A 60948-nucleotide genomic window follows, 5' to 3' on the forward strand; every position below is an offset into this window, starting at 1 on the left:
TGATGCAGACGAGGCAGGTGCAGCGCTGGAGAAATGACCTGGTGCAACCTGTATTGTGCTAGTTGCTAGCTGTCATGGTTACGTGAGAGCAAGGACGTGGGCTATATTGGAAGGGAGAATTGACGATGGTGGGCGGTGGCGATGGCGATAGCAGACCGCAAGGAGCTGACGGCACACAATAAGACCTTTTTTTTAAGGACAAGACAAAGGCACAGAGTATTTGGAAGAACACATGTTGGCGACAGAGAAAAAGAAAAATGAAAATAGGGGGAACGCAATATGGGAAAAGGACGTGATTTGGTGTTTTAAAAAGCTATGGCCAATTGGCAATTAAGCCCTTGGGCTTATTCCTTCTTAAAAACTCTCCTCTTCTCCCCTTCTGATTTAGTCCCAAGCCTTATAAATTTTCAGTTTCCATTTTTTTGATTTGATCCTTGGTCCAATTCATTATCCATTAACTTCTAAAATGTTAATTGAAATTATTAACTACAAAAATAGATTTTCCGGTATTAAAACCACTTTACAATAATTAATCCCAGATGAACCTCATGGTGTTATTATAACTTCGTAAAATTCAACATCGGAAATTTCGAAGCATTAACAGTCTTCTGTTACCATTTTACACCAAAATATTATATCCATTAAAAAGATTCTTGTCATAATAGACTCCCACATCATATGAACTTTTTAAAAAAAAAAAATTTCTTTTACATTCTTTCTTTCTTTATTATTATCTTTTCCTTTTTTTTGTTCCTTTATAATGTCTAGCAATGTCAACAATGCTCGAAATTGGTCCTCCTGAGATCAAGAAGTTGGTGATTAATTTTGTTTTTTAACTTCACTACCTACTTGCTCGACCTAGAAAGATCAAAATTTCTTTCATTGATCAATATCAATGTTTTCAAAATTGGACTGGACCAGCAAGTTGAATTGGAACCAGTCGAGGTATCGATCTGAAGATAGAGTTGAATTGCTTTAACTCTTGAATCGATACAGATCGGTTGAACCAAGCAAAAAAAAATAGTTGAATTGTTTTTTCTATTATTTAAATATTTTTATTTTTATGACTTTTTAATAATATTTGGGTCGTGACCTTTGCTATTATTTTAGATGTGTGTTGGCCCATCCTTGAAGACCGACCACTTCGAGCAACAAATCTTTGCAAATTAGATCTAACCAAATCAAACGATTAGATCCCTTTGTTATAAGAAGATTAGACTGAATTATTTGAAAATATTATTTTGGAGATACTTGACTTATCTTGGACTTTATTAGGATATTTTCAATGTTGATTTTATTGCTACTTTGATGAGGTTTTAAGATTGTAATTGATAAAGCATTTTAGGTCGAAAATTGTATATATTCAAAAGACTTAGGTTTTTTATTGAGAGTTTAGCACTTATCCTTTTTATTAGGAATCAATTATTGTAAGTGCATGATTTAAGTAAATAAGTGAGTCACTTGATTTACAATTTAAGTTTTTAGGGAAAAACTTAGTAGAGAGAGATCTAGTTTTATGTGCAAAAGTGAGGCTGTTATATTAGCGTATGATAGAACTTAAATCATTGTTCATATAAGGTTAAAGATAATGGATTACATCTCTGGGTAAGGCCTTGCAGATGTAGGGAAATTGAATTACATAAATAGTTATGTTGTGTTCCTTGTTGTTCTTTCGCAGTTACACTGGTAGTTATAATTATTCCTTGCACTGTTTACTATGTTCTTGCAACTATCGACTGATTCTTCATTTTGGTTGATGGTCACTAAACTAACTAAAAAATTGACTAAGGCAAGGGCCCTATCGAACAGTAGTATAGTTAAGGTAAGACCGAAAATATCATATCCATAAGGACTAAAAGTACTAGTAATTACTATCTTTTTATTATCTAGCCTAAGAATTGAAGAGATGTTTTTAAACTAAGATAAACTATCTAATTAACTAAGAACGTGACAAAGATTAAAGTTGGAAAATAATTTTGGAAAACCGATTAAGAAGACAATACCTAAGGAAGAATTTACCTAGACTTCACTTATTACTTTTGAATTAGACGATTTATTCACTTGACTTAATCCGTAGAAATCCCTGATTTAAGTTAATATCTTTCTCGAGACTAAAAACAACTGACTCTAGGTTGATTAATTGAAATCTCTTTCTAATTAAAACTTATATTGTCGCATTAATTCAATCTATGGATTTTCTTATTAGATTTGACTCTAATCTGGCAGATTAATGTCATCCTATGTCTAGGATTGCATGCAACTCCACTTAATTATGGAAGATCTACTCTTAAACAGGGACTTTTTGTAACGACCCAAATTTTAAGGTCATTGGAAAATTAAATTTTTGGGTCATAATTTCTGCAAAATGAATTCGTAAATATTTATTAGAAATATTTACGAAGCTAGTAGTGTAGTTAATTAGACTTTGGTTAAGTGAATTAAGGCTAATTTAGTGAAAGGACTAGATTGAATATAGTGTAAAAGTTTAATTGTAGAATAGAGAAAATTCAAGGGATTAAATTAGCAAATAAGCCTTATGTGACAAGTGTGTGGTAAGAATAAATACATGTCTATTATTTTAATTGGTACAAATGTATGAATATATATGTATTTACTTAATATTTAAGAAATAATAATTATAATTAAAATATAATATAATAATATAAATTAAGGTAAATAAAAAGAAATAAAATAAAGAAAAAGGAAAGAAAGAAGGACGAAATAGAACAGGGAAAGAAAGAAAGAAAAAGGGAAAAATAGGGCTTTAAGGTTCAAGCTTTAAGTGGTAAGTCATTTTAATCCCTTTTTCTTGTAATTTTGGTGTCTATGGAATCCTAGAAAGAAATACTATTTGAATTATGTAGAAATTTAGAAAGTTATTAAATTTTTAGATGTTGATTAAGTTGAATGAATGGAAGAATTATTGGTTTAATTGGTAGAAATTCAAGTTAGAAGTAGGAGAAGGATTAAATTGTAAAAATCGATATAAGTTTTGTTATAGTAGGGACTAAATTGTTTAAATTGTAGAATTAATGTTTTATGCTGAAAAATTTAAGAGTTGGAATGGTTTAAAGTGATAATTGAATGAAAATATATGATTTATTTTGAAGAAAAGAATGGTTATGGTGATAGGACTAAATTGGAATTTAAGCAAAAGTTGTGTAGAAATTGAAATGTGTAATGTGATATAGTATGTTGATAATTTTTAAATTGTTTAATTTCTCGTAGCTAACGTAGTACCGGAAACATCGTCAAAGAAGGGGAAAGAGAAAGTGAACGAGGATATCGAGTAAACTCGAGAACTACGGTTTGATTTCTATAAACTATGCTTAATAATTTAATAAAAGTAATTGCTATTTTTAATTGTTAGCATGTATGATAAATGAAATGATGAAAATTGTTACTATTTCTGTATCAAAATGAAATGATTTGAATACCCTATTAACAGTGTCAAGCTAGATGGATAAAGTTGGCATGCCATAGGATTGGAAGTGTTAAGGGATATTCCGACTGTGTGTCGATGAGTCACTATATGTGTCTACTCACATTCTTTTTTGATTCATTAGAAGAGGTACTCTGCACTGTTATTCTTTATTCTTTATTCTTTATTCTTTATTACCCTTACGATGTATTTCGGCTTCGGCCGATGAAACACTGTGTGATATCTCAGTGTGTGGGTTGGATCCGTGTATCCATCCAGGTCCGAGTTATGTTAATAGGGGTAAATGAAAGTACTAAAGACAAAGACTGATTATTATTGATTACGTGACTGTGACTGTTATATGATTATTAGAAGGTATTGAATGATATGAAATATATATAAAGAATCGCTTAATTATATTTAAGGGCAATAAGATGAAGACCAAAGATTAAGCTATTAAGGTTATGAAAGTAAATTTTTTGAGTTACAATACATATAGATGGCTTATTATTGTTCTAAGCATTAGTTTATAGAAATACGACTGTGTGTATACTCAGCGTACAGTATGTTTCCGTGCACAGGACTAGGTACAAAAGAAAGCTAAAGACTCAGCATCCAAGCCAATCCCGGACTTAAAGTGGTGAATACTTTTCTTTTGGTAAAATGGCATGTATCTAGGTTGTTAAGGTGTTATTTTGTACATGATAGTGAATAAACATGAAAGTTGTTGAAGCATGGTATGAAATTTGCATATTTTGGAAGTTAAACTTACATGAGTTTGACTAGTATGATAATGTAGTATAATTTTGATATGAATTGTGGTACATAATCCTTAAGAGGTATTGAAGTGAATGAATGAATATTTGCTAAGTTTGAATGGCATAATGAAAGATATTTGATTTAAGAACTATTAGTAAATTTTTGAGCGTGAATTAGATGTGTTTAACATGTGAAAATCGCTTAAAAATGATCAAAAGTCAGGTTTTCACACGGCCAAGTCACATGAGCGTATGCTCAGGCCGTGTGGCTCTCTGTTTATGTTACACGGGTTGTCCCCACAGTCGTGTGTGCAAGTCAGATCTGCCCACAGCCTGGCCCCACAGCCATGGGAACCACGCAGGCTGACCACACGAGCGTGTGCCCCTATCTTCAAGGAAATATTTCCAAAGTTGCCAGTTTAGTACTGAACCACTTCTAAAACATGTATTGGGCCCCGTAGGCCCATATTAGGGACTTTATGATGAAATTTGAAAAGAATTGATCTAGAATGTAAAATTTATGACTTGGTTTTGTATAAATGCTAGTGTATATGTCCAGTAATGCCTCGTAACCCTATTTTGATGGCGGTTTGGGGTTAGAGGGTGTTACACTTTTGCTCCACTGAATAAGCATATCAGATTTAAATTAATATCAGGAATATTAAAACAAGGATTAAAACTCATAACTAAGAACAAGAAAAGTATTTATCATATAATTCAAATAATAATAAGATCTGTTTTAGGCTTCATCTCCCCTAGGTATTTAAGGAGTTTAGTTCATAATGATAGGGGAAAACATCTCAAAATTAGGAAAACAACAAAACATAAAGAAACCCAAAGAACTTCTAAGAAAATTAAATGGAGATCTTCAGTCTTGAAGTAGATCCTGCTTCCGAGCTGATTCTGATGGTTGTCTTCAAGTATTTTCTGCTTTCTCCTCTGCGTCCCTCATTTGATCCTCTTTTAGGGTGTTTATATAGACTTTGGAATGCTTTAAAACCCTAAAAATTAGCCTTTTCTGAGTAGAATTAGACTTGGGCTCGACAGGGACACGACCGTGTGCCACACCCATGTGAAGGTGCTCAAGCCGTGTGTAATTCTGAGTTAGTTTTTAGCTGACACAGTCATTACACACGGGCGTGTGGCCTAGCCGTGTGTCACACACGGGCGTTTGGATTACCCGTGTGGAACTATCTAGGCTGTATGAAACACTAAATTAGGCCCATTTTGTTCGTTTTTGGCCCGTTACTTGCTCTTTTTGCTATCCTAAGCTCTCCTGAGTATAAAACATGAAATTAGAGGATTAGAAGCATCAAATTCAATAAATCTTATGATAAACCTTCCAAAAATATGCCAAGCATGGGGTAAAAATATGTATATATTATGGTTTATCAAATATCCCCACACTTAGGCATTTGCTTGTCCTTGAGCAAAATTCTCAACTCACAATTAAAATTAATTCTTCTTAACTTATAATTCTCATCAATAATGTTTCGAAATAATCCACAAATAATCATACATTGAGAATTTTAACTAAAAGAACATCAAAGTTTTAAACAATCTAAGTTGAACATTTTAATCATAAAATCATAGGTATCTCCCCTTATCTAAATAATAACCTTTAATTCCAAATTGGCAAGGGTTGACATCCTCACTAAAGATTCACTAAAATCACTCAAAGTTTTTAAGGTCCAACAATTAAGCACTCAATAGTCAAACATGAAAAATTATGACCATAGGCTTTCATGAAAATCAAATCGCCACCATTATAAATGAGATGATACACAAATCAAAAGGTCTTTAACAGGGTTGTAATGGAGCTTGGGTTAAAGGTGTAGATAAATGCTGAAAAAGAGGGTTAGAATCAAGATTAATTTAATAAATTACCCAACTTAGAATAAAGCTAATTACTGAATTACAAACAAGTGACAGAATTAAAACTTCCCAAAATGAAGTGAGCTTCCCCTCAATATAATAACTTTAACTTATCCAAGCTCTTTAAAACAATATGTGATTGAATGAATATAAAAATACGAGTTTTTTTTACTAAGAATAAGAACATAATGGAAAGTATAAAATAATTCAGCAACTAAAATGGACGAAAATAGTTAGGTAACTAATCAAATCAAATCTCGATAAAAAGGGAGTCAATAAAAAGGGAGAAATTCTTAACGAATCAAAAAGGGTTAAGTCATGGGTTAACATTAAGGGGAAAATCAAGAAACAATGGTTAAGGCTCAAAGAGGTTTACTAAGGGTGAAATATGTGGGTAGGCTTTTTATGGAGTAAGTGGGTTAAAACCTAAGTGCTTTTATCATCTCAGTATATCAAATCAAAGTTGTGGTCTTGACATGCATAATCTAAGCGAGTTCTAGAATAAAAAATTGTCAACATTCATAACCAATAAAATAAGTGAGCAAGAAAAATATATGCTCTAAAAGGCTTAAGATTTCACGAAAATTATGGGTATTTGATGTCAATCTTGTAAATTCAAAACTTCAAGATAATACCTCAATTTAGAGAAATAACATAGCAATTTTAATTCTCAAAGTCAACTTATCATGCTTGATTCTCTAATGTCTTAAAGTTTAAACAATCAATGCACAATTACTTATGATTTAATTCAAAACACATCAATAAAAATTATAAGTCAATCAGAATTTACTCTAATCATAATATGAGAAAATTATTTGAGAACGAGATAAAAATTCAGGGATTTTCTAATAATCATATAAATAACCTCCCCACACTTAAGATGTACATTGTCCTCAATGTACAAAGATAAATAATAACAATATAAGCATGATATCAGAAGAGAGGGAGAGAAGCGAAACTGGCCTAAATTTTTGGATGAAATCCTTAGAATAGTGAAAGCTAGAATTATAAATATGGCCAATGATGTGTATGAGTCAAAGCTGCTATTAAGAAAATAAACATAACTGTGAAGAGAATTAAAGGGTTACTCGATAATAGCCATAAAGATAAACATAGTTTAAAAGTATAAAGGACTTGTTGAGGTGGCTGGGGCTGGGGAAGAAGACAAAAGAAAAAGTTAGGGTTTGGGGATTTAAAATAGGGGTACGGTCGTGTTAAGGCCTCGTGTTGGGCCACACGGCCGTGTTACACGCTCGTTTGACTCGTCCTATAGCCCGTGTTTATCGTGAATTTGATAGCTTAGTTTTCCACACGGCCGTGGCACACGCCCTTATGTCCAGGCCGTGTGGTTCACACGGCTGTGTCGCATGGCCGTGTAGTACATTTTTCGTTTCTCCCACGCCCGTGTGTCCCTTCCGTGTCTCTCACACGGCCGTGGCACTTTCCCTTGTTGGCCTCTGACTTGTTAAAATTTGAAAAATTAAGCTCCAGGTTTTATATGGCCAAGGACACTCCCGTGTGTACTAGTCGTGTGCTTCACACAGCCGTGTCACACGGCCATATGGCTCGAGTTTATGGCCGTGTGTATGTTGATACTTGGGAATTTTTAACCCTGTTTCCATATGGCCAAGGACACACCCGTGTGTCCTGGTCATGTGGGTCACAGTACTTGTATTAACAAATGAAAAATAGATAAAATAAACGGTTAATGGTTTTAGTGCTTGAGTTGCCCCCCGAGAAGCACTTATTTAGAGTCTAAGCTCGACTCACCTCAATTTCCTGTGGTCACGGTGGTTTGAGGAGTTGAAACTCCTCATCCCTACTACCAATTCTATCAAAATAAGGTTTGAGTCGAGTATTATTTACCTTGAAAGTTCTGAATTCAGTATGTGTTACCTCGACCGTACCGTGTGGGAAGATATTCAATACCGTGAAGGGAGTTGCTCCGTCTACATTGGAGTTTGAAGTGATGATATGAGGGTCGGCGTTATCCAACAGTACCTTGTCAACCTTAAATTGATTTGTTTCAATCTTAAGTTCGTCATGGCGATGCTTTGGTTTATCGTGTATTCTTGGTTTCTCCTTAACCGTTGTTTGCCATTCATCTAGTTTCTTGATCTGTAGCCTTCACTCTTTGTAAATGGTTCCGTTGTTGTTACATGAACTAAAACGTGGCTCATTTGTGCTCTTCGAGCATGTTTCCTGCAAAGAAGGTTAAACAACAAGGTTACTCACATTAAAAGAACTTGTGTAATCATCTCGATCACTAGTCTTTCTGATAGAATCATGAGCTTGGAGTTTAGTCAGGTCATCGCCTACCCGAAGTATTAACTCACCTATACCGACATCAATAATAGTCCTAGCAGTTGTTAAAAAGGGTCGTCCTAAGATTAAAGGAATATCACTATCCTCATCTATGTCTAAAATAACAAAATCTACTAGGAATATAAATTTTTCAATTTTAACAAGCACATCTTCAATTATACCTCTAGGAAATTTAATGGTTTTATCAGCCAATTAAACGCTCATCCTAGTTTGTTTGGGTTTCTCAAGTCCTAGTTGTTTAAACATTTTATAAGACATAACATTAATACTTGCCCCTAAATCAGCTAAAGCATTGTTAACATTTAAACTACCAATTAAACAAGGAATCGTAAAACTCCCTAGGTTTTTCAGTTTGTTGGGTAGCTTGTTTTGTAGAATAGCCGAGCAGACTGTATTTAACTCCATATGTGATGACTCATCTAACTTCTGTTTGATTGATAAAATCTTTTTTAAAAATTTAATTGCGTTTGGCATCTGCAAAAGAGCTTCAATAAACGGCAAGTTAATATGTAATTTTTTTAATAATTTAAGAAATTTACCGAATTGTTCGTCCGTGTGGTCTTTCCTTGTCGCATTGGGGTATGGCACACGAGGTTTATACTCTTTGCTTACCAATTTTTGTTTATCATTGCTTACATCAACCTCACATTTATCTACCACATTGTCTTGCCTCAGTTTCGGTTCATCTTCAACTAACCCTTCATCATTGTGCACAGGAATGGCAGGAAGTTGCTCTCTTGGGTTAATTTTAGTGTTACTTGGTAGGCTACCTTGTGGTTATTCAGAGATCAACTTAGCAAGCTGTTCTATTTAAGTTTCGAGCCCTTGAATCGACGCTTGCTAATTCTTAAGTGCTATTTCAGTATTCTGAAAACGAGCTTCTGACACCGAGATAAATTTTGTAAGCATCTCTTCAAGGTTCGGTCTCTTCTCTTGTTGGTAAGGTGGTTGTTGAAAACCTGGAGGATGTTGTGGCCTTTGATTCCCTTGGCCTCCCCATGAGAAATTTGGGTGGTTCCTCCAACCTGCATTGTAAGTGTTACTGTAAGGATTATTTTGAGGTCGATGATTATTATCCAACAATTTATTTGCTCGTTCTCCATGTTGGGGCTGTAGAGTGGGTATTCCGAATTGCTCATTCCACCTCCACTTGCATCGCACTGCATTACTGAATGTACCTATGGAGAACCAAAAAAACCATCAATCTTTTTATTCAAGAGTTCTACCTAATTTAAAAGCATAGCAACCGAGTTGACGTTAAAAACACCAGCTGCTTTCGTCGGTTTTGTTCTAATGACTACCTAGTGGAGAGATTCAAACCGTTGTGGAAAGTTTGAACCTGTAGCCAAAGAGGTAACCCATGGTGAGGGCACATTCTCAATAAATCTTTGATAAACCGTAAATTGTACATATTTTTACCCCATGTTTAATGTATTTTATGGATGATTTCTCATTAGAATTGGTGAATTTGATGCTCCTAATGCTTTAATTTCATATTTTATACTTAGGAGAGCATAGGAGAGCGAAAGGAACGAGAAACGGACCAAAAACAGAGAAAATGGGACAAAGTACAAAATCAACACGGCCTGGACCTCCTCACACGGGTAGACTACACGGCTGTGTCAATTTGACAGGCTCGAGCACGGCCTGAAGTAATCGAACATGGGCGTGTGCCACAGGCGTGTCCTTACCGAGCCCAAGTTGAGTCCAATTCAGAAAAGGCTAATTTTGAGGGCTTCTAGGCATTCCAAAGCCTATAAATACACCCGAAAGGATGAAAAAAATGAAGAAGGAGAAGGGGTAGTAAGGAATTACTCCAAGGAAGCCGATTGATCCATCTCAGAAATCGGATTCATCATCAAGATTGAAGATCTCTCCTCAATTTCCCTTCAGGAGTTTTGGGTTTTCTTTATGTTTTGTATTCTTTATTCTTCTGAGATGTTTTCTTATTTAGTTATGAACTAAAACCCCTAAATACCTAAGGGGAATGAAACCTAAAATGAATCTTGTTATTATTTTCTGAATCGTATGATAAATATTTAACTTGTTCTTAATTATGTGTTCTTAATTCTTGTTTTGATATCCCAGGATACTGATTCAAGACATGCTCTTATTCAGAGGAGGAATAGACCCTGTCTAAGAGTACATTTGTCATAATTAAGCGGAGTTGATTGCGCGCCTAGACATAGGGTGACAAGATTTTATTGGATTAGGGTGAAACCTAATAAGGGGATCCATTGATCGAGTTAATGCAACCCTAGAGTGTTAATTAGAGAAAAGTCTCAGTTATTCAATCTAGGGATTAGACGTTATTAGTCTTGAATAGGGATAATAATATAACTTAGAGATCTCTACGGAATAAGTTGAATGAAAAAATCGTTTGATTCGGGGCCAGAATAACAAGTAAAGTCTAGGTGGATTTTTCCTTAGGTATTGTCTTAAGTCAATTGATTTTTCCCAAAAGCAATTCCCCAATTCTTTTCTCTATGCGTTCTTAGTTTAGATAATTAGTTAATTAAAACAAAACCTCTTTATTCTTAGGCTAGATAATAAAAAGACAGTCATTACTAGTACTTTTAGTTCCTTTGGGTTCGACAATCCGGTCTTGCTAAAACTACACTACTGTTCGATAGGTACACTTGCCTACATCACGATAATAGTTTGTTTAAGAACGAGTAATTATAAATATTTAAAATCTATCACGAAATCACGCGATCAAGTTTTTGACGCCGTTGCCGGGGAACTAAGATATTATGAACGCTCAATTTTTATTACTTTAGCCATTTATTTTTCTTGCAATTTAATTTAATTTTTTTATTATTATTATTATTTATTAACCTACTTTTTCTTTCTCTTGGCTGGTTTTTATAGTTTATGACTAGAAGAAACCCGTCGGGACCATTACTTTTTTACGAAGAAATCAATCTACAGTTCGTAGAAACCAAAGAGAAATAAGGCGCAGCTTAAGATACACGGAGAATGAGCAAGAAGACGATACTCAACCCCCAACGGAAGAGATGGCTGAAAACCAAGGTAGTCAGCTACCTCCTGCAATTGCGGTTAATCAAAATCCTGCTCCACGCACTATGTATTATTATGCTAAACCTTCTTTAACAGGAACTGAATCAAGCATAGTTAGACCTGCTGTAGCTACAAATACTTTTGAATTAAAACCTAACACTATTCAAATGATATAGCAATTTGTTCAGTTTGATGGTTTGTAGAATGAAGATCCCAACGCTCATTTAGCCAACTTCTTAGAACTATGCGATACATTTAAAATTAATGGCGTTTCTGATGATGCCATACGTCTTCAGTTGTTTCCCTTTTCATTGAGGAACAAAGCTAAACAGTGGTTGAACTCGTTGCCACGAGGGTCAATTACTACTTGGGAACAAATGACCGAAAATTTTTTACTAAAATATTTTTCGCCGGCTAAAACGGCTAAATTACGTAATGATATGTCTTCTTTTGTGCAGATGGATTTAAAAACACTCTACGATGCTTGAGAGAGATACAATGACCTTTTGAGAAGATACCCCCACCATGGGTTACCGCTTTGTCTCCAAGTTCAAACATTCCACAATGGTCTGAATCCTTTAACTCGGCAAATTGTTGACGCAGCTGCTGGCGGAACCATCAACAATAAAACACCAGAAGATGCCTATGAGTTTATAGAGGAGATGTCATTGAATAACTATCAGTGGCAAGTCATGAGGACAAAGCCAACGAAAATAACCAGCGTTTATAACGTCGATTCAGTCACCATGCTCTCTAATCAGGTAGAACTCTTAAATAAAAAGATTGATATAGTTCTTCACAAGTTCACCTAGTAATACAGTGCGAAGCAACTAGAGATGGAAAAAACCATTCGGAATACCAACCTTATGGCCACAACATGGATAACGAGCAATTAAACTACATGGGTAATAATCCTCGGCCTCAAAACAATCCATATAGTAACACTTATAATGCAGGTTGGAGGAACCACCCCAATTTCTCGTGGGGCGGTCAAGGAAATCAAAGACCACAACATCCTCCGGGCTACTAACAACCACCCTACCAACAGGAAAAGAAGCCAAACCTTGAAGAGATGCTCTCAGAGTTTATATCAGTGTTAGAAACCTATTTTTAGAACACCGAGACAACACTTAAAAATCAACAAGCATCGATCCAAGGGCTCGAAACTCAGATAGGCCAGCTTTCCAAACTAATCTCTAAACGACCATAAGGTAGTTTGCCAAGTAATACCGAACTTAACCTAAGGGAACAACTCAACATAATTAATATTCAAGATGAAAAAGGAGTCGTTGAGCCTGAACCAGAATCGAGGCAAGAAACTGTGGTAAACGAAGGTTAAGGTGAAGTAGATCAAAATACAAACAAACCAGTGACTGTCGAATATAAACCTTGTGTGCCATACCCCAATGCAACAAGGAAAGACCGCTCAAATGAACAATTTAGTAAATTCCTTAAACTCTTAAAAAAATTACATATTAACTTACCGTTTATTGAAGCTCTATCACAGAAGCCCAACGCAATGAAATTTTTAAAGGAGCTTTTAGCAAATAAGTGGAAGTTAGACGAGGTGTCACATGTGGAGCTAAATGCAGTTTGCTCGGCCTTCTCCAACATAAACTACCCAACAAACTAAAAAACCCAGGGAGCTTTACTATTCCTTGCTTAATTGGTAATTTAGATGTTAATCATGCATTAGCTGATCTAGGGGCTAGTATCAATGTCATGTCTTACAAAATGTTTAAGCAACTAGGTCTCAGGAAACCCAAACAGACTAGGATGAGCATTCAATTAGCAGATAAAACTATAAGATTCCCTAGAGGTATTATTGAAGATGTGCTAGTTAAAATCAATAAATTTATATTTCCTGTTGACTTTATTGTTCTAGACATAGAAGAGGATAGCAACACTCCCTTAATTCTAGGAAGACCCTTTTTAGCAACTGCTAAAACCATCATTGATGTCGGCACAGGTGAACTCACACTCCGGGTGAGAGACGAAACAAACACCCTTTAAGCTCACAATTCTGGCAACACATCAGGAATTGAAGGTGATCATTCCAACCATTCTACTAAAACTAACAATATGGTGCAACCTACTTTACAGAAAATGAATCTGAAGGAAGCACACGAGTCGTTCTCAAGCAATAATAGAGGATCTGTTCATGAAGATCAAAGACTACAAATCGAGGAACTCGATGAATGGCAGATGCACAAACCAAGAACACCCGACAAACTGAAACTACGCCAAAATGAGCCTGATACCTTTCCAAATCAACTTAAGGTTGGTGATAAGGTCTTATTAGATGCCGCAGATCTCCACATTGTCACTACCACACCAAATGAGGAAATCCCTCTTACGGTACTTAGTATTTTTTCATTCAGTACGGTGGAGGTGAGTCATTCTAAGTTCGGCACTTTTAAGGTAAACAACACCCGATTAAAACCCTATTTTGATGAGATTGATAGCAGAAATGAGAAGTATAAACTCCTCAAACCACCATGACCATTCACTGGAGAGGTAAGTTGAGTTTAGACTATAAATAAATGCTTCTCGGGAGGCAACCTGAACACTAACAATATTAATTTCTTTAAATTTTGGTATTTAACTCCTAATTTACTAATAGAAATCTTGAATACAAGTGTTTTCACCGAGACACGGCCAAGCACACGGACGTGCTTAAGGCCGTGTAAAAATAGGGCAAGGATTTCCCCAACACGGGTTACGATAAAATGCCACGACTGTGCGATATGGTAGTGGTCGAGCCTGCTAAAACAACACGGGCGTGCGACACGCCCGTATGGAAGAACCATGAGCGAACCTGTTAAAACAGCACGGGCGTTTGACACGCCCGTGTGGAACACCCGTGGTCGAACCTGTTAAATTAACACGGGCGTGGGGCTTGCACACACAGGCGTGGGAGAAGCGAACGAAGTTAGACACGGCGGTGCGACACGACCGTGTGAACCCACACACTCGAGGAACACGGACATGTACTAAATGTCAGAAGCGCCCAAATTTTGTTATTATTTTTTGAATCGTATGATAAATATTTAACTTGTTCTTAATTATGTGTTCTTAATTCTTGTTTTGATATCCCAAGATACTGATTCAAGACATGCTCTTATTCAGAGGAGGAATAGACCCTCTAAGAGTACATTTGTCATAATTAAGCGGAGTTGATTGCGTGCCTAAACATAGGGTGACAAGATTTTGCCGGATTAGGGTGAAACCTAATAAGGGGATCCATAGATCGAGTTAATGCAAACCTAGAGTGTTAATTAGAGAAAAGTCTTGGTTATTCAATCTAGGGATTAGACGTTATTAGTCTTGAATAGGGATAATAACATAACTTAGGGATCTCTACGGAACAAGTTGAATGAATAAATCGTCTGATTCGGAGCCAGAATAACAAGTAAAGTCTAGGTGAACTTTTCCTTAGGTATTGTCTTAAGTCAATCGACTTTTCCCAAAAGCAATTCCTCAATTCTTTTCTCTGTGCGTTCTTAGTTTAGATAATTAGTTAATTAAAACAAAACCTCTTTATTCTTAGGCTAGATAATAAAAAGACAGTCATTACCAGTACTTTTAGTTCCTTTGGGTTTGATAATCTGGTATTGCTAAAACTATACCACTGTTTGATAGGTACACTTGCCTACATCGCGATAATAGTTAGTTCAAGAACGAGTAATTATAAATATTTAAAACCTATCACGAAATCACGCGATCAATCTTTGTATCACTCCTATGCATCATAAAGTGTTTCTAAATCCATCTGCACAAAAGAAGAGATATCATTCCTTAATTTAGCTATTTTAGTCGGCGAGAAATATTTAAGTAAAAATTTTTCAGTCATTTGTTCCCAATTAGTGATTGACCCCCGTGGTAACGAGTTCAACCACTATTTAGCTTTATTCTTTAATAAAAAGGAAAATAACCGAAGGCGAATGGCATCATCAGAAATGAGTATTTGGGTCTTCATTCTGCAAACCATCAAACTGAACAAACTGTTGAATTATTTGTATAGTGTTAGGTTTCAGTTCAAAATTATTTGTAGCAATTGTAGGTCTAACAATACTCGATTCAGCCCCCGTTAAATTATGCTTAGGATAGTCGTACATAGTACAAGGAGTAGGATTCTGATTCACTGGATTTGCGGCAACCACAGGAGGCAGCGGATTATTTTGATTTTTAGCCATCTCATCGGTATTAGTGGTGTCGTCCTCATGCTCTTCCTCTATATATCGTAAACTTTGCCTTATTTCTCTACGATTTCTACGAGTTGTGCTTTCAATTTCGCTGTAAAAAAGTAGAGGTCCTAATGGGTTTCTTCTAGTCATAAACTATAAAAACCTGCTAGTAGTAAATAAAAGAGAAGTTAGTAATTAAAATAAAAACAAAATTAAATTGCAATAAAAATAAAAATGGCTAAAGTAATAAAAATTAAGTGTTACTAATATCTTAGTCCCCGACAACTACGCAAAAAACTTGATGGTCGCTAAACTAACAAAAAATTCGACTAAGGCAAGTGCACCAATCGAACAGTAGTATAGTTAAGGTGAGACCGGAATGGTCGCTAAACTAACTAAAAATTCGACTAAGGCAAGCGCACCTATCGAACAGTAGTATAGTTAAGCTGAGACCGAAAATATCGTATCCACAAGGACTAAAAGTACTAGTAATTACTATCTTTTTTATTATCTAGCCTAAGAATTTAAGGGATGCTTTTAAACTAAGATAAACTATCTAATTAACTAAGAACACGACAAAGATTAAAGTTGGAAAATGCTTTTGGAAAACCGATGAAGAAGACAATACCTAAGGAAGAATTCACCTAGACTTCACTTATTACTTTTGAATTAGACGATTTATTCACTTGACTTAATCCGTAGAAATCCCTGATTTATGTTAATATCTCTCTCGAGACTAGAAACATCTAACTCTAGGTTGATTAATTAAAATCTCTTTCCAATTAAAACCCCGATTATCGCATTAATTCAATCTATAGATTCCCTTATTATATTTGACTCTAATCCGGCAGATTTATGTCGTCCTATGTCTAGGATTGCATGTAACTTGCTTAATTATGGAAGATCTACTCTTAAACAGGGACTTTTGCTCTACTGGATAAACATATCAGACTTGAATTAATATCCTGAAATATTCAAAAAAGGATTAAAACTCATAACTAAGAATAAGAAAAGTACTTATCATATAATTGAAATAATAATAAGATCTATTTTAGGCTTCATATCTTCTAGGTATTTAAGGAGTTTAGTTTATAATGATAGGGGAAAACATCTCAAAATTCGGAAAACAACAAAACATAAAGAAACCTAAAGAACTTCTAAGAAATTGAATAGAGATCTTCAGTCTTGAAGTAGATCCTGCTTCCGAGCTGATTTCGATAGCTGTTTTCAAGTATTTTCTGCTTCCTCCTCTGCGTCCCCCCTTTGATCCTCTTCTAGGGTGTTTATATAGACTTTGGAATGTTTCAAAACCCTAAAAATTAGCCTTTTCCAAATAGAATTAGACTTTGGCTCGATAAGGACACGGTCGTGTGCCACGCCCATGTGAAGGTGCTCAAGCCGTGTGTAATTCTGAGTTGGTTTTTAGTCGACACGGTAATTACACACGATCGTGTAGCCTACCCGTGTGTCACATACGGGCGTGTGGATTACCCGTGTGGAACTACCTAGGTAGTGTGAAACACTAAATTAGGCCCATTTTATCCCTTTTTGGCCCGTTTCTTGCTTTTTTTACTATCCTAAGCTCTCCTGAGTATAAAACATGAAATTAAAGTATTAGTAGCATCAAATTCATTAAATCTTATGATAAACCTTCTAAAAATATGCCAAGCATGGGGTAAAAATATGTATATATTATAGTTTATCAATGGTATTAGAGCAAGTCGCTTGACATACAAAAATGGTGTTCTTAGTGTCTATTATTGCTTTAAATGGAAGGTTTGCAATCACCATTCCCCCAATGTTATATGGTTCCAATTACACTTACTGGAAGGCTAAGATGAAGGTGTTGATCAAGTTTTCAAATGAAGAAAGCTTGGCATGTTATTCTTATTGGTTGTGAGCCCTTTGAAACTAAAACATCTTAGGTGTAAACACCTAATTCATAATTGAATTGGACCACAAAGGAGGAGAAGCTAACATATGCTAATTCAAAGGCACTGAATGTAGTCTTCTGTGGGGTGGATTACTAGGAATTCAAAAGAATATCCAAGTACACAACTGTTAAAGAGGCTTGGGATATTCTCAAGTTTGCCTATAAAAGAACATATATTATAAATCAATATAAGATGCATATGCTAACCACTTAGTTTGAGACTCTTAAGATGCAGGAGAATGAAACCATAAAGGAGTTCTATGCAAAGCTAGGTGATTTGTCCAATTAGCTTTTGCCCTTAGAAATAAGTACTTCAATTCCAAACTTGTGAGGAAGGTTCTCATTTTTTTCCTAAGAGATTTGCCTTCAAAGTCACTTCTATTTAAGAGGTGAAAGACATACATAATATAAGAATCAATGAGCTAATTGGGCCACTATAGACATTTGAGATCCCAATTACAGTTAAGGGCACCACTACTATCGAAGAATTACTAGAGCAAATGAATTTACTTAGAATTTTAATAAAACTTTCAAGAAGCTATCAAGGAAGAATAAAAAGTTTGATGCAACCAAAAAATTTCTAAGAACAAAGGAAAATGAATTGTAATTAGTGAAGAATCCAATAAGGAGAAAAGGAAATGTATCCAATACAATGAATGTCATAGATTTGGTCATATGGGGTTGCATATGCTAATACCCTAAAGGAAAAAAATCCCTGTGTGTAACCTAGAGTGATAAGGATTTTTCAAGAAACTTCGATTTAAATAAGGAGCACGTAAGCAATTATATGGCGTTTACTATTAGAGTTAATTCTCCTAAGGCTACTGAATTTGACACTGATAGTGATTTAGATGGTGAATCAAATGTTAGTTCCTGCAAACCTACAAAATAATGTTGGAAAAATGAGAAATGTTAAACTTGTTGATGAGAAAGCTTATTTGAAAGGAGGAAAACCACAATTTGATCAAGCAGATGAAGATAAAAGATTTTGTTCTAGATGATAGAACTGCTCGACTAGAGGCAACATAAAAGGATTTTGTAGCTACTTAGTCTATGCTGGAAAAACATTAATGCAAGTAGTGAGAAACTTGATGAAATACTTATTGTATGAAGAATAAGTCTAGGAGATGGTGGGCTTAGGTACATTGCGAAAAAGTAAATGTTGTTTTATAAACTTCTATAATTTTTTTCAAAGGCACTAATAATACTAATCATGGTGAACGTTTTAAGAAGCCAATATTGATTCATACTAACAAGAAAGTGAGCCAACATCACAAGATTGTGTGCCACTACTGTGGAGTGCCTGGACACATTAGACTAAGATGCTTTAAGATGTCAAGAGATATGAGGCTGAAGCAGGTAAATAAATTTTTAGATTTAGCTGCTCGTACCTGGCTTGTAAATAGAAGCAAAATTTTGTATAGAGAAGGAAGGTCAAAGATGCTTGTTGTTTGCTTATTAATTCTTGACCTTTACCAAAGTGGCACTATGCTTGTCGACATACTTTAACTCTTACCAGCTCAACGTCATTGATGTTCTCTACAAAAAAAGCTCCCACAGTTATGCACCAAATTGGTTGGTTTCGGGACACTAGCTTCAACAAATACTACCCATGTTTTTGTTTGAGCTTGTTGATTTTTAATTTGTCACTAGTTAGAAGTGGACGCTCTTGGGATGCCATGATACTGTTCGCTGGGGTAAAAGAATGACAATCCATTCTCATTAAACCAAATCATGTATTGTGGATCCATATGAAAACAATAGTCTTGGATAGTGTAATAATTCGATTTCTAGTGGTGTCGAGAATTGCAATTTCGGAACCTTGTTTTCATAAATCGAGTTCACACATATTAAATAAATATATGTATGAATTTATTATATAGATGAATTGAAATTTCAATAAGCAATTTAGCTAAAATTATAGTTAATTAACCCCCGAGGACTAAATTATAAAAGTCTAATCGCTATAGATTTTTAATTAATAAATGACTTGGGGATTTAAAATGCAAATATCTAAAGGGCCAAAATGGTTAATAAACCATTTTTAATAATGTGCTAGTGGACGGAAATGTGTGTGTTAATTAGTTTAAGAAAATAAAGATTTATTAGTAAAAAACATGATTAATTAAGTAAACTAAGCTTAATTATTCATTAATTCATGTATAAAAGCTAAAGTTAGTGGATGTTGTCATATTCTTCATTCATTTTCTTTCCATTTTCATCCCAAAGAAGGAGAAAACATAAAAAAAAAAAACAATTTATTTACCTTACAACCATAAATTAGTAAAAAAATTTAAGTCCTTTTGTTGTAATTTTTGTAGATTTGAGGTCATAGGAGCTTGATTTAGCTAGCCAATGTACCTATTTATAAAATTTTTAAAGTTTTAAAAAGTTTCTATTGTTAATTTCTTAAAGAACTAGGTGTGAAATTGTAACACCCCTAACCCGTAACTGACATCGGATTAGGGTTACGAGACATTACCAGATAGACAGAACATTTCAAACCAATTCAGAATCGCAGATATCATATATCATTATTACAGAAACATTCATCACCAACTCATTCATTAATGTGGTCTACGAGACCTAAAAAATATATTAAAGGAAAAGTCGAAACTAAACCGAACCTATTCAAAATTTTCAGAACTTAACCAAATCTTCCAAAACTGTTTAAGTCACACGCCCGTGTGACTAGGCCGTGTGGCACACACTAGCATTAGACACGCCCATATGAACCAGCCGTGCCAAAAAGAGGTCCTATACTGACTTTTTCAAATGGCCAACGGACACGGCTGTGTGTCATGGCTGTGTGGTACTTAGCTAGATACTGACTTAAGCCCATAGCCATATGACACGCCCATGTGCTAGAGCCGTGTGGATCTTAAGAGGTTACTGATTTTCTTACACGGCCACAAGGCACGCCCATGTTCCCTGATCGTGTGGCACAATGAAGGCTTCGTTTAAGCCAACTTGCCACCCCTATATTTGTCTTTCCTACTAGCAAGGTTAAAAAACATTCATACAACAAATTTCAACCAATTTCATGCTCAAAACATGCTTTATACAACTAAATCATCATCATTCAACAACCCATTCAAAATCATACCAAAACTTATACCATTTGCTAGCCAACTCTCATGGCATAACATGTATTTACAAATCAAAACTTAATACATAGACCTTCTAGCCTATACATGCCATACTTTAAAATATTTACACTTTCAAAAGTACTAAAATGAGATTGATAGTGTGGTGACGATCCTCGACTATCCCCGAGCCTTCAGTAGCTACGATAACTGTAAAACAAACAGTAAACACACAGAGTAAGCTACAAAGAGCATAGTAAGCCAAATAAAATTCATCTAACTACTAAAGCATAAAAGTACAATTCAACAATAAAGATTCATAGCCATTTCATCGAATAATTCATAAGCTTAACCATGCTCCTTTGTTACACATATATCATGCTTCATTTCCAAATTCCATACATATTTCACAGAGACAGAGTCTTTCATATTCAAAAATTTAGTACGATACAAACGTACCTGCATAGGTTATACATTTCATATACTCAATCTCAGATTTCGTACGCTATTATCAGACGGGTCAGAAACGATATAGATGCTCATAAACAAGTACAATGCCGACGTCCCGGACGTGGTCTTACATGTAATTCAATATCGATGCCTCTGTCCCAGACAGGGTCTTACACAAAATCAGATATGATACCGATGTCCCATGTAAATCTCAATCGAGGCTTGTGTCCCAAACACAGTCTTACACGATGTCTCAGACAGATGTCAACTTTTCTTTGAAACATATAGAGCTTTTTAGATACTAACATATTATCATACTTTACTCCAAATATATTTATCCGACACTCAAAGCCATCCAATACAAATTACAGTTTATATGTGCAGAATTTATTTCAATTAACACGTAATTGTAATTTGACTTACCTCGGATGGATTTCGGATAAAACGAGTCGACTATTCAACTATTTTGGACTTCTCCCGATCTAAGTCCGATTTTCTTTGTTCTTGATCTATTCAATACAAGTTCAACCATTCAATCATTCATTTCATTCAATTTAATCCATATACACATATTTAGGGCACTTTACATTTTAACCCTTACATTTTCACACTTTGACAATTTAGTCCATTTTTCACAAAATCACAAATATGCAAAATTCACCAAGACTATAGCTTGGCCGAATATACATGGCGTCCATACAAGCCCAAATAACACATTTAATTCACAATTTAGTCCCTCAAAACTCATTTTCACAATTTAGCCCAAATAGCTCTATTTTATCAAAATTTCAAGAACAAAACATGATAAATCATCTACCAAGCCTTCATAATTCATCCAAAAACATCACGAAAGTCAGGATATCAACAATGGAATTTCATGAAATCTTTAACAGAAACAGAAATTCTGACATGGGCTTTGAAGAACACGAAGCAACGATCACAGAAACGTAAAAATTATCAAAAATCAAACAAAGTAGACTAACCTATTCACTCATGCAATGTCCGAATACCTTGAAGCTTCAATAGCTTCCTTTTTTCTTCTAATTTTCGGCAAAGATGAAGCATAATAGTTTTATTTTATGTTTTGGTTTTATTATAATTACATTAAAAAACTCTTTACCTAATCACCCTTTAAAAATAATCACATTTACCATTATACCAAACCAAATATTCCACTATCATATAATTGGATTTATTTCATCATAAGGACCACTTCTTTACTGAGCTAAATTAAATAGGCACTTTTAACAAACAACAGAAAATTTTTATATTTTACGCGATTAGGTTCTTTTTGTAAAATCGAGCACAGAAATAGACAAATTAAATCACATAAATTTCGCAAATGTAAATTCACATATCACATACACAGAAAATAATATTAAAATATTTTTTAAACTCGGATTTGTGGTCCCAAAACCACTATTCCGACTAAGGTCAAAACCGGACTGTTACAATTCACCCCATTAGGGATTTTCGTCCCTGAAAATCTTACCGTTAAACAGATTCAGATATTGTTGTCTCATTGAATCTTCAGGCTCCCACGTGGCCTCTTCAACATCGTGTCAATGCCACATCACTTTAACTAACAGAATTTTCTTGTTTCGCAATTCTTTAATCTCACAAGCTAAAATACGGATCGACTTTTCTTCGTAAGTCATATCAAATTGAATCTCAAATTCAGAAGGGGATATCACATGGGACGGATCAGATCTGTTCTATCAAAGCATCGATACGTGAAACACATTATGAATCTTTTCTAACCCAGATGGTAGCCTCAATCTATAAGCAACCGGTCCAACTCGCTTGATGATTTCATACGGTCCAATGAATCTCGGACTCAACTTGCCCTTTTTGCCAAATCGGAATAGTTTCTTCTACGGAGATACTTTCAGAAACACTTTATCACCGACGTTAAATTCGATATCTTTTCTTTTCAAATCTGCATATGATTTCTGACGATCAGAGGCAGCTTTCAGACTATCTCGGATTACTTTCACTTTCTGTTATGTTTCTTTTATCAAATCAATACCGTAAATTTTATTCTCACTGAGCTCAGACCAGTATAACAGAGTTCTACACTTTCTACCGTATAAGGCTTCGTACGGTGCCATTTTAATGCTCGATTGAAAACTGTTATTATAAGAGAATTCAATTAAAGGTAATTATTGTTCGCACGTACCTTCAAGCTCAAGAATACAGCATCCCAACATATCCTCGAGTATCTGAATAGTCCGTTCAGATTGACCATCTGTTTGTGGATGAAAAGCGGTGCTAAAATGTAATTTAGTACCCAGAGCATCTTACAATTTCTTCCAGAATCGCGATGTGTATCTTGGGTCTCTATCTGACACAATCGACAATGGTACACTATGCAATTTCACAATATCATAAATATAAAGCTCAGCTAACTTATCAAGTGAGAAATTAGATCGTACTAGAATAAAACGGGCTGACTTCGTCAATCTGTCAACTACAACCCAAATCGAATTTTCCTTTCTTGGAGATAGGGGCAAACCTGAAACAAAATCCATAGTCACTCGATCCCATTTCCATTCCGGAATCATAGTTACTTGTAATAACCCAGATGGCACTTGGCGTTCAGCTTTAACTTGCTGACAGATTGACCATTTAGAAACAAAATCAGAGATATCTCTTTTCATTTCGGACCACCAATATTGCTTCTTCAGATCATTATATATTTTCGTACTTCCCGGATGTACAGAAAATCTACTACTGTAAGCTTCACTCAAAATCAATTATATCAACTCTGGATTTCTCAGAACACAAAGTCTATTTCTGAATCTCAGATAGTCATCATCATCTATTTGGAATTCAGAATCAGAATCAGAATTACACTGAGTTCGTTTAACTATAATTTCATTATCCCTCTTCTGAGCCTCACATATCTGTTGTAAGAACAAAGGCCTCGCTTTTAATTCAGCTAAAACTGAACCATCATCCGACAGAACTAAATGAGCATTCATCGCACTCAAAGCAAATAAAGATTTTCGACTCAAAGCATCAGCAACAACATTTGCTTTTCTCGGATGATAATCAATCACAAGATTGAAATCTTTTAATAGTTCTAACCATCTCATCTGTCGCAGATTCAAATCTTTTTATGTCATTAAGTACTTCAGACTTTTACGATTAGGAAACACGTGACATTTCTCACCAAAAAGATAGTGACGCTAGATCTTCAAAGCAAACACAATTGCGGCTAACTCGAGGTAGTGGGTCAGATAATTCTTTTCATGCGGCTTCAGTTGTCTCGAGGCATATGCTATAACTTTTCCTTTTTGCATTAAAACACAATCGAGTTCGTTCAACAAAGTATCACTATAAACAACAAATTCTTTACCTGATTCAGGTTGCAAAAGTACGGGAGCTTCAGTTAACAGAGTTTTTAACCGATCAAAACTTTTCTGATACATTTCAGACGATTCAAATTTTACATCTTTTTGAAGTAACTTGGTCAACGGAGTTACTATCACAAAGAAATCTTTTACAAATCGTCTGTAATAACCAGCAAGTCCAAAAAAACTGCAGACTTCAGATACATTCCTCGGAGATTTCCAATCCATAATAGCTGAAATCTTACTCGGATCAACTCGGATACCGGAAGCTAATATAATATGGCCCAGAAAGCCAACTTCTCGCAACCAAAATTCATATTTACTGAATTTGCATACAACTGTTTATCTCACAGAGTTTGTAGCACTATTCTCAAATGCTTGGCATGTTCAGATTCATCACGTGAATAAATCAATATGTCATCAATGAATACTACAACAAATTGATTTAAATACGATCTGAATATTCTATTCATCAAATCCATAAAGATAGTAGGTGCATTAGTCAATCCAAAAGGCATAACTAAAAATTCATAATGCCCGTACCTCGTTCTAAAAGCAGTTTTCGAAAATCAGAATCCTTTACTCGCAACTGGTAGCAACCTGATCTTAGATCTATCTTAGAAAACACAGTAGCACCTTTCAATTAATCGAATAAGTCATCAATTTGTGGCAGAGGATATTTGTTCTTTATAGTCACTTTATTAAGCTGTCGGTAATAAATACGCATTCTCATTGTGCCATCTTTCTTTTTCACAAACAGAACAGGAACACCCCATGGTGAAAAACTCGGTCTAGCAAACCTTCGATCGGTCAATTCTTGCAACTGAGATTTTAATTCCTTTAACTCGGTCGGAGCTATTCTATGCGGAGCTATCGATATCGGAGTAGTATCAGGTACTAATTCAATGCCAAAATCAACTTCTCGAATCGAAGGCAAACCAGGTAGTTCTTCAGGAAACACATCAGAGAATTCATAGACAACAGGTACTGATTCAACTTTCTTATCATTCACTTTTGAATTTAACACATAAGCTAAGTAGACTTCACAGCCTTTCTTCACATATTTCTGTGCTTTCATTGCAGATATCACAGCTGATAGTCCATTAAGATCACTAGACTCAATTTGAATTATCTCATCATTCTTACACCTTAGATCAATGACTTTTCGTTTGCAATTCACAATAGCATCTTGCAAAGTTAACCAGTCCATTCCCAGAATTATATCAAATTCATCAAAAGGCAAAAGCATTAGATCAGCAGAAAAATAGATATCTCGAATCAATAACGGGCCATTCTTGCAGACTTTATCAACCAAAACACTTTTGCCTAAGGGGTTCGATCTCTAATTATGAATTCAGTAGACTCTACAGGAAAAGTCTTACTAAAATTCATACAGATATAAGAATGCATTGATCTAGGATCTATCAATGCAATCACAGAAGTATCATAGAGAGTAAAAGTACCAGTAATCACGTCTGGAGACGAGACCTCCTCACGAGCTAGCATAGCATAGGCTCTAGCAGGTGCTCTGGCCTCAGATCTAACAATAGTATCTCTAGTAGATCTTTGATCACTATTTGTATTTCTTGCATTTTTGAAAGGTCTACCTCTAGCTGAGGTGTTGCTCGATCTCAGATTCTGTACATTCTCTTACTCAGCAGATCCAGAACAATCTTTTACAAAATGGTCCAGAGATCCACATCGGAAACATGCTCGGTCATTCAATCTACAATTTCCTGGATGTCTTTTATCACAGTGTTTACATTCAGGTCTCTCAGATCGAACATTCCCGACACTTGCAACAGAAGTAGTAGGGACTCTGAAGTTCGAATGTGATCTAGCTCGATCTCGATTCGAATGTCCCGCTTTAGCATTTGGACAGCTTTAAACATCTCAAAATTTCTTTGACACAGATTGAAATGGTCAACTCGAAGATCTTTTTCTAGCATCTCTAGCTTTAAAATCAACTTTTCTTTTCTCTTTACTTAATTCTTCAGCATTATAAGCTCGCTCAACGAGCACTACCATTTTTTTAATCTCCAAAATCCCAACTAACAGACGGATATCTTCGTTTACTCCATCTTTAAACCTTTTGCACATTATTGCTTCATTCGATACACATTGACGAGCATACTGACTCAATTTCACAAATTCACGTTCGTATTCAGTAGCAGACATACGGCATTGTTTAAGCTCAAGAAACTCTCTACGTTTCTGATCAATGAATCTCTGACTAATGTATTTCTTCCAGAATTCAGATTGAAAGAAATCCCACGTAACTCGTTCACTCGGAACCACAGATATTAAAGTTTTCTACCAATGATACGCCGTATCTTTCAGAAGTGAAATGGCACATTTAACACATTCCTCAGGACTCAGATACATTTCTTCAAACACTCTTATTGTATTTTCCAACCAGAATTCGGCTCTTTTAGCATTATCATTCGTTGTAGCTCGAAACTCTTCAACCCCATACTTTCTAATCTTATTAACCGGTGGTCTACTTATCTGTACCAGATTTACTAGTGGCATATCAGAAGTTTGAGGAGGATTACCCGGGGGTGGAGGTTGTTGTACAATCAGATTGGTTCTAATGTATTGGGTGAACCATTCATTCATCATCTGATAGAAGGCTTGCTTAGCCTCACCATCACAGCTACTCGTAGCCGGTCTAGAATCAGGTTGCACCGTCCCTTGCACGGGAGCAGACACATTACTTTCTACATCGTCAGCTACAGCTTTATCGGGATCTATTTGCTATATAAAAGCACATTTCAATGTCAGGAGTCATCACACTATCACAGATTCAGATATATGGCATGTATAGTTAGACTCACATACGCTACGGTAGTTCTAAAACCAACTAAACCATAGCTCTGATACCAATAAAATGTAACACCCCTAACCCGTAACCGACATCGAATTAGGGTTATGAGGCATTACCAGACAGATAGAGCATTTCAAACCAATTCAGAATCACATATATCATATATTAAAGGAAAGGTCGAAACTAAACCGAACCTATTCAGAATTTTCAGAACTTAACCAAATCTACCAAAACTGTTAAAGTCACACGCCCGTATGACTAGGCCATATGGCACACACGGGCATTAGACACTCCCATGTGAACCAGCCGTGCCAAAAAGAGGTTCTATACTGACTTTTTCACACGGCCAACAGACACGACCAAGGCCATATGACATGCCCGTGTGCTATAGCCGTATGGATATTAAGAGGTTACTAATTTTCTTACACGGCCATAAGGCACGTCCGTGTTCCCTGACCGTGTGGCACAATGCAAGCTTGGTTTAAGCCAACTTGCCACCCCTATACGGGTCTTTCCTACTAGCAAGGTCAAACAACATTCATACAACAAATTTTAACCAATTCCATGCTTAAAACATGCTTCATACAACTAAATCATCATCATTCAACAACCCATTCAAAATCATACTAAAACTTATACCATATACTAGCCAACTCTCATGGCATAACATATATTTACAAATCAAAACTTAATATATAGACCTTCTAGCCTATACATGCCATACTTTAAAATATTTACACTTTCAAAAGTACCAAAATGAGATCGATAGTGTGGTGACGATCCTCGACTATCTCTGAGCCTTCAGTAGCTACGATAACTATAAAACAGACAATAAACACACAGAGTAAGCTACAAAGAACTTAGTAAGCCAAGTAAAATTGGTCTAACTACTAAAGCATAAAAGTACAATTCAACAGTAAAGATTCATAGCCATTTCATCGAATAATTCATAATTCATAAGCCAGACACGGTTTTACATGATGTCTCAGACAGATGTCAACTTTTCTTTAAAACATACAGAGCTTTTCAGATACTAACATATTATCATACTTTACCCCAAATATATTCATCCAGCACTCAAAGCCATCCAATACAAATTACAGTTTATATGTGCAGAATTTATTTCAATTAACACATAATTGTAATTTGACTTACCTCGGACGGATTTCGGATAAAACGAGTCGACTATTCAACTATTTTAGACTTCCCCCAATCTAAGTCCAATTTTCTTTCTTCTTGACCTATTCAATACAAGTTCAACCATTCAATCATTCATTTCATTCAATTTAATCCATATACACATATTTAGGGAACTTTACATTTTATCCCTTACATTTTCACACTTTGACAATTTAGTCCATTTTTCACAAAATCACAAATATGCAAAATTCACCAAGACTATAGCTTGGCCGAATATACATGGCTTCCATACAAGCCCAAATAACACATTTAATTCACAATTTAGTCCCTCAAAACTCATTTTCACAATTTAGCCCAAATAGCTCTATTTTATCAAAATTTCAAGAACAAAACATGATAAATCATCTACCAAGCCTTCATAATTCATCCAAAAACATCACAAAATTCATGATATCAACAATGGCATTTCATGCAATCTTTAACAGAAACAGAAATTCAGACATGGGCTTTGAAAAACACGAAGCAACGATCACAGAAACGTAAAAATTATCAAAAATCGAACAAAATAGACTAACCTATTCACTCATGCAATGGCTGAATACCTTGAAGCTTCAATGGCTTCCTTTTTCTTCTAATTTGCAGCAAAGATGAAGCATAATGGTTTTATTTTATGCTTTGGTTTTATTATAATAGACATTAACAAACCATTTACAGAACCACCCTTTAAAAATAATCATATTTACTATTATACCAAACCAAATATTCCACTATCATATAATTGGATTTATTTCATCATAAGGATCTCTCCTTTAATGAGCTAAATCAAATAGGCACTTTTAACAAACAGCAGACAACTTTTACATTTTACGCGATTAGGTCCTTTTTGTAAAATCGAGCACAGAAACAAACAAATTAAATCACAAAAATTTCGCAAATGTAAATTCACATATCACAGACACAGAAAATAATATTGAAATATTTTTTGAACTCAGATTTGTGGTCCCGAAACCACTATTTCGACTAAGGTCAAAACTGGACTATTACAAAAATTGATAGAAATTAAGTTGTATTTAAGAAAATGACTAAATTGTAAAGCTTAATTATTGATTTCGTACATTAGGGACCAAATTGAATAAAATGAAAAATTTTCATGAAATTTGCTAAGAATAGAAAGTAGGAGGCCCCTGTGAGTATATGTGAAACTGAATTTCAATGTGAAGCTCTAAATTTCAATGTTAAATCGAAATCGAGTAATTAACCGAATTAACTAATACAAATTATATGTAGTTTTAATTCGGTTAATTCGATAAAATGAACATTATCAATTTTTTTACTTGTTTTAACCAAAAAAATAAAAACATATAAATTTTGTTAACCGACCGAATTTGTAATGGCCTAAATTCAAAGTTATTGGAACAGTGGTTTCGTAACCACACATCCGATTTAAAGAGAAATTTATTTTAATATTTTTGCATGAAAATTGATATGATAGGAAAATCGTATGAAAATATTGATAGAAAAATTTTACCGATTTAGTGGTTAGTTAGAAAAAGAAATTATTGAAGAAATTGGGTAAAAACAAGGTATCGGGACCTCTATCTCGTAAAATTGAATCAAAAATAATTTTATAAATATTTATGAAGTGTTATAATGTGGTATTAAAATTTCGTTAAGAAATTTTAATGTTTGGGTACTCAATTAAATGAAAAGGACTAAATTATAATAGGTGTAAAAGTTGCTAGAATGATTAAATAGCTTAAGAGTCTAATGAGAAAGGATTTAAAAGGAAATTAGACCCAAAATTTATTATGGCTGGACGGCAAGGGCATGAAATCAGCAGGAAAATTGATAAATTAAGGGAAAAATTGGAATATTGCAAAATTAACTAAATAAAGCTAGGACTAAATAAGAAATATCTAGATTTCTCTTCATTTCTCTTCAATTTCAGCAGCTAAAAATGCCATAGGAGGGTTTTCTAAGCTGGTATTCCATAATTTTTGCACCAAGTGAGTTAATTCTTGTCTTTATCTTGTAATTTTTGTGTTTCTAAGACTTTTATAACTAGGTCCTACTATTAAATTCATTAGTTTTTGATTTCATGGATGAAATTGAAAGTCACCATGGTTGAGTGCTGTAAGTTTATGATGAAATAGAATGAAATTAAAGCTTTAATTTGTTTATGAGATGATTTTATTAAGTAATTTCAATATAAATTGATTTTTAGGACCTAATTATGAAAATGCTTGGAATTAAAGTCTATTCCTGAAATTCTGATTCCTAAAGGTTGTGAACTAGTTTAAGGTGATATAATAAAATGTTAATTGAGAAAAATCAGCTCAATTGAGAGGCTAATTGAGTAGGGACGAAATTATCATTTATTAAAAGCTTAAGGGAAAAATGGTAATAAATAGCTTGCACAAAAACAGTTTGGACAGCAGCAGTAGACTAACTTTGAAAAATCACCATAAATTGTAGAAATCGAATTAGAAGATGAACAAAATATGGAATTAAATATTATTGAGTCTAGTTTCTAATAGAAGAAATAATGTAAGCAATGGATTTGTAAATTTTGAGATATAATGAATTTTGTGAGACAAGGTCAGAATGAATTCGGGTTCCCCTATTCTGACTTTGAAAAAATCATAAAAAAATTGAAGAAAAATAATTAGGGGCTTAAATTTATATGTATAGAATCCTGAATGAGTCTATTTTTAAGAGAAACAAACAAGAACATCATTTGAATCCTGTATGAAGAGATAATTAATTTTTAGTGAAGAAGGGTCGAACTGTCGGACAACGAGCAGGGGTGACTTTAAAGAATAAAGCTGTACTTATTGGCTAAACCAAAATTCTAAAAATTTTATGGTAAGAAGATATATGAGTTAGTTTCAGGGAAAATTAACTGATCTTAATTTGGAGTTCCATAGCTCGACTTATAAATAATTTAGTGACTATGACTCAAATAGACAGCTTTGAATAAACTATAAATAATAATAGTTGAATTATAGAGAATGTTGCATATGAACATGAAATGTATTAAATTGATAATTAAATTTATTTATTTAGATCCAGAAGATTCAAATATGAAGCTAGATCGAGGAAAGGAAAAAGTTCGGGATTAGTAGATTTTTTTTTGTTTACAAACAAGTATCAAGGTAAGTTCGTGTAACTTGAATTATATTCTTAAATGCTTGAGATTGTATGTTATTGATGTGAATATGATTTGAATGTTCATTGTATGAAAATTAATGAAACATTGATATATTTGATAAAATGGGAAGAAATCTCGGTTGAATGAAAGGAAAATTCGATGGATCTTTGAAAAGGAATTGACGGTAAAAAGGATCTAGCCCGGACGGGTGATCCTATCTCGATATAGCCCTCCCGAAGAATATGTGTAAAATGGATTTAGCCCTGATGGGTAATCCAAATTATGGTCTGAATTTAGCCTGGACTGGTAATTCAGATCCAAGCTCATTAGAGTAATTGTTGTTGCAGGATTTAACTCGACCGGTAATCCCGACAATACTCTATGAGTTTATATTGCAGGATTTAGCTCGATCGTAATCCCGCTGCAAGGTTGAGGCTCATGAGTGTGCTCTCTGAAATGGAAATGTGCGCACATGAATATGAATTGACGGACCCAGAATTGTACACTAAAAGTGTACCTCTGAAAATCCATCGAAATTCCGATAAATTTAACGGGATAAATATGGAAAAATAACAAGGAAATGGAAATCATGGTATTGATGAACACATCAATCATGGTATATATTATTGGTACATGGAAATTATTATACTAACTTGAATGTTGAGTTTGTGCATGTTAGGGTAATAATGCATTGAATGGATATAGGAATGTTTATTGTATTGTATTGTATTGAAAATATTAGGTAAGTATAATTCTTGTTACATGAGCTTACTAAGCACGAAGTGCTTACCCCGTTTCCTTTTTCCTTGTTTTGTAGTGTTAAGAGCTCGGAGGTCGGATTTGGTCGGAGACACATGACACTATCAACCTCAGGATTTCGGTATATAAAGAAACTTTATTTTGGAAATCAATGGCATGTATAAGCTAATAAAGTAAATGTTAATGTGAAATGAATATAAAGTTAGCCATTAGTATGGTTAACAAACCTGGTTTTGGGTATGTGATGACGTTATCTTATAAATATGCATGAATTTATCTTGAAAATATGTTGAATTGGTTTGGTTGAAGTGGATTGGTCTCGATTTAATATTGCAGGGAAGGTTAGATATTTATAAAGGGACTATATTGAATATAAAAAAAAATCGTAAACTCCGGTAATACCTCGTACCCTATTCCGGTAATGAATACGGGTAAGGGGTATTACAGAATTAACTAAAATATTTTGGTTCAGTTATTTTTTTTGAAAATTTTTTTTATTCTGTTAACGATTAAATGATTAAAAACTTTGGTTTATTCGGTTAATACTAGTTCAATTCGGTTAACCGTTTGAACACCCTTAGCACTGGGTGCTAAATTCGTGTATTGGTTGAGATTCGCATATTTTTTTGAGTCCGAGTCATGTTAATAACGGATATAATTTGTGAATTGGCTGAATGATATTTGAAAATGATTAAATATTATGAAGTTGCACTACATGTACTTATATACTATATATGATTATCAATAGTATGTAATAGACCATGCAAACTGGTTAAACGAGCCTAAAGTTCGATTTGGAAAGTTAGCAAATGATTTGATTCGATTTGGTAAAGAAATATGGTATGATCAAATGTTGAAAATTGAATAGTTGTGTGAATTACATTGGCAATGTAATATTGGTATGAAATGCTCATATAGTTGACTAATTCAACTAATGTATAGGTGATTCATTTAAAGCATTGGTATAAATGTGGCAATAGCATATATAAATGTATTGGATGAAATTGACACTATGATTTAATTATCAAAAGACATTAAACACTTTCATGTTTTTCTTTTGGCACGTTTCTCTCTGTCTGCCTTTTAGCACGAATTTTTTCTTTTGCCTTCTTTTTTGTCTTTCTGTGATTCTGATTTGTTCTTTATTTTGATACTCTATTTTGACTTTTTTCTTCCATTAGTTGTTAGGTTCGATTTGAAGTTTGTCATGGAGGAGGAGTTAGCCAACTTGAATTTGTTGGATGAAGAGGAGGAGGCGTTCCAAGAAGAAATAGTGGTGGTGGATCAGAACTATCAGTTTTGTTTGGTGGGGCATTGTCTAACAGATAGTGTTGTTCATTTTCCTTCTTTACGTAATACTATGGCGGATCTTTGGCATCCAATTGGAGGGATTTGCATCACAGATTTAGGAGACAAACGATATCTGTTCCAATTTTTTAATGATGTTGATGTCCAAAGGGTAGTTGCTGGTACGCCATGGTTTTTCAATAATCATTTGCTTATCCTGCAAATAGTTCAAAATGGTGAAAATCCACCAACTGTGGCATTAATTTTTACTAATTTTTGGGTTCAAGTTCATGAATTTCCTTTAGGTCTGATGACTGAAACTATGGCCAAACAGTTTGGGGATTTTTTGGGAAAATTCCTTGATTATGATATGTCAGGTCCAGCTTTGGGGATTCAAAAACATATGCGTATTCGTGTTCGTTTGGATGTAACCACACCAATGAAACGTAAGAAAAAGATTTAGAGTGGGAAAATTATGACTGTTTATGCTCGTTTTAAATATGAAAAGTTAAGTCTATTTTGTTTCATCTGTGGAAAATTAGGGCATGGTGAGAGTTACTGTCCCTTTCATCTTTAAATTGAACCATCAAAAATTGTTTTTGGCTGGGATTTGTCACTGTGTGGGTGCTGAGACGTCGGAATACAGTGGTGAGCAGGTGGTTGCGAGAAGTTGATGAGTCACAGTGTCGTGATGATAACATGGAAACTATCCGTCAAGGCAGTAATTTTAATAATACGAAGGATTATGGGCAGAATTTAGGGAGAGATTTTAGGAATCAAGTATCAAATCCCAATTTAATTCCTTTGGGATCAAATCAACAGTATTCCATTAATGGGCAGAGTAATTGGTGTAATTGGGGCAAGAATCATTCAAATATTGCTGAGTTGGTCAATGGGCCTATGGACTTGGGCTTGGTGGAGGAAAATTACCCAATAACTACGTTGGAAGGAAAAAAATGGTAGAGAACTGTGGAATGTGGTAATGATGTAGGAGGTCCTTTTGAATTAACGGCTAGCTCTGGTGAGCAAAGCAGCCGAGCACTATGAAAATTTTAAGTTGGAACGTTCGTGGCTTGGGGAAGCCACGAACTATTAAAAGGCTCAAGAACAAGTTGAGAGTCGTTAATCCCCGAATTTTGTTTCTTATGGAAATAAAATTAAGTGCAAAAAAAAATAGAGATAGTAAGGTTGAAGTGTGGTTTTGAGAATGGAATTAAAATCGGGGCAATAGGAACAAAAGGAGGGTTATCTTTGGGGTGGAAAGGTAATTCGTTAGTGCGGCTTAAGAGCTTCTCCTCTTTTTATATTGATGTCGAGGTCAATGATAATGAATGTGGTGAAGTTTGGCAGATGACGGGTTTCTATGGGAATCCAGACAGTAGGAATAGAAATACATATTAGAATTTACTTCGACAACTAAGTCACGATTGTAATGTCCCTTGGGTTGTACTGGATGATTTCAACAAAATCACAAATTCTTTTGAAAAAAAAGGTGGTCGACTTAGATTAGTGCGTCAAATGAATGACTTCCGAATGACGTTAGAGGATTGCAGCCTTAACGATTTGCGTTTTATTGGACAGTGGTTTATATGGGAAAGAGGAACGGTTTTTGCTACAAATATAAGGGAGTGACTGGATCGTGGAGTAGCGACGCTGAATTGGGTAAATCTATTTCCAAACTATCAGTTAGAGCATTTAAGTCATTTTCTTTCTGATCATTGTCCCATTCTTTTGGACACTTTGCGGATGAGATGGAATAATCATGGTAACCCTGATAAACCATTTTGTTTTGAGGCCAAGTGGTGTTTGGAAAGTTTATTCGAGGAGGTGATTAGAAGATGGTGGGCTGACTTTTCAGAAAACGTGTCGTAGAAACTTGAATTTTTAGGTCATCAGTTGCAGCAATGGAGCAAATCCAAAACTAGAGAGGGTAAGGAGGCTCGCATGGCTTTAGAAGAACGATTGAATTGCGTCTATAGTCAAGAACCTTCTGATGAGATATTGGCTGAAATCATGGATGTCCAATTAGATCTTAATTTGGAAACTGATAAGGAAGAACTTTTTTGGAAGTAATGTGCTCGTGTTAACTGGCTGAAGAATAGAGATCAGAACACCAAAGTAGCTGTTCAACGTCAGTTTCATGGCCGCATCTTTGAGTTAGAAGATGAGAATGGTAGAAGTTTTTCTTCGACTGAAGAGTTGTTAAGGCTTGCGTCGAATTATTTTATTCATCTTTTTTCGGATTCTGATATGGGTTCAGATGAGCATGTATTTAGTTTAGTGGAAAAAAGAGTTACTAATAGTATGAACGAGGCCTTGCTAACGCAATTCACTAAGGAGGATATTGTCAATGCTGTCAAGTCAATGGCGCCTTTGAAAGCCCCTGGAGTAGACAGTTTTCCTGCAATATTTTTCCAAAGGTATTGGCATATTATTGAGGCAGATATGTCTCTTTATTGTCTATCTGTTCTGAACGGTGAAACTGAGATAGGAGAAATTAATAAAACACACATAGTTTTGATCCCAAAGGTTCAAAAACCTAAAAATCTATCACAGTTCAAACCCATAAGCTTGTGTAATGTTGTTTACAAAATTATCGCGAAGGTCTTGGTGATTCGTATGAGTGCAATTTTGGGGAACTGTATTAATGAAGCTCAAGGAGCTTTTATCCCTGGAAGGCTTATTTTGGATAATGTGTTTATAGCTTATGAGGTTCTTCATTCTTTTAAAATAAAGAAGAGGGGCAAGAAAGGGAATTTTGCGCTTAAACTTGATATGAATAAAGCATATGATCATGTTGAATGGGATTTTTTGGCGGGGATGATGAAGCAGCTGGGTTTTCATGCTGATTGGATTGTACACATTATGAGATGTGTTTGTTCTGTCTCTTACTCTGTAAGCCTTAATATTGCTTGTGGTGAATGGTTTTCTCCTTCAAGAGGTTTACGACAGGGAGATCCTCTGAGCCCTTATCTTTTCCTGATTTGTGCTAAGGGTTTTTCTACTTTTATTAAGAAAGCTGAGCAAAAAGGTTTGATGAAAGGTGCTCCAATTGGTAGGGAAAGGTTCCCAATTAATCACCTATTTTTTGCTAACGATTGCATTCTTTGTGGAGATGCTACGAGTGAAAGGTCTAAAACGGTTCGTGATGTTATTCAAGAATATAAATTGGTTTCGGGGCAGGGGGTGAATTTTGACAAGTCTCTTATTTATTTTGGGGCTAACATGGATTCTAGCGTCAAAGAGGACATAACCAATTTGTTAGGAGTTCGGGTGGCTTCTAATCTTGAGAAATACTTAGGTTTAAAAAAACATGGGCTTTTGTTACCTTTTTTGAATGGTTTCAAAAGCGAGTTAAAGCATGGAGTTTGCGCTATTTGTCAATAGAAGGAAATGAGGTTTTCGTTAAGTCAGTTTTACAGGCTATACCGCTCTATGTTATGTAATGTTTTCTTTTGTCGAAGTCTTTATATTGAAAGCTTGAAGGCATAATGAACAAATTCTGGTGGACTAGTAACAAATCTGCGAAGGGCCATGCATTGGAGCAGATGGGAACAGTTGTGTAAACTGAAATGTGCTGGTGGAATGGGTTTTAAAGATTTATATTTGTTTAATAAGGCTTTAATTGTAAAGCAGGTTTGGCATATTTTATCCCAGCCTAATTGTTTTTTAGCTAGAGTTTTAAAAGCCCGTTATTATCCTTTCACAGATATACTATCAGCAAAAGTGAGATCTTACCCCTCGTTTACCTAGAGAAGTATTTGCAGCACTCGGAAGTTGATTGCGAATGGGATTTTATGGCGTGTTAGTAATGGTGCTCGCATCAACATTTGGGATGATCCTTGGTTGCCTAGGAGAGGAAACGATAGAGTTTCAGTTCAAAAAATTGTGCCTAATTGGACTTCTGTGAATCAATTGATTGAACATGGGACTAGTACCTGGAACAAGAAGCTGATTCATACTATAGTTGATGATGCTACAGCAGCGCGTCTTTTTTCTATTCCTCTTGCTGGAAGTAACTCAGAGGACTTGTTGTTTGGAAATTTGAAGGCTCAGAGGAATATACAGTAAAAAGTGGGTATCAAGTTTTAGCTACTAAGCACCTACAGCATACTACTTACACCTCGACTAATGTTAATGAGTACAATGATTTTTACAAGTCTTTGTAGGCCTTGATCATCCCAGAAAAAATTAAAATACATATTTGGAGGTTGTTTAACAATTTTTTACCTCATTTTTGCAATCTGGCGCAAAGAACTCTGAGTGTTGACATCATCTGCCCGCTGTGTAAGGCTGCTCTGGAAGACTCTGATCACCTACTGTGGTCTTGTGGTATTCTACAGTGTGTATGGGCATATTTAGAAATCACGATTCCATCGTTTGGAGATTTGATGTGTTGCAAGGAACATTTTGTTAAGACTTTTTCTGCAGCAGAAGAACAGCAAAAACATTTCATTGTGCTTTCCATATGAAGTCTATGGTATCGAAGAAATAAACTAACACATGAAGGGGTAAAGCTCTCTCTTCAGGAAGTGCTGGGGTTTATTAAAGGGTATAAACAAGAGCTTAGAGTTACTCAAGAGTATCATAGCCTATCTTCTAGATTTATGACAAGAGAAATTTGGAGGCCCCCAGGTATTGAAGTTATTAGGATAAACTTTGATACGGCTTTTCAAGGTTCAGTTAGACTCGCTATAACAGCAACTCTAGCCAAAGATTCAACAGGAGAAATTATAGGGGCGAAAACTTATCTTTTTGCTAATGTTGTTGATACCTTTGTGGCTGAAGCGAGGGCATGCGAAAGGGCGTTAATTTTTGCGGGTTCGATGAGCTTCCAGCGACTGATTGTGAAGGGTGATTCCCTGACGGTTATCAAAAGTATCAAGAAAAAGGAGAAGGATAAATAGATTATTAGGTCAATTATACACCACATCAGTATTCTGGAAACTCAGTTTGATAAAGGTACATACCGTTTTGTGCCACGTATGGCTAATGAAGTGGCTCACATGTTGGCACTGGAAAGTCGGAGAAGTCAGCGTTTTGGTGTCTGGATTGATGGCGTGCCTGATGCTACAAAGGCGAGGGCGATGAAGGACAGTTTGGAATGGAACTAGAGTTACAACAGTTCCCCTTGATGCGCTTTGAATAATGGAGAAGGTTCGTTGAATCTCCAGGTCAGATTCAAAGCTTTTGTTCTTCTTCTTTACTAGTTTTTCTCAGAGGTTGAAGAAGATGGTTAGCTGATATTTGGTAGAATGCTTCTAATTGTTTGGCTTTGGGCATTTTTTTTTTCATTTTTGGGTTTGAATGTCCCTAGGTGCTTTTATTACTTGTTGTTTTGCCAGCTGTTTTATTTTCTTTGTTGTTTTGTTGTTTCATGTTGTTGTTCATTTATTTGGTTTTTGTTTGTATTGTCTTTTCGTGATACTGTTTTCCTGAGTTTAAATATCAGTCAAATTCACTAAAAAAATGTGTTTGATGAAATTTAATACATGATGTATTTGTACGAGTTTAAATTAGAACATATAAATTGTATGCATTTTATTATAATCTAAGTTATATTGTTTTGAATCATAAAAATACCATTAAGCTTTATCGCTCATCGTACGGTTTGTTTTTCGTACCTAGGCTTAGGTGTATCTCAAAGCCCCGAGCAATGAATCCAGCATCCATCCTAAAATCATCGATTCATCAATGTTTTTAAAGTCTCTTTTTGGTTCGTTATACGATATGTACCTAGGTGGAGTGAGTTTTGGTATAAAATGTGATATTGTGAATATTAGATGTTTAAATGGTAACTTGAAATGATCAAAGAGGTTGAATCCTTGTATTAAGAATTGGCACATAATGAAATTGCATCAAATGTAACCATTTTGGTAATCTAAGCATATGGATGAATCGGTGAATGTGGTAAAGGCTAAAAATGGTCATAAGTGTGAGATTTTGACATGTATCTTTGAATTCTAAATGCATGAATGGTAATATATGTTAGAAATGAGGTAATGTGAATGGTACAATTGAGTTGAACTCGCATGTATACCATATGGAATTTGTTTTAGGTAAAATTTGTTGGTGTCAAAATGATACCACTTAGAACCAGTAAGTCATGTTGCGAAGTCGAACGGTGGTCGTCGCAACGAGACCAAGTTGCTTTGCCACAACGTGACATTGTGTATTACTCGTTGTGACGAGGCCTACTCAGTATGTTGTGTCATGATGAGGAACCCTCTGACGTTGTGATGTCAACCCGATGTTTTGGAATCATTACAATTTGGTCCTAATTGATCTCAGGTTAGCTTTAGAGCTTTTATAAGCTCATATAAGACCCAAAAATGGCTAAATATCGTATTGTATTATTGTATTTGTTGAAATTAGTCGTTTAATAAAATAATTGAACATATTTTTATCATAGCTTCTCTAGTAACGAATGCGATACCTCGTAACTCAGACCCAATGATCAAGTCGGGTAATAGGGTGTTACAGACAAGTTGTCAAGTGATAACAAAGTTGTGACTTATTTTCCACTCATGGATCCAATCTTGATGAACATTTGCTCAATTTGTATCCTGTTGACCCCTCTTATCAACACCTTGAACAATGCTCAAGTCCTTTCGCTACTTTAGAATTGGTTACCACATGCTAAATTGGAATGCCACTTGATCATTGTGTTGCCATTTGGTGATGTTAAAGTAGATAACGACCATGTATACCTTAACTAAAGTATGGGCTTCCTTCAAAATTCCCTCAGTAGCATGATTTGAACATTTTTTGTTGAATACGGTGTCCATTGAAACTACATTCAAAATTCCAAGTTAACATTAAAGTAAATGATAATTAGGTATCCAAACCATAAATCTTTTAAATAAATAACTAAGCTATTAAGCTATATTTTTTTAATATTAATCAAGATATGTGTTAGGTCCTAATAATACGTAGAGTGATTCAAGTCCACCCAAAATCTACAATAATTTTTTAAATGTATCATAAAAATTATATAAGAATAAATCTTGAAAATTGTGCACATACGATATAAGCTAGTATTTTACCTATTTGCACATATGAAAAAGAACGGATGGGAGGGACTAACGCTATAAAGGACATCTGCATCCACACCTATATTTGAAGGAGGGTACAACAACCATTCAATTGCTTTGTAATCTGATTAGTCAAATTATTCAGAGCACAAGCAAAGTCCTCTAGCAATGGAAGATACATCAATTGGCAACGACCACCCGACTTATCTGTCATCAATAGTCTACTAATGATGCATAGAATGTACGCTTTAACGTACTGATTAAACTTCTCATTGCTCACATTGTTTGCCAGTCTATTCTCAACCAATGCATGCAACTATGTAAACCTCGTTCAACTGCCCTTAATAAGTCTGTCTTCGTCCAAATATGAAGAGATTTAGGAGGAATTGCCACATATGAAATTGAGCACAATTTTGCAAAGAAAAACCCACTTGCCTTTCGAGAAGAGATGGGACACACACTCAATATTATTTGATTGAATAGTTGACCTAGCTCATTATTTGAAAAAAGCTTCCATTTTTTTATTTTTTCACAAAAAAAAAACATGAGATAACAAATCCAAATTGATAAACTATTCATACCAAATGGGTTATACCCATTGATAAGTTGTGAAGAGCTTAACCATAGATAACCTCTTAACCATCCCATCAAATAAGTGAAAGATTCATTAAACTATGAGATGCTACCTTGTCATAATGTGGCGTGTTTCCAATGCCAATAAAAGGTAACCCATCCAATAGTATTTAACATGCATAAAAAAAAATTGCCAAATAAAATGTACCTTTTAGCTTGATTTTAAGCCCTAACTTACCTTCTATAGACAAACCTTATGAAGGAACCCTTGGGTTTTCGAGGCATTGGAAAAATCAAATGTGCAATGATTCGATAGATAAGATTTTTCCTTTCTTGAAACAATAAAACAAAATAGGTTTCTTTCTCTTTGACAATTTCTGTTAAAAATATTCATTTATTATTCAATTAAATGGTTGCTATATGATATGAGACCAAAAAAAAAGAAATAAAAAGATAATTTTGTATATCAATAGATGAAAGAAGGTGTGAAAAACAATAATATCAATAAATTTCAAAACCAAAAAATGAAATATTACATTAGCTCGTAAATCATAACACGATTAAATCTTTTATATCTATAAAAGAAAGAATACTTTTTTTTCTTTATTGTTTCTTTTTCACTTCTATTCTACCTTCAAATCTAATAAAACTATGAATGAGGGCTTAAACTAAAAAATAATAAAGGATTAGTTCATTCTTGATGGTTATTACTTTAACCTCTTCATTTTCAACTCCAGATCAAACTTGTTCATCTTGATGACAATTGACCCTTCAATTGGAAAGCCCATAATTAGGGAAACATGTTCCACTGTTACCGTCGCTTCGCCGTATGGGAAGTGAAAAATCAGTGTCTCTAGTCATTACCTCTCTACTTAGGTCGTGATCAATGGCGTTCGCAATGGAATCGGATGTATTGTAATGACCTTTAAAAACTTCGCTATTAATAAACGATCCCTAAGTCAAGAGTTTTGTTTGTTCGGAATCAGATACCCTAAGTTAATTTGAAGGCGAAGGTTCCTTTCTTCAACCTACAATGTAGACAAACATATCTATTACTAACACTTGATATTCCACAAATGAATACCCTAAAAGTAAATAATATACACACACTTAAAATTAAAAAAAAAACTAAAGTACTAATGTATATAAAAAAGTACCATAATGACGACTACTCGTGCTATGTGATTTTCTTCCTTTAACAAAGACATAATTTTGTTTAAAATATTGATTTCAAGGTGAAAATCTAGAGGTTTGTTGACTAAGAAGTCAACAATGATCGGATTCAGATTCAGATTCAGGTTCAAAGTGAATGACTACTTGTAGGCATGATAAATTTTAAATCCTCAATGATTGAAGTTGACTTATATTTATAATAGAATTACACTCTGACACCTACAATTGTTGAGTTTACCACATAAATAATTGTGATTGTTTCTCTGTAAACTGTGCAATTAATTTCATAAGATTTTAACACCAACCATCATCAAGTTTACTTTTACATTTATCATGAATAAGGTTTAAGGTTTAATGCATGATAAAATAATATAACAAACTCAACTCATTTGATGCAACGGATTAGTAATTATTACATAAGTATAATGAATCTTCCGATTTTACTTATGTCAGAAGATTGGTGACATAAAATTAAAATTGAACTCGACACTAATTGATGTTGAGATAACTTTATAAAAATATAAAAGAGAAATAACTTTTCCTACCCATTTCAATATATAATTTATAAAACTATTATAATTTAGTAAAAGGAACTATTAATCAAATAATTATCTTAATTATAAATTAATTTATTTATCAAAGTTTTAATATAAGTCATGTTATTATTTTTAAATGAAAGAACCCAATGCATCAAATATTTTAAATGCATGGGCTGTTTAATTTAAATAATAATAGTTAATTTATGATTAATGAAAGGATTTAAGTTAAAGATAGAGATAGAGTTGGAGATAATAGCAGTAGTCTTATAGAAGAAAAGAGCCATCTAAGCATTACCTAGAAAGAAAAAAGCAAGAGAACAAAATGTATAAATAAATTGTTTTATGATATTAAATAAATTATTATTTAATTATAAAAACAGAGTATTAGTTTATTTAAAACACCAAAAATAAAATTAAAAAATATATATTTTGTTTAATTTGTTACAAAGGGCTGTTCTTTCATTCTGCAGTATATCAACAGAAAAGAGAATTCAAAAGCTTTCTCTCTTCTCTCTATCTCCAAACAAAACTTAAAAACAAAACCCTAAAAATTTGACATTTTATTAAATTTTGCCTTTTACCAATCTTTTTTTCTTCCTCTCTTTGGTCTCTCGCTTTAGCTTTCGTCGTGGGTTTTCTTCTTCTTTTTCGTCCCTTCTTTCACTGAACTTTTTCTCTCGTTTTCTATCTTGTGTTTTTTTTGTCGTAATTATTCCCCTTTTTTTCCCGGAAAAAAAGAAACGCATTGTTTGGATTGGGAGACGGTTATTTTGATAAAACGGTTACGTTTTCAGGCGGTAGCTTGGAATCGTAGCGGCGGTTAGGTTTAGTACTCTTCCTTTTTTTTTTCTTTTTTCTTTCATCTGCCCTCTTCTCATTTGTTAGAATTTTCCCCCAATTTTTCTCGTTGCCCCTTTGGGTTCAATTCCTTGCAGTTGGGAAGTTATAATCAAAATTCAATCTAGGGTTTTTAATTTTATCCCCAATTTATTGGTTTTTAGTATTATTTTCCCAAATTTAACTGGTTTGTGCGCTTTAACTGTTATTTTGGAAAGTTGTTTTTCCTTTTTTTTTGCCCAAGCTGTTAATTTTAAAAAGGAACTGGAATTTTTCTGTTATTTTATTGGGAAATACGAGGGTCGTTTCAGATTGAAAAATCAGTAATCTGCAAATCTATCATCCAATAGAAGATGGAAGGGTAGGGAGAGAGTGTTAATTATAAGGCCTCCTTATTGCCATTGCCATTGTTTTAAAATTTTGTTTCATTTGATCAAACAATTCCTTCTTTACCATTTGGTGAATGACCTGTTAAATTTAGAAACCCTGATTTTGCTGGGTTTAATTGACCAGGGATAGGGTTAAGAGTTAAGAGTTTTGTGTGTAAAGAAAATCAATTTGGTGGGTTAGGGTTTGAAGAACGTTGAAGAAGTGGGTTCCTTTTTTATTTCATTTTGTTTTCTGATGGTCATATTCACTATCCCTTATGGAAAGAAGTGAGCCAGCATTAGTTCCAGAATGGTTGAGAAGTAATGGCACTGTTACTGGTGGTGGCAATTCGGCCCACAACTTTGCTTCCTCTTCTTCTCACTCAGGTACCTTTTCACCATCTTTTAAATGCTTATTGCATTTCTGATTTTATTTATACTTAATTACAGTGTTACTGCTGATTTGTATATTGTTACAGATAGGTTCTGTATGCCTACTTTTTATGCCCATTTTGTTTCTCATTGAATCATACTATTTTCTTATAGTTGTTATTGTAGGAATGTTCATGAATATATAATAACCGTACACTTAATTGTTATATTAGATTCCTCTCTGGTGCATCATGGGAGACATAGAAACTCGAGGAATATAAGTGATTTTGATTCCCATCGACCAACATTTTTGGATCGGACATTTTCATTGAATTCACGGAGGAGTTCTAGTAATGGTTCTGCAAAGCATGCTTACAGTAGCTTTAGTAGGAGTCACCGTGATAGGGATCGTGAAAGGGATAAAGCAAGGTCAAACTTTGGGGACCATAGGGATCGAGCTTCTTCTGATGCTTTAGAAAGTATCTTAAGTGGTAGGGGTGAGATAGATACATTGCATCGTTCTCATTCTATGTTCTCTAGGAAACCAGGTGAGTCTTTGCCTCGAAGGATTGGTGTGGATGTGAGAGACAGTATTAACAGTAATCACAACAATGGCAATGGTCTGGTATCTGGAGTTACCCTTGGGAGTAGCATCCACAAGGCTGTGTTTGAGAAAGATTTTCCCTCACTTGGAACTGAAGATAGGCAGGTGGTGCCTGAGATAACTCGGGTGTTGTCCCCTGGTTTGAGCTCAGCTTCTCAAAATTTGCCTGTGAGTAGTTCAGCACTTATCAGTGGAGAAGGGTGGACCTCAGCTTTGGCTGAAGCTCCCAGCACGGTTGGAAGTAGTAACACAGGTTCCTTGGCTGCCCCCCTAACTGTTTCCCCCTCAAGTTCTGGGACTTCAACGGGCACATCTGGCCTTAATATGGCTGAAGCACTAGTGCTAGCTCCTTCACGATCCCAAGCTGCTCCTCAGGTAACTGGTTCAGTCACTAAGTTCTTAATATATTACTTATGTGATCTAATTACAAGTTTTTTTTTAATTTCATACAGTTATCTGTCAAGACTCAAAGACGTGAGGAACTGGCTATTAAGCAATCAAAGCAGCTAATACCAGTGACACCTTCTATGCCTAAGTGCTCAGTAAGCCTCCCGCTCTTCTGTTCTTTTAGTTGTTGTGCTCCTTCCTCCCTAGCCTTTTTTATATGTTTCAACTTCTTTTATGAAGAGTACTATTCAGACGTTTTTCTTGTTTTATCTGATACAAAAAGTTGGTTGATTTAGTTCCATTGTGCTCTGAATTTCTTAAAGCTACAGTTGGTGATAATCTTCTTCGGCATTTATGATTATGTATAATCTTGAAGGTCACAATGTATTGCTGATATATGATGTTGCCTTAAGTTGCTAATTTTAATTTAGTTTAGATATGAATTACATTAGTTGTGTCTTTATAGCATGCTAAGACCGTTTGATCATCTTCCGCAATCATAATTGAGAGAAAAGAATGATATTTGGAAAGAAATTCATTAGGTCTCAAGCATTTTATTTTTCAGTATCATCAAATACATAGAGTCAACTGATGAACTAGAAAACTTTCAAGGAGTTTACTAACTATTTTTTTGACAGAAGAAATTAAAAAGGCTCATGGTTATTTCTTCTTTCTCTTTCCACCCTGCATTTCTTTATTGGGTTTTAAGTTCCTGAGGACTTCTCTTTATCATGCGACTTTCCTCATGTATAGTTCTGATCAAATTATAATTAATCTTGCACATTTTTATGAGATTTACAAATGCCAAGATAAACTGGAGTTAGCTAGTTTGCTATCTGCTCATGAAATGTTTTGGAAGTTGCTCTATTTGCTTATTACCTGTCTACTGCGTGGATAAATAACCATTTATTAAGTACTTAGAAAGTTCCTTTCTCGTAATAAGTCAACTTTTTGTTCCAGGTTCTCAATTCAGTGGATAAATCAAAAGGCAAACCTGCTGCCAGAATAAGTGAGATAAATACAGCTGTCAAGAGTGTGCAGCAGCAACCTTCTTTGATTCATCACAGTAATCAATCTCCTCATAGTGGACATGTCAAGCCTGATGCGCTGAAGACATCTGGGAAGCTTTTGGTTCTCAAACCAGGATGGGAGAATGGCGTTTCATCCCCTACTCAAAAAGATGGTGCTAGTCCAACAGCAAGTGCTAACAGCAGAGTTGCAATTAGCCAACATGCTGGTGGTCCCGCAAGAAATTCGAACAACCCAAAGCTTTCTTCTGTGGAACGTAAGGTTGCTGCCTTGAATCCAGTAGCTGGGTTCACTGTGGAAAAGAAACCTTCTTTGGCCCAAACCCAGAGCCGAAATGACTTTTTCAATCTACTGAAGAAGAAGACCTCGACAAAAACTTCTGCAGACCACTCAGGTTCACTCCCTCATATTTCATCTGCCACCACAGAGAAATCTGAAGTTACGAAGGAAGTAGTCACTGGCTCATCAGCTGTTCATGCTAATGAGAATGGTATTGCCGCTACTAGCAATGGTGACACCTGTCAGGAGGCTAAAAAATTTGCTAATGATGGTGAAAAGAATATGAGCTCCATTGATATGGTTTATCCAGATGAGGAAGAGGCAGCATTTCTTCGTTCTCTTGGCTGGGAAGAAAACTCTGGTGATGATGAAGGCCTTACAGAAGAGGAGATCAATGCTTTTTACCAGGAGGTAAGCTACATTTCTCTTTTTCTCATTTTCTCTGTAGTTTCCCTTTACTAATGTAACAGATTTATTTCGTAAGTTTCCACTTCTCATTGATGTTATTCTATGGCTTAATTTCTAGTATTAGTGTTTATAATGAACTGTTGGATGCTAAACATGATAAAAAAATGTGTTCTTGATAGCCATTGGACAAGTATAGAGGTTTGGTGTTCTTGTGCTTTTTCCTTAGTTATTCAGTATCTCTTTCTCATTGTCTAGAAGCAGAACATTTAATTTACAAAATGATGTGAATAAGAATTCTTATGAGAATTTTTTGCATATGATTTTACTTATTCTGTGTATTCATTTGGCATTGCAGTACATCAAACTGAGGCCAACTCTGAAACTGTGCCGTGGCATGCAGCCAAAGCTGGCTCAATCTTTTGCAACTAATTCGGAAGGAGCTTCTTCTGAAGTGAGCTCCTCTGACTCCGAATTGGAAGCTTGACTTCCTCTGTCCCTACATAGTAAATCCAAAGAAGTTCCCTTTTTTTCTTTTTTAATTTTTTTATGGCAGATGATTAGGCTTTTTATTGGGCTCCTGTTTGAAAGAAAGCTGATGAGTTGGGGGGTGGGTTTTGGTTTGATGGCTTCCAGATAATGCAATAATTAAGTCCTCCTACCCGTCTATAACTGAGAATTCTATAGGTTTGGAAGGATTGATGGGGGGACTATTTTGATTGCGGTTGAAAGATGCTAGAAATTTGCATCTTTAGGAGATTTTTCTTTCTTTCTTTCTTTTTTCCTTTTACAAGAAATAGCTTATTGGTGTTTTTGGTCAATTTTACCGAAAGGAAGGAAATCAAAAGTTCCATTTTTTTTTTTTAATTTTCACTTTATATGTTTTTGTAGTACATTTTTTAGCCTAGCAATAATACGTGTCCATATTAGCATGAAATTTGTCTCACTTTTCCATTTCGCTTTCAACTCTATACTTGTCTGCCTCATTTTCTTTTCGTCACTTTGGACCATTCTTATGTAGAATATCTTATGGGTCTGTTAGATTAGAGGAAGATTATTATCTCAGATTTTAAAAGAAAAGAAAAAACAATCCAGTTAGATTAGAGCAAGAAATAATCGCAGCCTTTAAAAGGGAAAAAAAAAAAAAAAAGGGAAACCGGGATTTTCCGATTGTAGCTCTTCTTTCTCTGTAGAAAACTTTTTAACATTAATTTTATTATAGGATGTTGTCATATCTGTTTTTTTATTATATAATATTTAAAATTATTTATAGTTTCTTCTTAACTTTTAAATAGAAGGAAAATATGTTTCAATGTATTTAAATTTATTCATTCTGCATTGACAATAATATTATATCAATCGAGCTGAGATTTAATAGACATCTATTGCTAGATTTTCTTCTTGATATTTTTAAAGGTTTAACTATAATCATTTAGATGGTTTGTTGCGTTAATTTTTTTTTATTTTTTTTTTCAATTTTCAACTACCATTTCTTTTTTCAAATTTCTTCAATTCAGAATGCATGAGTCACATTGGAGTCCAACTTAAGTGTAGTAATGTCTTTGGATTCTTCGATCATTGTCACCTTGACAACGAACCATTTTAGCAACGACCATAGAACCTTCCACACAAATATTACCTCGGAGAACTGTTCACTAAGACAAAAGGTCTCATTTGAGATATCACAGATACAAGCATAGATTTCAGAAATTGTTTCTTCCTCGTTCATCTTCAAATTCTCAAACTTGGTGGTCAGAATCTGTAATTTTGACATCCTTATGGCAATATTTCCCTCATGTTGATTCTAAAGAATTGTTCCATATCGACACCCTTGGAAATAACATTTAACGCCTTAGAATTTCCAAATGTCACTCTCCTTTCTTCAATACTATATTGTGTCTTTCCTTTTGGTTGTATAGTTCTATCAGTGCTAGTAACAGTTGGTTGAGTCCAATCTTTTTTAACGGCCTCCCAAGCAATAGCATCAACTGACATGATAAATGTTTTCATACGGACTTTCCAGTAGGCATAACTTGATGAACCTACCAAAAGCAGAGCACGCGACATCGAACTTCCTTCTTTCATTGGTTCCATATCTGTAAATATTTCACCAAATCATCTTCAAACACCTTATGAAACCAAGCTCTAAAACCAAATGAAAAAGAATGAGTAAACAAGAATGGAATAGTCAACCATTTTAAAAGAAGTTAAAAATGTAGAATAGAACAAGAATGATGAACACAAAGAAAACAGCGGCACTAGGGAGAAAGAAATGTTAACAACTAAATTTTGTTAATGCATTTCAAAGACAACAGTCCTACATCTGCAAAACCTTACTTAGAGTGTAATATTATTTGATAAATCCAATCAACTGACCCTACTGGGTAAAGCCCAAAAAACTCCTTAACAAACAGGATTTACGCAGCCGCAATAGAGTGTCGGATTACAAACGCAACACAAGTATAACTCAACATAATAGATCTAAAGAAAAGCTAGAAATAAATAAACAAATGCTTCTCACAGAATGATCCAATCTTCTAGCATACAAGTCGCCCTTCACCAATGTACTTCACCAACTATAAATAAGAGTAATCAGCAAGGAATAATATCTTGATAAGCCCTTTGAAACAGTCAATAAGTCTTCTGAAGCAATCCTCCAAATCAACTAAAAATCAATGGGGGTTGAGCAACAATCCATATCCAATTATACTAGCTCATGGTCAACGATCATCCATTCGATCAATAAGATAGAAAAAAAAAACAAAGCTTCGCATATCCAAATAACCGACTGATGCCGCTCGTGATCACGTTTTGTAAAAGATGCTGAAACAACTGTTTGACTGGAGCAAGACCTTAACCAATAACCCATTCAAACAGCTCATAGAACAGAGGCAGGTAATAGCAAGTTCCAAAGTTCGTTCGAACAAGATACGGAGCAATCAAATGTTCCAATAAATGTAAAAAAACCTCCAAGAATTTAATATAATGTGACGATGAACATTACATTTATATGCTTTTTGTCACAGAATAAATGTTCCAACAAATGTAAAAAAACTCCAAGAATTTAACATAATGTGACGATAAACATTATATTTATATGCTTTTTGTCACAGAATGTATATAGATGAATTTCTTGTTACTGAATGGCATTTTTCTAGTTGAGAAAATCCCATTTTTTAATGAAGAAAAACTGTTGGATTGGATGGAAAAGATAATCCAATGATGAAGTTTCGTTTATAATTGATACACCGTAATTTGATATGCACATTTGTTGTTCTTTTACACACATTTTAGTATGTTTTAAATGGAATTAAGTCATTTTAGTGTCAACTTATGTTTTTAGGAGTTTAATTAGTTTAAGTGTGTTTTTGAGTTGATTTAAGTGTTTTTTTTATTTTATTTTGTGTCTTTGATAATTTTTTATATTTAAACAAAATTATGTAGGTTGTATAGTACAAATCAGGAGCTGAAAATATGCATAAAGGGTGAAACTATAGCTAAGATCATGATCACAAGCTGTGAAAGTCGTCGTGCCATTAAAGTTAGACGCAAAAGTAAAGAGAGAACAAAACAAATAATCTCATCGTAATGTGGAACCGCGTTGCAACCTTACGTCATTACGAGATTCATTTGTAGTCGCGACGTCATGATGATTTTATAGCTAATCTGGACATTAACTTGAGCATTTAAGGGCATTTAGCAATCATTTTCAGTTTTAAGCGTTTATGAATTAAAATGTTATTAGAAGCACTTTTGTCTTTTGAATATTTCCTATATAAATAAAAATTAAGTTTTATTTAGGGGATTATGATTAAATAAATGAATTAAGGTAGATTAGTGTAGGGTTTTATTTTATTTTGTTGTTAAATTAGAGTTTGATTTATTTTGCGGTGTGAATTTGTATTTCTCGTTGGAACTTTGAACGGGAAATTACTTGGAATTTTGCACTTAATCCAAGATATAAATGAACATTTCTCCTTATCTTTATCTTCATATATTTCATTTGTCAATTGTTTGTATGAGAACTTGAAATGAATCATGCATTAATATTATTTTTATTGGTTGATTAATTATTTAATTTTTGATTAAGTTTTATCTATATTTGATTGGTTGTTTTATTCGATTATTTTAAATTGCTCAATATATTAGAATTGACAACTCTAGTAGAACATTTAGACAAATAAGACCAAGAGGAAAATTTGTTGTGTAATAGTTTGGTATAACTGTTCCGAGAGGTGAGATTGAAAAGAGAATCGTATACCTAAGCGAGTCCGAGAGAAGAGCTTAGGTGATAACTTTTAATTAAGACGAGATCAGGAGAGTAATATAAATCAAGAGTAGTAAACATTTCAATTGAAATAGTTGTAATAGCTTAGTTAGCAATTCACAAGTTAATTTACCTTCATTTTTATGTTTGGATGTTTATTTATTTAGAATTAGTTTTATTATAATTTTCTATTTGGTTGCATTAATAATTTGTAAATCGATTAGACTAATATTTTTTTCTAATAATTCAACTTGATAAATACATTTATCAATTTGACAATCCCTTCGGTATGATCCTCGGAATACTTCTGTATTTCGTTGTAATAAAAACTATATTACAAAATGACTTTTACATTTGCAGTAAAACCTCACATTATTTTCATGTCTATTATTTTGCTTATTTTGGCATTTGCACAGCAGTGGTCAGGTTGTTGACGCCATTGTCGGGGATTGTAGCAGTGTAAATGTGTTGTTAAGTTAATTGTTTTAAAAAACAATTTAGTTGAAAGACAAGTGAATTAGATAATGTTTGTATTTCATTGTATCAATATTTCTTTTTTATGTTTTTGCTTTTATTTACCTTGTTGAGGATTTAACTTAATCATTTATAATAATGGATATAAGTGGTCAAGTGAGCAATACAATTATGACGAGTAGTCGAGTTCGGCAAATGGAACTTCAACAATCAATTGGAGCTAGGATGATAATTATGGGGAACATGAATATTCACACGAATCTTCTTATGATCAAATATGGTTATTCCAACGATACTGATGGCTACTATCGAGGTTGGTCGAGTAGTTATTCAGCATATGGTTTGTATCCCTCATATTGTTATTCTAATAGAGATGTAGAGAATGAAGAATATTTCGACAACCCATCCTTCGCTGTGCAGGTCGGTACATTGGAGGATGGCATTTCATCGTGCCAAGATAGAAAGTCATCTATGTCCAAAACATTGGATCAACTATTGGAAGCTACCCAAAGCCGACTCGCAATGAATGCTCTGGTAGAATTGAGTGTCGACCATGATGTTCCCAAGCTTGAAGAGGAGACCCACCTTATCGTAATTGAGCATGATAAGTTGAAAAGGGATGTTCAACAAGAGTTTGGAGTGGAGGATCAATATTTATGATGAGTTTAAACCGATCCTAGGTGAAGGTGTGAAAGAGCCAACATACCTTTCGATTATAGTTGTCGAGAAGACAATCGATGAAATTAACAAGTATATTCATTTCCAATCTGATGAGAGAGGTAAAGCTCGGGTACTTACAACCTTAAGCGACATTGAGGGTGTTGTGCGCAAGATTATAGTACCCCAAAATGAATTATGGGGTTGGTTAGGATTTGGGGTAAAATGGCTTGTGATGTGGATGTCACGTTGGTCAAAGATAAGGAAGCATCAATGTGTTCGATCAACAAGACCAGTTCATCTCTCTTGAATGCAAAACAAACATCAAATCAAAGTGTTGAGAATCGACGGGAAATTTTTCTATGGAGGTGATACAAATTGCCTTGGTTATGAATTGTTCTTTTAATTTTTGTTGTTATTAAGTAACTTTCCAAACTCTACTTAATTAGATTTAGATGTAATTGCTTGTAATCACACATTATAGGCATGATTAGGTAACTATTGTAATTAGTGGACCACATTGAATTGAGTGTAATTGGAGTAAAGGTGTTCATGGGTCAATCTTAAGTATGATATTAACACATTTTATAATTGCCCAAGTCCGGCCAAAAATATGGATCTAAAATTTTGTCCAAACCCAACCATATTTGTAAATTGTTAACCCAAGCTCATTTTAAGCTCGCTCATATTTTTTTTTTCAAATTTAAAAAATATATTTACATTTTTTTAATTTAATACTTGATTATTTTATATATTTTTATTTATTAAAATTTCATATTTAGTCATCTTAGCACTTTTTATGTTTAGACTATAGTAGTATTCTATATTACTATAAATTTAGTTTTTATATGTTATAAATTACATAATATATAATAATAATATGATACAAACTTAAAAAGCGGGTTGGGTTAAGCCCAACCCATATTTTAAATAGACCTAATATATCAATTTCAGATGGGCCTTCAAGCTTGGGTGGATAGCCCAACTCATGAACAAGTCTAACTTGGAGCCCCTTAATTACACTATTCAATTCTTAAGAGAGGGTGAGAATTGGAGTAATTACATTGATAATTACACTCAAATCCAATTACCCCATAGATTTTTAAACACACATTCGTGAATTAAGTTTACTATGTTATTTTTATACAATAATAATATTTTAATTTTTGGGTATATATATTTTATTTTAAAATATTATTAAAGGGGTCGATTCTTTCAAGAGAAGTTTTTGAAGTGTCATCCGTTGGGTAGCCAATTGATACCAAACAATCGAAGGTATGTGCCATGAACGGTTGCTCGATAGGCCTAGTTCACATATTCAGGAGCGCATTGCTCGGTGGACCTACAAGGCTCAAGAAAGAGGTATCAATATAGAGAATATATAATAATTATAGAGCTCACCTGTACAATGGAGGACTTGAACAACCAACCTAAGGCTTATAAGGCACTTACCTGCACAATCATGATACCACTTGGGCTATGAATTGAGGTGGGGTTGATTCCTGCAAGAGAATTCCTCGAAGTTTTGTCCATTGAGCAATCGATTGATCCCCTAACAACCAAATATATTATCCTCTGGTGAGGATTTTGTCTCCCATACTCTACTGAGAGTCAACGTACCATAAGCAATTGCGTAATGGGCTTGGTTCATAGAGCCGGGAGCACCTCGTTTGGTGGACATGTAAAGCTCAAGAGAGAGGTGTAAGTATAAGGCATGTAACAATTATAGAGCTTGCTTGGGACTAATGTGGTACCATGGTTGCAGTTAAGCCCCTTATAAGCCTTAGGTTAGTAATTCAAGTATCAACCGAGACTAAGGATGGCAAAAAAAAACCCGAAATCAATGGGTTTTGAGTCGATCTGACCCGACCCAATAGGTTCAAGGTTTTTTTAAATTGAGTTTCGAGTTGGGGTCAAGCTCGGGTTTAGCGTGAAACCGCCCTGTCTAGAGATATTGACAGAATTACCCTTATATATATTTAATATTAATTATGTTAAAAAATCCTTAAATTTTAGGTTAAATTCTTCTATTAGTCCTTGCACTTTGCGAAAGTTATGGATTTAGTCCTTGTACTTTAATTTAGTCACTTTTAGTCTCTGTACTTTTCAAATTTTAAAATTCCAATCCTCACCAAATGGTAACTGTTAAATTCATTAAGTTAAATTTTGTTATTTCCAAAATCTACTGCGCCAAACATATTACCATATGTGTAATGCTATGCCAGCTTATTATTTCCACTTATTACTCACTAAAAGTTCAATTAATGGATTAATGACTATCATTTGCATCAAGATTGAAATTTCAAAATTTGCTACATAGAATGATCCAATTGAAAAATACAGACTAATCTACAATTGTATGTATAGCACAAGACCAATAATTAAATTTAAACAAACAAATTTAACAAGTATTGATTGGGTCAAGACTAAAATTTTAAAATTTAAAATGTACATGGACTAAATTTGACCAATCTTAAAAGTACAAATATTGAAATTGATCAAATTAGAGTATAAGGACTAAATCCATAACTTTTACAAAGTACATGGATTAACAAATAATTTAACCTAAAATTTATCACTACCAACATCACTTTATCATCTTTACTCCCATTTCGCACTAGTTTCTTTTCCCTTTCTTTTTAATTTATTTTCCCAAGTCTTCTTTTCTTTTTGGTTCTTTATTTTTTTTCTTTTGTGATGTAATATATATTTTTTACCTAGTCATCCTCAGCATGGTGTTTGATGTAAATCATAATAGTTCAAAAAAGTAAACCATGAACACATCAAATTCAATGTTGAAAGAAAAGAAAAAATCAAATTCAAATGTGATGCCAAAAAGAATTCTTTAATTTAATTAATCATAATTTCAAGAAAAAAAAGTTTGAACTCTGATTGAGTTGAATTAAGGTCAAATGTAAAATTAATTTTTGAGTTTGAGGCAGATTTTTTTTAAAATCGAGGTCAGGGTGGACAAAAATTTGATCCGTCCCGCCTTACTGCCATCAATAATCAAGACGCTCCCAACTTTATGAACCAAACCTACCAAGCAACCATACACAACACTCTAACTCTCTGTAGAGTATAGGAGCAACATGTTGGTTCTCAATAGAGTACGGGAGAAAACCCCCAAACCAAGGAACAATACCTTCAATTGTTGGGGGGAGTCTACTACTTGGCAAACAACACTTCGAGGACTTCTTCAAGAAAAGTCGACTCTCCTTAATAGACATTCATACTCACATTTTATTATTTGATAAATTTTTATTAATGTGTTTTGGATATTTTATAATTTTTATAAAATTTTCAAAATTTTATTTATTTTTTGAAATTTTATCTTTTTTTATAGGTTTAGTTTTTTATAATTATATGTTTGATTTTTTAGAATAAGAACCACATTAATATAATGTGTAAACGTTAAGGACAAAATTTTATTAATGTTTTATATTTATGACCAAGTTGATAAATGTGTAAATATTGATATCTAAATTTGTTTTTATGCAAATTAAAAAAGAACATATCAACATTTTGTTCAGGGTAAGCAAATATTTAATGTCAATAACATTATTGATTTAAATTGAAATTTTTTTAGTTAGAGGGCTAAAACAAAAGTATGCTAATAATTGGATAAGGAAGAGTATAATTTACTTAATAAATATCTAAAACATTCATGATTTTTATTGGATAATAATGAATTTCATACTTAAAATATTTAATCTTTTATAACACATTATTTTTAAAATCTAAATTTTCTGAAATCCAAACGCATGCTTAAAAATTATGCATTGATTGTTGTGTCTAGACCTGATCATGGGCCGAGCCGTTTGGCCCAGCTTGAAGGCTCCCCCAAAATTTGAGAGGGTTTGGGCAAAAATATAGGCCCGAAAAATAGGCTTGGGCAAAAAAATAAGACCCGTTTAAAAAATAAACTGGGCCTCGGGTAAGGCATTTTTTGCCCGAGCCCGGCCCGGCCCGAATATACTAAAAGAAAAAAATCTGCTTTTTTTAATATAATTTTCTTGTTATTTTCTCCCTATTTTGCTACCATTTTACTATTATATTGCTACTATTTTGTTGTTATTGTTTGAATATTGTATAAAATTTATTTTAAAGACATTTGTTAATTTTGTTATTATTTTAGAGACATTTGATTGTTAAGTTGCATCATCTTAGTGTTATTTAAGTATATATATTTTTAAAAATTATTTTCAATTTGTTGAAACATATTTATTTTGATATTTTAGTATTTTGATGCATTATATATATTTTAAATTATATAAAATTAATATGGGCGGGCCAGGTCGGGTCCGGGTTTTAGTATTTTATCCGGTTGGGCTTCGGCAAAATTTTAGGCCAATTTTTCAGGCCGAGCCGTGCCCCGACCTAGCAAACGAGCCTAAAATTTTAGTTGAGCCCAGCCCGAACCCGGCCCGGCCCAGCCCAAGCTCACCTCTAGTTGCGTCTACATTTATTTAAGGGTCAAGATATTCATATAAGTTCGAAAAATAAGTTTGAGCAAAAAAGTTAGATCCATTTGAAAATGAGTTAACTTAAGCTCAATTGGGACGTACCATATTCTAAGTTTATATTATATTATATTAAATAAAAATACTATAAAATAAACTTTAGAAATGGTTTAAGTTCAGTATATATAAAAATTTAGTAAATAAAAAATATATAAACATATTAAATATTAAATTAAAATTAATATAAATATAAATATAAATGTATTTTTTTAAAATTATATTATGGGTGGACGTAATATAAACTTAGGTTAATCATTTAAAAATATGAGCAAATTTTGATAAAATTGAACCCATATTTCTAATTGAATCAAAGTTTAAAATGTGTTAATATTAAATTTTAACCTGATACAATCCGAAGGAAGAAAATTGTTGGATTTGATGGAAATGATAATCCATGAACGAAGTTTCCATGAATAATTCTTTTATGGTGATCCATTTGAATAAAACATCGTTCTTGTAGATGATGTTAGTGTTAACCCATGCATTGGCTGCATCTTGGCTCACCGCCAAGCTGTCTATGTCCTCGTTTCTCGGCCCAATCGCCACAGATATTCCTGATTCCCTTAATGCTTCAAGCACTTGAGGGAAAGGCTCATATATCTTGATATTATCAATTTGACATGTTTTGTAAAGATTAATTACATCATTTGGAGATGGAAGATTAGTTCCATTTAGACCATAACAAACACCAATATCTCGACCATCTGCAACATTAACATATCAATTAACATCAATAATGATAAACCAAAAGAAAATATTTTAATTTTATTCTTGTTTTGAGAGTATGGTTTTTACCAGTTACAGATAGCAATGGAGTTAAAAGAACCAATGCTCCCACAAAAAATTCAGCCACTTTTGGACCCATTTTCCCAATTTCTTCTTTTACAGATCCAAAACAGAAATGCTAATTTAGTGGTGGTCATTGCAGTGTTGATTTATATATTTTGGGCACTTAATAATGTCACTAGATTTGCTTAGGAAAACATGCTGCATTACCTACCTTAAGATTCACCGCAAACTACTATGCTGTCATTTTCTATGTATAGATCATTTATCTTATCCTCCATTATGAGAAGCTGAATTGGCTTCCCAAATAAGAACAAGTGGAAATTAACTGGCTTTCCCCTTTAGTAATTATTTCACAAATATAAGTGAGGTTGAGAAAAAATTGAAATTGTTTGGAAGAGGTTATTTTAATTGAACCGAATTTAATATTTATTTAATTTATAATTAATTCTAATGTTTTGTGATTTAATAATAAATATTTATATTTAAAATAGTGAAAATAATTTAAAATTTTTATATAAAGATATTTTTTAAAACACAATTCCAGAGTTATTAGTTACTTTCTTATTTACTTGAAAATTTAATTTATTTCAAAAATATTTATATAAAATTTTAAAACTTTATTAAATAATATTCAATTCCATAAAAAATTGATTTTATCAAAATAAATTTAAAAACTCAAAATCCAAAATTAGTATTAAAAACTAACAACCAATCCATTAAATATTAATGTGCCTAAACCTAGATGCTGTTGGTCGTTAGTGATTTGGAAACTTTGTATTAACATATTTGAATTATGCTTTTCTTATTAATTTTAATATATCCTTCTATATTATCACCTTCCACTGAATTTTAATATATCTTTCTATATTTCAAGACTCTAATTAGAGTCTACCCTTATTCCATATTGTTGAATATCATTCTTCGGTGAATCTCAAACACACTATGGTGATTTTGCAAGATGGCACTTCACGTACAAATCTCCAATTAACATATTCGCTATGCAATCCAAAGTGACCCGACGTCAAAACTAACCCAACCTAAAAAAACCCAAAATTTTAGAACTCAAATAGACACAACCTGAAATCAACTCGACTTGTCCAACTGACAAGTCTAGTAAGCATTGTTTGATAAGACAGATGAAAATAGTTTAAAGGAATCTGCAATAACAACGATGGCAACTGAACAACTGAGCTAATACTCAATTTGTAATTTAAAAGAAATTGGAACTCCAATAATTAACTGTTGATAAAACTTAAACCATTATTGAGAGAAAAGAGATTGACGTGATGAACACAAGAAAATTGGTTTTGTTGAACGAGAGGGGTGTTAATGTGTTATACCTGCAGTACTAGAGTCTATACCCGTAGAAGCAGGGGTAGAAAAAAGGTCTAGTATGTTTGGTAGGAGTATTTTTTTTTTCACATGTTTTAACACATAAATTAGCAAAAAAATTAATTGCAATTAGTATTTTTTAACCAAAGAACTTATTTTTTACAAGAGTTTTACTCCTAATTTCAAGTTAAAATTGTAAGAATATTCTGTAAATATTTTAGGAATATTTTGTAGATATTTTTTTTATTAAAATCCCTTATTTTAAGGGATCATATCTCCTATTTAGTATCTTTCCTAACTTAGAGTTTCCTAAAGTAGTGTCATAGGTTGTATATAAAAAATACTCTGATTTCTACATGGTATCAGCTTAGGTTACGATTTTTTTTTCAACCTAGACCATGTCCGAAACTCCTTCTCCTACTTGGAGATTACTTCAAATCCAGAAAATTTTTCTAGTTCCGATGCTCCATCGATTCGTCAGTTCGACTATCACCGCCATCGATTGAATGGCAACAATTTTCTTGAATGGTCCCAATCGGTTAAGATTTTCTCTTGGGCAGAGAAAGATTGGACTACGTTATTGGTGAAATCAAGAAGCTTCTTGGATCGATCTTTGGTTTTGCTAAGTGGATGCGTGACAATGGTCGTTATGACTTGGCTCCTTAATTCCATGACCCCGAGTATAAGCGAAACTTTCTTCTTTACACCACGTACCGCTGAAATTTGGAGTGCAATCATGAAACCTACTCTAGCACGGATAACATTGTGAATTATATCATGTTGAAGATCAAGCGACCACTCTTAAACAAGGAACCATGCTCACATTTCTACTACAATACCCTTATCGCTCTTTGGCAACAATTAGATTTGTATGCACATTATGATTGGGTAGATCCAAGAGATGCCGCTCTTTATCGACAAATTGTTACTCAATGAAGACTTTTCAATTTCTCCAAGGCTTAAATAAGAACACGGACGAGGTTCGCGGCAGGTCTGGCTATTTCTCCTCTTCCTCCCTTCGAGAGGCTTTCTATGGTCAAGAAGGAAGAAAGCCGAAGGTGTGTGATGTTGTCGATGAACCATCTTCCACTTCGAAGATCGCCTTATCGACCCATCAATCATCTCCTCTTCCAAACGGGAGACCTTGGTGTGATCATTGCAAAAGCCCGGCCACTCTAAGGAGAAGTGTTGGAAGCTTCATGGTAAGCCTCGGGATTGGAAGTCCAAGCACTCTCAAGATAACAAATCAAGCCTTGTTGCCACCTCTCATCACTAGTTTCACTAAAGAGCAGATTCTTGAACTTCAAAAACTATTTGGAAAGTTTCAAGGGTCTTGTGAGGGTAATCTGGTCATAAAAGATCCGAAGGTAACCTTTCTTCTCTGCATTTTCTCCTCCCGTTGACTCCTAATTGGATCCTCGATTTCGGTGCTACGGATCATATGATCGGTAACAAGGCATTGTTTCACAATTTTTCCATACCTTTGGTAAAGTCATCAAAAGCGGTGATGGTACCTTGTGCAAAATAGAGGACATGGCAATCGTTATTCTCAATGAACAGATTGCACTTAAAAATGTTCTCTTTGTACCAAATCTGCGTGCAATCTCATCTCTGTTAGTAAATTGTCCACGACTTGCACCGCTTCTGTAATTTTTAATGATCGTGATTGTACTTTGCGCCATTGAACTCAAGAAGATGATTGGTAAGGCCGCTTGCATAATGGTCTCTAC

General features: G+C 34.1%; 2 protein-coding genes across 2 annotated transcripts; one reads left to right on the plus strand and one right to left on the minus strand.

Annotated features, from left to right (window-relative positions):
* The first annotated feature begins 43157 nt into the window (after positions 1 to 43157).
* LOC108484045 (uncharacterized) lies at positions 43158 to 48113 on the plus strand. The gene is made up of 5 exons (XM_017787661.2): positions 43158 to 44487; positions 44706 to 45451; positions 45529 to 45618; positions 46424 to 47182; positions 47535 to 48113. Exons 1-5 carry the CDS (start codon positions 44379 to 44381, stop codon positions 47661 to 47663), a joined length of 1833 nt encoding a protein of 610 aa, XP_017643150.1. The 5' UTR covers positions 43158 to 44378; the 3' UTR covers positions 47664 to 48113.
* A 9314-nt stretch (positions 48114 to 57427) lies between these two features.
* On the minus strand, positions 57428 to 57962 carry LOC108484922 (probable glucan endo-1,3-beta-glucosidase BG1). Its single transcript, XM_017788804.1, has 2 exons — positions 57893 to 57962; positions 57428 to 57801 (listed from the first exon to the last, which is right to left on the minus strand). The coding sequence occupies exons 1-2, from the start codon at positions 57960 to 57962 to the stop codon at positions 57428 to 57430; spliced, it is 444 nt and encodes a 147-aa protein (XP_017644293.1).
* Positions 57963 to 60948: the final 2986 nt, after the last annotated feature.

The sequence above is a fragment of the Gossypium arboreum genome, chromosome 6, assembly GCF_025698485.1.
Source record: "Gossypium arboreum isolate Shixiya-1 chromosome 6, ASM2569848v2, whole genome shotgun sequence".
NCBI lineage: Eukaryota > Viridiplantae > Streptophyta > Magnoliopsida > Malvales > Malvaceae > Gossypium > Gossypium arboreum.

What these genes read in the sequence shown, in the direction of transcription:
- LOC108484045 (XM_017787661.2), top strand. Translation starts at nt 44,379, where the DNA reads ATGGAAAGAAGTGAGCCAGCATTAGTTCCAGAATGGTTGAGAAGTAAT. An exon ending in CTTCTATGCCTAAGTGCTCA is followed by an intron (nt 45,619 to 46,423) that starts GTAAGCCTCCCG and finishes TTTTTGTTCCAG; the next exon opens with GTTCTCAATTCAGTGGATAA. An exon ending in TCAATGCTTTTTACCAGGAG is followed by an intron (nt 47,183 to 47,534) that starts GTAAGCTACATT and finishes TTGGCATTGCAG; the next exon opens with TACATCAAACTGAGGCCAAC.
- LOC108484922 (XM_017788804.1), bottom strand. Translation starts at nt 57,962, where the DNA reads ATGGGTCCAAAAGTGGCTGAATTTTTTGTGGGAGCATTGGTTCTTTTA. An exon ending in TCCATTGCTATCTGTAACTG is followed by an intron (nt 57,802 to 57,892) that starts GTAAAAACCATA and finishes TTAATGTTGCAG; the next exon opens with ATGGTCGAGATATTGGTGTT.